At 35.1% G+C, this 72,089-nt stretch overlaps 4 protein-coding genes and 1 pseudogene across 10 annotated transcripts; 4 read left to right on the forward strand and 1 right to left on the reverse strand.

Moving 5' to 3' along the window:
- Positions 1–7,147: 7,147 nt before the first annotated feature.
- Positions 7,148–17,337, reverse strand: LOC147558264 (pentatricopeptide repeat-containing protein At2g17033-like; annotated as a pseudogene).
- A 13,993-nt stretch (positions 17,338–31,330) lies between these two features.
- On the forward strand, positions 31,331–35,990 carry LOC147558265 (E3 ubiquitin-protein ligase WAV3-like). Of its 2 annotated transcripts, none has more exons than XM_086659873.1 (2): positions 31,331–32,190; positions 33,613–35,990. In XM_086659873.1, the coding sequence occupies exons 1-2, from the start codon at positions 31,933–31,935 to the stop codon at positions 35,524–35,526; spliced, it is 2,172 nt and encodes a 723-aa protein (XP_086515999.1). In that variant the 5' UTR covers positions 31,331–31,932; the 3' UTR covers positions 35,527–35,990. The 2 variants fall into 2 exon arrangements, with proteins under 2 accessions (XP_086515999.1, XP_086516000.1); XM_086659874.1 differs by having other exon boundaries at positions 31,421–32,936.
- A 2,300-nt stretch (positions 35,991–38,290) lies between these two features.
- On the forward strand, positions 38,291–44,640 carry LOC147558266 (receptor-like serine/threonine-protein kinase NCRK). 4 transcript variants are annotated; one of them, XM_086659877.1, is made up of 12 exons: positions 38,291–38,539; positions 38,641–38,697; positions 39,941–40,002; positions 41,466–41,555; positions 41,653–41,760; positions 42,007–42,132; positions 42,228–42,500; positions 42,595–42,836; positions 42,962–43,261; positions 43,346–43,582; positions 43,710–43,937; positions 44,021–44,640. In XM_086659877.1, the coding sequence occupies exons 4-12, from the start codon at positions 41,486–41,488 to the stop codon at positions 44,339–44,341; spliced, it is 1,905 nt and encodes a 634-aa protein (XP_086516003.1). In that variant the 5' UTR covers positions 38,291–38,539; positions 38,641–38,697; positions 39,941–40,002; positions 41,466–41,485; the 3' UTR covers positions 44,342–44,640. The 4 variants fall into 4 exon arrangements, with proteins under 4 accessions (XP_086516003.1, XP_086516001.1, XP_086516002.1 ...); XM_086659875.1 differs by having other exon boundaries at positions 38,311–38,539; positions 39,941–40,006; XM_086659876.1 differs by lacking the exons at positions 38,291–38,539; positions 38,641–38,697 and adding an exon at positions 39,386–39,484 and having other exon boundaries at positions 39,941–40,006.
- A 10,921-nt stretch (positions 44,641–55,561) lies between these two features.
- LOC147558267 (protein CNGC15b-like) lies at positions 55,562–59,226 on the forward strand. Its single transcript, XM_086664625.1, has 8 exons — positions 55,562–55,773; positions 55,897–55,972; positions 56,327–56,867; positions 56,993–57,205; positions 57,295–57,587; positions 57,689–57,800; positions 57,985–58,221; positions 58,311–59,226. The coding sequence occupies exons 2-8, from the start codon at positions 55,944–55,946 to the stop codon at positions 59,010–59,012; spliced, it is 2,127 nt and encodes a 708-aa protein (XP_086520751.1). The 5' UTR covers positions 55,562–55,773; positions 55,897–55,943; the 3' UTR covers positions 59,013–59,226.
- A 3,496-nt stretch (positions 59,227–62,722) lies between these two features.
- Positions 62,723–66,723, forward strand: LOC147558268 (protein CNGC15b-like). Of its 3 annotated transcripts, none has more exons than XM_086664627.1 (8): positions 62,723–62,854; positions 63,375–63,453; positions 63,805–64,345; positions 64,471–64,683; positions 64,773–65,065; positions 65,167–65,278; positions 65,482–65,718; positions 65,808–66,723. In XM_086664627.1, the coding sequence occupies exons 2-8, from the start codon at positions 63,425–63,427 to the stop codon at positions 66,507–66,509; spliced, it is 2,127 nt and encodes a 708-aa protein (XP_086520753.1). In that variant the 5' UTR covers positions 62,723–62,854; positions 63,375–63,424; the 3' UTR covers positions 66,510–66,723. The 3 variants fall into 3 exon arrangements, with proteins under 3 accessions (XP_086520753.1, XP_086520752.1, XP_086520754.1); XM_086664626.1 differs by having other exon boundaries at positions 62,736–62,935; XM_086664628.1 differs by lacking the exon at positions 65,482–65,718 and having other exon boundaries at positions 62,736–63,453.
- The last annotated feature ends 5,366 nt before the right edge of the window (positions 66,724–72,089 follow it).

A 72,089-nucleotide genomic window follows, 5' to 3' on the forward strand; every position in this document is an offset into this window, starting at 1 on the left:
AAAATGTTAGTGTCAGTCGGTGTTTGGAAAATGCAAAAGACAAAACGCGAAACATTTTTGCAAAATAATTTTTGAGCAAAAATGAATTTGTTCAGAAATTTACAAAATTGTTGAGAGAGCAAACTAAGATTGTTCAGAAATTTTCAAAAACGTTTTTCACGTTGATTTCTGGGGTAAAATTTTACTTTTACAAAATGAGTTTTTTTGTTCCTAATGTTATTTAGATTTGGGTCTGGTTTCTTATTATACTAGTAAATGTTAGTCCATGTTCTTTTCACAAAAAAATAAAATCATGTCGATTAAAAAAAGATATTTACCTGTGCATGTTTCACAAAATAACTCTAGATTGTTGTAAAAATTTTAAAAGTCTCACGGTCAAGGAGTACACAAGATCTTCCTAAATTGGGAAAAGTGATTAGGTTCTAAGATAGAAACCCTAGGGGCCTGTTATTCGTTAAGACCTTTTTACTAGAACTTCAGAGTCCTCTACCTTCAAAGATCTCAGAAATCTTAAGAGTTCTAGGAGTTTTTTTTTATCAAAACTTTGAAGGGACCATAACTTTTTTGTTCTGAAACTATTAAGTGCTAGGACATATTTTTAAAACTTTGAAGTTTCTAAAAAGATCTGAACCTTTTTTGTTAGATCTTTGAAAGGTCCATTTCAAATTTAAATCGTTCAAACATGAGAAAAATCATCTCTCTTTCTCTCTGTATACACATCTCCATCTTTATCTCCCCTCTCTCTCTCTCTCTCTCTCTCTGTATACACACCTCCATCTTTATCTCCCCCCCTCTCTATCTCTCTCTGTATACACATCTTCATCTTTATCTCCCTTTCTCTCTCTCTGTATACACATCTTCATCTTTATCTCCCTTTCGCTCTCTCTGTATACCCAAAAGCATGAAGTCATTAAATCTCTAACTTGTTTATACTTACCTTTCAATTTCTTAATTTTACTACTCACATGTTCTGATGTTTTATTATCGTTACACTTTTGATTTAGAGCTAGAATTATAATTTGGTCATAGTACGTATTCGATAATGCACCATCTTTACTGTATTTACCGCTGTTCATGGCTTCAACACTAAGTTGAAGTTGTTAGAATATAGTAGTTTTGCTATTATGTAAAGTTGTTAATTATTGTAATATTCATGAATAGGGAAGTTTCCCAAGTTTCCCAATATTCATGAATAGGGAAGTTTCCCATTATCCCTAAATTACTTCTATATGTAAATCCCTCGTAAACCTATAAATACTTGTGTAAATCAATGAATAAAACACACAGAGAAATCTTCTCACATATTTCTCTCTCTCTTTCTTGTCTTCTCTCTTTCTTGTCTTCTCTCTCTGTGTTCAAGCTATTATTATTCAAGAGGTATTTCCCTCTTCACATGGTATCAGAGCCAATTCAGTTTTTTTTAATAATCAATTTCTTCTATCATGACTACTACTGAAGTCGATTCTGGAGACTATACTCCTCATTCTCCACCTAATCCGGTGTTTGATGTTCATCACTCTGACTCACCAACTACTATTCTCATCACTCTATTATTAACCGGAGATAACTATGCCTCTTGGTCAAGAGCCATGAAGATAGCTCTTCGGGCAAAAGATAAATTCGGGTTTGTAGATGGTCCCAAACCCACTTCTCCAAATCAATTACACTCATGGGGAAGGTGTAATGATCTTGTTAGTAGTTGGATTATCAATTCCATTGCTCCGGATATTGGGTCTTCCGTTTTATACGATGAAAGTGCCGCCGATATTTGACGTAATCTTTATGAAAGGTTTTTTCAAACCAATGCCCCCAAAATTTATCAATTGAAACGGGCAATTTCATCCTTCAAACAAGAAGGACATGATGTCTCCTCCTATTTTACTCAACTCAAAACTCTACAAGATGAGTTACAATCCCTTATGGTAATCGATCCATGTATTTGTGGTCAAGGGAAATCGTTACTTGATCGTACTAATCAAGAACGTGCTATGGAATTTCTTCAAGGGCTTCATGACCGTTTTTCGGCAATTCGAAGTCAAATTTTTTTAATGGATCATTTTCCTTCAATCCTAAAGATTCATTCTCTTGTTAAACAAGAAGAAATCCAACAAAATATCATGACCGCTACTTCCAATCCACCGGAAGCCGCCACTCTTGCAACATACAACAATGATCAACGAAATTTTCGAATGGAGAAACCAAACGCTCAATGTCCTAAACGAGCTCGTCCCTTTTGTGACTATTGTCAACAACATGGCCACGTCCGGGCTACATGTTATCAATTAAACGGTTATCCAAACCGTTCCAACTCGGGTGCTCGACCAAATCGCCCACCACGACCGACCGGTCCACTTGCCGCCACCGTAACCGAGACGGTTGATCCTCCAACGGGAGCACCTCTAGCCACCTCATTAACTCAAGAGGAATATCAAGGTCTTCTTTTACTTCTCGATCACCAACGCCATTCTAACGGCACTTCCAATCCTACTCAAGGATCTACCGACGCAGGAATTAACTTTACAGGTATTCAATTCCTCTCTTCTCCTTAGGTTATTGATTCCGGTGCCGCCAAACATATATGTAGTTCTTTATCTCGCTTCTCACATTATGTTGATGCTCCACCTCAATGTTTTGTCCGTTTACCGGACGGTAAACGTATTCAAGTACGTCACATTGGAACGATTGTTTTCAATTCAAATTTAATTCTAAAAAACGTTTTACATGTTCCGGAATTTAAAATCAATTTAATTTCTGTCTCCCAACTCACCAATTCTCTTCGATGTTTAGTAACATTCGATTTTTGTTCATGTGTCTTTCAGGACCCAGTGACGAAAACGAGGATTGGACTTGGTGATCTCCATGAAGGACTATACTTTCTCCGCACGGATATTAGGATTTGTTCCTTTTCAATTTCTAGTTATAGTCTATATAATAAAGATGTTTCCGATATTTGGCATTGGCGCCTCGGACATCCTTCTTCTTCTATTTTTAAGTCTTTAATTTCAAGAACTCAATGTATGAAATCAGTTTCATTCAATAAAAATCCGTGCGAAATTTGTCCCTTGTCCAAATTTACACGTTTATCTTTTCCGTTAAGCAATTCTACTTCTTCTCGTCCCTTTGAATTAATTCATGCGGATTTATGGGGACCTTTCTTCGTCCCCTCAAACTCTGGTTGTCGTTATTTTTTAAATTTAGTGGGCGATTTTACTCGTTGCACTTGGATTTTTTTAATGTCAAATAAATCCGACACTACTCAATTTCTCAAGAATTTTTCTAATTATATATCAACTCAATTTGATTCTTCCATCTCCAATTTACAATCCGGACAAGGAACGATTCCTATTCCGAAAATTCAATCAATCCGATCTAAGAATGGTATGGAATTTATGAATCATGAACTTCAGTCATAGTTCCGTAAGAAGGGCATTATTCATCAAACTAGTTGCCCTCATACTCCTCAACAGAATGGCATCGTCGAAAGAAAACATCGACACATTCTGGAAGTAGCACGCTCCTTACGTCTTCAAGCCCATCTCTCAATTTCCTTTTGGGGTGAATGTGTTCTAACGGCAGTATATCTCATCAACAAATTGCCAACACCAACATTACAAGGCATTTCTCCCCATGAAAAACTCTTGGGTTCTCCTCCCAAATTTGACCATCTTCGGGTCTTTGGATGTCTATGCTTTACTAGACGTCCTTTGGTAAAAACAAAGTTAGATTCCCGAGCATCTCCGGGTATTTTCGTCGGCTATCCCGACAATAAAAAGGATATCGCGTTTTCGACTTGAATTCTCGTAAAATAATCACCTCTCGTGATGTAGTATTTTACGAAGACAAATTTCCGATGTTGTCTAAACATCCGATCTCTTCTCCTCCTCCTTACCGACCGATGGTCTCCATCCACGATGATGGTTCCTTTAATTTTCCGAGGACATCACTATCGGCTCCTCGTCAAGTCTCTCATCAAGCGTCTGATGTGCCTATAGGCACTCCCTCACGGCTTTTCGGCTCTGTCCCTTCCGCTTCGAGTCAGCCCGACAACGACTCCTCTTCGGGCACTCCTGGGCACCTCACGGACCAAAGCCAGAGCCCGACTCCCTCCTCCATCGATCACGCACCCACATCTCTAGGGACGCCTCCTCCCGATGGTCCAATTCATCATTCACGGCCATCCCGCAACCGCCGACCACCCACTCATCTCAATGACTACATCTGTCACTCTTACCCGGATTCTAATGTGGTCTACCCTCTTACTCAATATCTAAATTTTGAACAATTCTCGGGTTCTCATCAAGTCTTTCTCAATTCGGTAATCACAACCGTTGAACCCACTTATTTTTCTCAAGCCGTCAAATCACTTCATTGGCGTGAGGCAATGTCTAAAGAAATTGCCGCTTTAGAATCAAATAACACATGGACCATTACAGACCTCCCTTCTGGAAAAAGGGCCATCGGATGTAAATGGGTCTACAAAATCAAATTCAAAGCCGATGGCTCCATTGAACGCTACAAAGCCCGTCTTGTAGCAAAAGGATACACACAAATCGAGGGTCTCGATTTTCATGACACCTTTGCCCCCGTCGCAAAGTTAGTTACTGTACGCGTTCTTCTATCAATCGCGTCTATTAAAGGTTGGTCTCTCCACCAACTAGATGTAAATAATGCCTTTCTCCAAGGCGACCTCGATGAAGAGGTCTTCATGAAATTACCTCCCGGTTTCTCCAAACAAAGGGAGTCCAAAGTCTGTTGCCTTCAGAAATCTCTCTATGGCCTTAAACAGGCATCTCGTCAATGGTTCTCAAAATTTTCATCCGTCCTTATCAAGAAGGGTTTCACTCAATCCCTCTCTGACTATTAATTATTTTCTCTCTGCACATCTTCCGTACATCTATACGTTCTAGTTTACGTAGATGATATTGTCATCACTGGAAATGATGAATCCGCCATTTCCAAACTTAAATCCTTTCTCCACACCACTTTCTCTCTCAAGAATTTGGGTCCTCTTAAATATTTTTTAGGGATCGAGGTCTCCCGATCCTCCAAAGGCATATTCCTTTGTCAACGCAAATAGGCCCTTGACATCATTAAAGCCTCTGGTCTTTCGGCATGTCGTCCTTCTCCTTTCCCAATGGAACAGAAACTTCGCCTCAATCCTTTCGATGGTGATCCTCTTCCGGATCTCACCGTTTATAGACGGCTGATTGGTCGTCTTCTCTATCTCACCGTAACACGTCCTGATATCTGTTATGCGGTCAATAATCTTAGTCAATTTCTACAAAAACCCAGCACTACTCACCTTGATGCTACTCATCGGGTCCTTCGTTATCTCAAAGGATCCATTGGCCATGGCCTTCTTCTCTCTTCTTCCAGTTCTCTATACATCACTGGATACTGTGACTCTGACTGGGATGGATGCCCCTCCACTCGTCGTTCTACCACGGGTTACTTCACTATGTTGGGTTCTAGCCCTCTCTCTTGGAAATCCAAGAAACAACCAACGATTGCTAAATCTTCTGCTGAAGCAGAGTATCGTGCGCTATCACATCTCACTAGTGAGCTTCAATGGCTGAAGTACCTTCTCAGAGATCTTGGCATCACACATTCTTCACCCATGATGGTTCACTGTGATAACAAAGCTGCTCTCCATATCGCCGATAACCCAGTCTTCCATGAACGAACAAAGCATATTGAGATTGATTGTCACTTCGTTCGGGAAAAAATCAAAGCAAATGTCATCGCTCCTCGTTTTACACCAACTTCTGAACAACTAGCGGATATCTTTACCAAATCATTAGGAGCTGATGCATTCAAGACGATTATTGGCAAGTTGGGCCTCACGTCCCTTTCGGCTCCAACTTGAGGGGGAGTGTTAGAATATAGCAGTTTTGCTATTATGTAAAGTTGTTAATTATTGTAATATTCATGAATAGGGAAGTTTCCCAAGTTTCCCAATATTCATGAATAGGGAAGTTTCCCATTATTCCTAAATTACTTCTATATGTAAATCTCTTGTAAACCTATAAATACTTGTGTAAATCAATGAATAAAACACACAGAGAAATCTTCTCACATATCTCTCTCTCTCTTTCTTGTCTTCTCTCTCTGTGTTCAAGCTATTATTATTCAAGAGGTATTTTCCTCTTCACAGAAGTAACACCTCATTTTCCCATTTCATATACTTTTTTGTTGTCTGTGAACTCATCTAACAAAAACAAATTAAACGTACACAAAATTTACTTAACAATTAATCTTAGAATTATATTGATCTCATACAAAATATGAAACACTAAGTTCATATAAATTAATCTTAAAAATATAAAATAATATTTTATAGTATAACAGTGTGTGAACAGTACTTTAGTTAATATCATACAAATATGAAACAAAAAGTTCAAAACATATAGTATTAGGTTTGGAAGATGGACATGTGGGAATCAAAAATTGCAATTTTCATTTTTTTAGTGTTGCATGGCAACCTCATGTTTATCCTATTAATTACTTGGAAATCGTAGCTTCATTTTCTTGATATCTGCTAAACAAAAGTTGATAACATAATTACTTAGAAATCAAAGGAGTACTTTTGAAACCTATTAATTACTTGGAAATCAAATACTGCACTTACCTGGTAGAAAGAAACATATATACATTATAACTGGGAAACAGTTGAAAGAACGATTACCTTGCAACTTGTCCAAAGAAGGAAGAGAAGGGGTTGTGTACAACAACCGAGAAGGAAAACAAGAGAAGGTTACTCAGTTTGGCGGCAAGGGTTCGTTAATTTTTTTTAGTTATTTCTTTTTTGACCCCCCTACTTTGTGACTAGTTTCCTTTATGACCCCCTATTTTTCGTAAATTCAAATATAGCCCTCCATTTTTAATGTTAATGTCATAACTACCCTACCTATAAATATTTTTTTCAAAATAAAATAAAATAGAAAACATAAATTTCCACCTCACCTCTCTCTCCACCTCACCTTTCTCTCTCTCCACCTCACATTTCTCTCTCTCCACCTTACATCTCTCTCTCCAACTCACCTCTCTCTCCAACTTACCTCTCTCTTCTCCGACGAAGGTCGCCGATCAGAAAATTTTCCGACCGGCGACCTTCAAACATAAAAAAAAGTGTCCCATCTCTCTTTTTCTAAACACTCCGGCGAAGGGGTTTCCCTTCACCGGAGGTAGGTCTGTTTTTTAACAGACCGATACTATAAGTTCCATATGAAGAAAGAACAATGTATGAACTAATTGTATCTTAAGTATAACCAAATTTCTCCATTAAGAACTCTTCTCATCTCATTAAACAATCCTAATCTTCCATACCCAATAACAATTGATCTGAACTCAAAATCATAAGGTTTGAATCCTTCAATTCTCATATCTTTCATCATTTCCTCTGCATCATGAGGTAAATCCAACAAACATAAACCATTAATCATAAACTTAAAAGCTTGTGGATTCAAAGAAGAAGAAGAAAACCCAGAGAGGAGTTTCTTTAGATGAGCATAAGAATAAAAGCCCCCTATTTTAGATCCAAATTTAGACTCTGGTGTAATAAGATAACGGTAAAAGACAACAAGATCTCGTTTTTGTGCTTCTAATCTTCGAATAGAATCAGAAATTTGTATCTGGGTAGCATTAAATAGTCCTTGATTATCAAGAGAAGCAATGACATTGGAGACTAATTTAGGATTCCAATTGAACTAGGCTGCTTTAATTATCCTCTCGTACATCTGCAGTAATCAATTGAAGTATTAGTGAGAGAGAGAGATATATAAAGAGGGAGGGTTAGGGCTTACGGGTAGGGAAAGGGAGGAATGGTGGTGGATGTCGGAGGAGAGGAGATGAGAGAGAGTATTGAGGGCGACTGGTTTAGAAGATGGAGCGGCAAACTTGCAGATAAGTCAATGGGAAGCGACGGGGTTTCCTGAAACAGAGTCGAGGGAAGAGAGAAGACGGTGACCTTTCTTGCAGATCGAGCATACCACGACGGAGGAAGCTCGCTGGTGGTGGTGGTTAAATGATAAAGACCCCATTGATGAGTGAAGAAACATCTTTGGTTGGATGATGAACATATCTGTTCTTGAACAGACCTTCTCCGGCGAAGGGAAGCCCCTTCGACGGATGTTTAGAGAGAGAGAGAGATGAGAGATTTTTTTTTTCTTTTTTTATGTTTGAAGGTCGCCGACCAGAAAATTTTCCGACTAATGACCTCCGCCGGAGAAGAGAGAGGTGAGTTGGAGATAGAGAGGTGAGTTGTAGAGAGGTGAGTTGTAGAGAGGTGAGGTGGAGAGAGATGTGAGGTGGAGAGAGGGGTGAGGTGGAAGGGGGGTGAAAATTTATGTTCTCTATTTAATTTTATTTTGAAAAAATATTTGTAGGAAGTGTGGTTATGACATTTACATTAAAAAAATGGGGTCATATTTGAATTTACGAAAAATATGGGGCCATAAAGGAAGCTGGTCACAAACTAAGGGAGCAAAAAAAAGAAATAACTATATTTTTTTTATAGAGTCCATGGGTATATAGTCCAAAATAATGTTCAAAAAGGGGTTAGGATCCAATCTTCCCAAAAAAATGGATTTTTAGTCTTTTTACCATATGGACATAAAAACCTTCACTTTCTAAAATAGAGTCCCGTCAATGTCCCACCTTCATATTTCACGGGTTTTTAATTTGGGGGCGGAAAGAATCTGGAAAGGCAAGATTTGGACGTGATTTGGGAGTTTTAATAGGAACTAACGGATCAAGGATATTTTCCAAAACAGATTTGAAAAACAGATATTTTTCAAAACAGATTTTCTCTCTCATCCTTTCAGATTTGGAAACCAAATCTATATATCACTTTCTCTCACTTAACTTTCAGATTTGGAAAGACTATATTTTCTGAGATCAATTAGCGTGATTTGGGGGTTAATATTCAAAACATACATATCAACTTTCTCTCACTTAACTTTCGTTTTTACTCATACATAAACACACATCGAATACAAATTATGAAACAAGTTCGTAAATTAAGTGTTATTTATGACGAGGAAACCATCATTTGTCATGTATACAACGTAATTTATCATATGTATGTGTGTCATGTCCATTATGTACCATTGAATACTTAGATTATTTTCTGACATAAATTACTTGTTTTTTACGCGTACATGTCCATTATGTACCATAAATTATGGTAACATGTTAGGAAATGTAAATCTGAAATCATGTTTTTTGTTATAAAGTATGTGACTTATCATAAATTATGTATACTGTATAGTAAAGAACACAACCTTTGTACGACTGAAATGAAATTTTATTGAACAATAATCTGTGTTTTATTGTAAATGAAAATAACATAGTAGACTAGGTAACTTAAAAACAAACTCCGTTGGAATGTTGTCCGAGCTCTCGATCCTTACTGTATTTGGTCTTCCAGGTCTACGGCGAATCAAACATGGTAGTGTTTTTGACTCTTCATTAAATGTACGTGGTTCATCAAAGTTAGGGGCAGGGTTTATATGTTCCTTGTAAGTCTTCACATAAGACTCCTTTGTCCAAACAGGATCATAGAAACAATTTTCTTCATCGTAATTTATACTTCTATAGTTTATGTGATGATTCTGTAAGAAATTCCATCAGTGTTGGGTTATTACAAGAAAAAAAAAACATATACATTAGTTAGAAAAATTTATAATTTATCATAAGCGACATTAAACAATGAATAAATTATCTACAATGTTTGATAAACTTCAACATGTGTTGGAGATAAATAGTATTTTAGTTTGAATAACATTGACACTGTAATATAACACAAATATGTGTAATTTGCTATAAATTACATGTACTGTTTCAGAAATTACGCAATTATACGTACTTTATGAATAATTAAATATTCTTTTTAAATAAGGCTGCTAAAGTATGTATAACTGTTAACAGATTACATATATTTTACATTCTGTTATACAGTTGCAGTACGACCGAAATTGGCGTAATGTACTTTAAAGTATGAAAAATTTAATACGAATTACTTATAATGTACATTCTATTAAGAGAACCCGTACGGAATAATATTTGGATAAAAAATTGTACGGATGCAAAGTTCTGATGTGAAGAAATGTCAGAAAATCAAAAACCTAATATCAGAAAATCAAAAACCTAAATTACATATCTGAAATCTTCTGTATGAAAAAGAGAATGAATGATGTTTCGGTTTTAGATAGATATCAAAATCTAGTTTGTAAATAATTAAAACGATTTATAATCAATAGGAAAACTAAATCTAATGAAATATGATATGATGATTCGATGATACAGTGATTACAACCATTTATAAACAAAATCATATGATACAGTGATTTCAATAATAGATCAACGTTATCTGATAATTTAACATGACAAGCATTATTAGATCTTAACAATGGTGTTAATAAAGAATTTCAGTGTAAAACCTCATATGATATGAATGTTTGCACAACAATCGAATGAAGATGAAGGAAGATTTCAGATATTAATGGAGGTTTAATAACTAAATCGGGTTTAAGAGAGAGAAAATAAAGAATTTCTGTTACTGAATATAATGAAGCTAACCTTACTTTGAATGGAAACGTGATTGGAGAGAGAATGAGGGAGATAAAAAAGGAAAAGAGATATGCTACGATTTTGATGCAAATCAGTTACATTATATGAGGAAGGTTAGATACGGGATTATGAAATAATATGTATTATAGAGGTTTGTGTTTTCTCTCTAGATGAATACAAATGGACTAGATATCCATTTAGGATATTATTTTGGTTTTCAAACCCTTTATTGGATTAGAGAGGACTAAAAGTCCTATTAGAGTCCGTTTTTTGGGCTATATATAAGCTCAAAAATTCTTTTTTATATGGAGAGATAAAAGGGTTTGGTTGGTTACTTTAACCCAATATTTTTATGTACACCTATTGTAGTGAGAATTTCAAAGATCCACCTAAATAGATAAAACTTTGAATTCAATTAAATTTGTGAGTAAATTGTCTCCAAAAGGTCTTGGGTCGGATCTTGGATTAAAAGTTCTTAATTTTGCATAAAAAATGAATAACGCTAAACTTCAAAGCTCTTAAGAACATTGAAAATCTCAAAAAAAAGGTCTGAACCAATAACGCTAAACTTCGAAGATCTCACTAAACTTCGAGTTTTTTTTCCTAATGTTATTTAGATTTGGGTCTGGTTTCCTATTATACTAGTAAATGTTAGTCCATGTTCTTTTCACAAAAAAATAAAATCATGTCTATATTTACCTATATATATATATATATATATATATATATATATATATATATATATATATATATATATATATATATTTACCTATGCATGTTTCACAAAATAACTCTAGATTACTGTAAAATTTTTAAAACTCTCAAAGTCAAGGAGTACACAAGATCTTCCTAAATTGGGAAAAGTGATTAGATTCTAAGATAAAACCCTAGGCATCAATAGTTTAGTTGAGCACTTGGACTTTACATTTTATTTTTGCAACGCCCTTTATGAGAATGTGGTGGAGGGGGATATAATTTACTTGTTAGGTTTGGAGCATCTAATATATGATTCACTTACAAACTCTTTTACGATTTAAGTTGATTTCCACTAACAAACCCTCACAAATTCAACCAATCCCAAGATTACAAAAAGGAAAAATAGCCGATATTGTTCTCATTCTTATTCTAAATCAATGATCTAAAGAATTAAGTTAAGATGTATTAGCTTTCGAATTCAATAAAAATATATTACATTAAAAAAAATGAGGAATAGAAAGATATTGATCATAACCCCTTACGAGTCATGATTCTGACTTTGGGTGGAGTTTTCACTACTCGTTTATTTTACTCTATATATAATATAAAATTGAAAAATATAAAAAATGCCATAGCTTTTAAACGAAAAAAAAGGCTCTCTATCTTTTATCCAAATAAAGTTTATTCCTCCTCACAAGACAACATGTACAAGGGACCAACACAATTACTCCTTTTCATTTGATTCCTCCTTTTGAGAGTACATATACTCTCAACTTGTTTGCCATGGAGTGTGTAGGTTTGAAATTTTAGGGAGAGAGAAAGTAAGATAGAGAAAAGAGAGATAAGGGTATGAAGAGAGTTCATAATATTGAGTGGAGAACAATTTTAATAATCCATTGAGTCTTCATGGTGGTGGGTGAACAGTGTTACATTTTTTTTGCCCTAATTTTGTCAGACTTTATGGGGGAAGTCAACATAAAAGGTAGAACACATGCTTTTTAAATGGTATCTCTACTTTAATGGTGAGCCAAGTTGGATAATTGGAGAGGTCATGGTTGTATGGCACTCATTACCATGGAATAGTTCTTAACTATTAAGGGGTTCATTCCCTATGAGATAAGGCCTAAGGGTTGCTGAAGTATCTAAACTCATCAAATATTTGGGGTTGATTTAGTCCTTTTTGACTAGCTAGGTTCTTAAGATTCACAACATTTGTGAGACAGACTACATGGTGTTACCTAGTGTCTTGTAGCCCAGTTGGTTGAGATGCTTTCTAGTGCTCCCAACATCATGGGCTCCAGACTAGGTATGAGCATGACAAGACTACTTGGTGTCATGGTGATATAGTTCAGAACAAAAAGAAAAATTTGAATTGTCTCAATGTAATCCTATTACAAAATTATCATGATGAAGATTTTATCTAGCTTTAGTAAGAGCTTACTCATTTTATCTAGCTTTAGTAAGAGCTCACTCACTAACAACTTGCTGAGACCTAAAGGAGATCTAAAATTAAAATAAAAATTCAATGGGAAGAAGTACTATTCATTCTTGACCACAAACTGGGTAGATAGTAAAATGGAGAATGTCTTTCTTTCCTTTTGTCTCTCTATGTTGGGTAAAAATATTATTGGGTTATTTTCTTTTTGCTCCTAGTTTGTGATCACCAATTTTATTTTTAACTTATTTTTTCGTAAATTCATGTGTCCCCCTTTTTTGTTCACCCTCAGTTAAATATAACATTTGAGTTTTTTGTTTTTCTAATTACCCTTCCTCCAAACATTAATTCTCATACGTCGATTATCTCTCTCTGATGTTTGAGACCACTAGAAGTGGTCGTACGCGACCTCCATGAGTTTTCTTCTCCTTCATCTCCTCTCTAACCTCCCTTTCTCTCTCTATTTTTTGTTGCTGCTACTGGGTTTTCGCGAAAGTAACTTGTTGTTAATATCCCTGCTAAAACTAAACAGAGAAATAAATGTTAAAGATGGAGGGGGGCAGAAGAAAAATAAAACTCATGAAGGACGCGATTGGTCAGTCGTCGGTGACATTGGAGAAGAGGGGAGGCGCATATGTGAATCAATTCTGGAAGAAAGATAATTAAGGAAACAAAAAAAATCAATAGTTAAGATTAACTAATTGTTTAGATAAATGGAGTCATTTTTTAATTTATGGAAACTAAAGGGCCAAAAAGAATCTAATCACAAATTAGGATGTCACAAAAGAAATAACTCAAAATGATTTAGTTAGTTATTTAAAATCTAACACTTCTTTAATTGCCAACAATCAGTTGTTGTGCATCTACTTAAAAAATCAGAAGTTACAAGTTGAATTCGCAATGGAGGGGAACCATCTTTAAAATAAGGTTTCATGCCCCTAGGATAATTTTAGTGTTCTTTATATGACCTTTAGCGACCAGGATGTCTATATTGATGGTAATCATAGTGTTTATTCAATTCACGCATTTGTTCATGATGTACTTTTTTTTTAGAAAGAAGTAATATATTGATTATTAAGTCGAGACAACACTCAAAAATTCGAAAATTATAATATTAGATAACATCGACTCCTAAGAAAATAAGAAGACCTTGGGTGCAAGCAGGCAAAGCCTCGCTTCGGACCCTAAGGGCCGAAGGGCCTCATAAGTAGACTACAAAGAAAAGATTAAGGGGGTCCAAATTTATTTTATCTTTATAAAAATGTTACCAAAATAAACAAGTGGCATACTTTAGTTCAATTGGTAGAAAGCATGGTAGAGAGTCCAAACAACCTAAGTTCAATCTCAAGCATAAGCATTTCATCAAAAAAAATCTCAAGCACAAGCATAAGCATTTTTCCTTCTTAATTTCTTTTTAGTTAATTCCTATTTGGCCCCCTACTTTGTGACCAGCTTCCTTTATGGCCCCCTATTTTTTGTAAATTCAAATATGACCATCTTATTTGATGCAAATGTCCTAACTACCCTTCTTATAAATATTTTTTTTAAATAAAATTAAAAAGAAAACATAAATTCCACCTCACTTCCCTCTCCACCACTTATCTATCTCCACGTCACCTCTCTCTCACCAACTCACCACACTCTTCTCCGACGATTTTAATTCATACCGATTTGATAGGGATTCGACATTGAGCTACCGATTTGAACTCCAACAGCTTTGCCAAGCTACTGGAGTTGAACTCGGTCGGTCCATGTCGAATTCGCTAAACTAGAATCGACACGAAGCCACTGATTGTCTACGAAGGAGTTCGACTTGAATTCATCGATTTCAACTATGCACCACATATAAATGACAAACACCAAACTAACTAAGACCAGTTCATCAAACCATCTGTCACAGTCTCACTACGCACTGCACATGATAATGGATTCTCATATGCGGTTCACCATGTCTCTTTATCTTGAGCTTCGTGGTACGCCCACCTTTCTAGAGGGAAGAGTTAAAGCCATTGAAAGAGAAGAAAATAAAGGTAGACGACACTTCAAGTTCTTTCATACCTTCAAACATAAAGAACTTCATGTTCTTCATAAGAAAATCACGTGAACATGAAAGAGAAGTTAGAGAACACAAAGCACTGCAACTGAATAACTTATGGCAAATAATACTTTTAGAGAATCAAAAAATTCATTGAACATCAAATCGGATAACCTTGTACATCTAGCCTTACTTTTAACAGATTCTTAGTTGAACAAAAACATAATTTGACAATATTAGTATTCAAAATTTACATAAAACAAAAAGAGTACAAACACATTCATCTATACATGATTGCAAAATTGATAGTAGCCATATGGAATGGAAAACAACCAAAAAAATGGGACTATGTTAATCTAGTAATTGTTCTTGGACCTCCAAAGAACATATGTAATAATGTATCTCTCTTAAGAATTTCATCAAACACTTAATTGACAACTTAAAAGATCCATATCTTCATCTTCTTCCTTCCCCTAAAGCTACCAATCCATTGACAAGCACATCAAGCTGGTTTTATTTCTCAATTTCACTTTTTGTTTCAACTGAAGCTACAATCCATAAAACCTAATTATTGAATCTCAAATTTCTAGTGGGTTCTACAACTAGCCATCATCCCAAAACCTAATTAGTAAAAAATCATTGTTTGTATTATTAATCACAGCTGATCTTCCTCCTCCAACGCCACGACCACCACCACTAACAAATTTGGAGCTTAGGTTGAAAAAAATCGAGTGCTTAGTGAGATTGAAGAGAAGAGAGATGAAGAACTCGGAGTTTCTCCGCTATTGGAGATAAAATCAACATATCTAGAAATTCTAGATATGTTATATATAGGAGGGTAAGGTGGGAAACAAAAAAAATGAAAAAGTGGAAAGAGGGCATTTTACCAAATTTTTCTTGAGGTGGGGCAAAAAAAGAAGACACCCTTGGATCGGGGCATTTTACCAAAATCCCCTATTTTAGTGGGCACCAAGCTGGACACTCTAGCATCTCCCAATAATAGAAGTGTTTATTTCAACGAAAAAGAATAGTAAAAGTGTTTTCAACTCTAGTGCTGTATTTTAAAAAAAAACTTTGACAATAAAAGTAAGGTTAATACTGATTTGGTCCATAATTTATGATTAATTGTCCAATTTAACTCTCACAATTGTTCGACAGTTCGATGTGGTCTCTAATTTTTGTCAGACCTTTCGTTTCTACTTTTATGTAAATTTTTATTTGTATGTATGATTGTATCTCTTTTACCTCCACTTCATCATTTCATCTCATCTACATCACCTTCTTCAACCTAAGAAGGTTGTCGGCCGACAACTTTCGAACGACGATTTTCACATTTTTTAACTCTTTTATCTCATCTTTCTTCCAACCAACACCACCACCTTCGCCACCATCACGTTCGCCATCAATCCTCTCCTTCCTTCCCTCCCTCCCCCACTCTCTCTGTTCCAACGGAGGAGAGAACCTCTTCTCTGCAAGTTCACTTATGAGGAAAGTTTCATCTCTATATGGATTACGGGTTGCCCCCAGATTCAGACAAAGTTCTGAAGGGATTTTTCCCTCCGCCAGAACAGGGAAAGAGAGAGAAGGAGAAAAAGATAAAAGAGAGAAGGTGGCAGTAGGTGGAAAAAAATGAATGTCACCAACAAAAAGTAGTCGGTCAGACAACCTTTTGTCAACAACTTTCTTAAGTTGAAAAAAGTGAGGCGGAGAATATGGAAGGATGAAGTAGAGGAGAAACAGATAAGAAAAAAATGGGTGGGAGGTCTAAAGACAAGGCCTTATTGGTACAAATAGTCCATTCATCTCCCAAAACGAATCAAAAGTCCAAAAACAAACTATAATCCCAAATCTAGTCCAAAAACGGATCCCAATGCACTAAATCCCATCTCTAGGGAATTTTTTTCTTTCAATTTTACCCCTCTACACATATAATTATGTACACATTTTTCAGTACATTATTTAAATAGTGTGGTACATTATTCAGATAGTTTGTATATTTTTTTAAAATGTATGTTCTAATTGTCTAATGATTTACAATATGTACATTTTTAAGAATGTGTAAAGAATGATAATACAATGTATTTTCTTCAAGCTTCTTTTATATTTTAACCATTATTGTCGCATTGTATTAGTTGTACCATACATTACATACAATGTATACTTCATTTGTATTTTATAATTCAACCATTACTCTAACATTGTCGAATTTATACCTTACATTGCTCATCATGTTTTTCAAGCATTACTTACGATTCTCCATGCATTTTTCAGAATTATTGTACATTATTCACATAGTTTACAATTTACCAGATACAATTTCACACTTAAAAATGCATTGCACAAACTACCAGATAAAATATACCAACATTGAATTAGAAATACATCACATCTAATAATCATAAAAAGTCAAGTTCGTAAACTAATTTTTCAGATGCTAAGAACCTAAAATTATAGACTAAAATGGATTACATATTTAAAAATGCATTGTACAAACTGTCAGATGCAATATACAAGCTACCAGATGCATTAAAAAGCTACCAGATGCATTGCACAAACTACTAGATGTATAAAATCTGTTGACTGATGGATGGTATTTTGCCATTTTAGACAAAGGACTAAAAACCTATAGATCTTTAAGGGTGGATCTTGGATCGAATTTTTCCTAACTTTTGGACTTTCAACCCATGGCCCCTTCCATATATGAAGAAATTACATATGAAAGCAATAAATAATACTACATATTATGCAAAGGGCCCTATTCTATTTAGTCAATACTTTTTAGGGTCATTTGTGTTTTGGGTCTCAATTTGTGACGAAATGGTTGATTTGACTTCATAAGTTTTCGACAGTTTAATCTGGCCTTCATTTTATGTCAAACCTTCCTTTATATTTTTATGGATTTGTGTAATTATATTTTCTTATTTTTGTCCACCTCATACGTTACTTTTTGTGGGTTAATCTTATAATAAGTTTTATTAGGAACTTTAGATTGTGTTATGCATCGTGACTACAATCACTAGAAATCTATCAAAATTATTTGAAGGTACTGCTTATGAACTCTTCAATAACAACATACAATATAGTGATTTGTAGTTGTCACCTTACCAGTCTTATTCATTTTTCAACCATTTGATTGTTATAACATTGTTTTGAATTATCTAGACATAATGTTCTGACAAAAATGCTTAAAAATATCTCTAATTTTTTTTGTTGAACATATCTCTAATTTAATTAGTAAGCAGGCTTGGATTTCAAACATTACAAATGACATAAAAAAAAGTTTCTACATGGCCAACCTACCTTTTTTTTAATTCGATCAAATTCCTCTTTTCCACCATCCTATATGTGATCTATAAGTTAATTTATTTTGTTTTTAAAATATTTTTAGAGGTTTATAATTCAAGATAATATTACTGATATCTTTCCACTGGATTTTTGAGATAATTAACACAGCAGGAGGAATTTGTGCACAAGTTTTGGATTTTAGTAAAGATTAACATATTTTGATGTGCTAATACTCTTTTCATGGGTAACCTAAGCAACATTCTATTGAGTAATCCTAGAACGAGGCACTTTCCACTCCCCACTAGATCAAAACTCAGACCGAAGGTCGGTTTGATTTGCATTTAGATTTGAGAAATTCATCCCTCTATTTTGGTCCCTTCCTCAACCCTCCACCGGTGTAGCAACATATCACTTGAGTGTGGAGCAATTGGAGAGAATTGTGAGAAAATATACTACAGTGATATGTTAATACATCAACAATTACAAACTCATTAACCTCTACGAGAGTTCATGTTTTGATAATCGATTTATTGTCAATTTTACTAAAAAATTTTTCAATGAAGACTACTAAACTATCATTCGATTTTACTAAATAGTTGAGAACTAAGTAACATAGTGTGAAGACTAATGAAATCTGACAGATAAAATACTTGTATTCACTAATTATATTAATACATCAACAATTACAAACGCATTAACATCTACGAGAGTTCATGTTTTGAAATGTTTTGATAATCGATTTATTGTCAATTTTACTAAAACTTTCTTTTTCAATGAAGACTACTAAACTATCATTCGATTTTACTAAATAGTTGAGAACTAAGTATCATGGTGTGAAGACTGATGAAATCTGACAAATAAAAATGAGCAAGACGCATCAACTTAATTTTGTCAAAAATGGCACATCCTCTAGATGGACTCAAACATACCGTACAACAGAGCAACTCGATACTCCTAAAACGAGCATTTAGTCTCGAAGTTGAATATTGATGGGTCATGAAAATGCCCCATCTGAGTCGTTTAATTTAGCCAAGTTAGTCGGTTTCGAGTCTTTATTATAATAAAATGGTTGGTTTTCCTGATTAGGTGTCTTTTGCAGAGTTAGGTGTGAAAAACGGTTAAAAACGAGGAAAAGATGCATGAAGGGTATTTTGGTCATTTTGAGTCAAGGACATTCTGGTAACTTGGTCAAGGTCAGTGCGTGGTTGAAAAGTAGAGGTCGAGACGAGTCCGTAGGAAAAAACGGAAGTCAATTCGGAGTCCGGATGAGCGAAAAATGCAAAGTCAAAATCAGGTCAACATTTGGTCAGCATTCGGTACAATGTCGGGCAAGTTTCTGGCCTGCGGTATGCCTAAGGACACGTGTCGAGATCGGAAGGCCGTCGCATCCAGTTCCCGTGTTTCTGCTGAGCATCAAAATGGAACTTATAGGCCGGATCCTGTGTAGCGCGTCGCGGCTTTCTTCGGTAGCCCCCTTCTCACGTTATAATCTCAGCCGCTACCTTCCGCGTCCTTCAGATCAACGCACGAGGTTTCTCTGCCGGTCACCGATCCAATGTAGCGCGTTGTATCCTATTTTAGTAGTCCCGCTCCTACGTTTTAATCTCGATCATTGGCTTCCGCGTTTTCTAGATCCAACGGCTGCCGAGATTCAGCTCTATTTCTTTTAATCCCGTGCTCCCGAAGCTGTTTAGTCTTCATGCTCCCGGCCACGTGGCTCTCTCCCGTCCACCCAGATCCCGCGCTTTCTTCCATCCAAGGGCTGCTGCTCTGTCTCACCCTATTAACTTATAACCGGCTACACCCTAGCATCCGAAATTCCCACAACTAACCCTAGCCGCCTGGGTTTTGTCCTTTAAACCCCTAGAATTCCCAAAGTAACCCTCTCTTTTTTCACTTTTTACCACTTTAACCCAACAAAAACCCTAATTTCACCTAAACCATCTTTCCCATTTTATCCCTTTTCTACCAAAAACCTACCTATAAATAAGTCTCTTTCTCCTCCATTAAAACCCAGACTTGCAAACCCTCTCAATCTCCCTCTCCTCTTTCAATCCCCTCTTACCTATTTCTTTCTCTCTTCTCTACTACTAAATCCACTTTATCCATTATTTTTTCATCTTTCTCTACTACTACTTCTTCTCTACCACTATTCTTTCTTCCATTAATAATCTTCTTCTTCTTCCTTCCATATTCTTCTATCATATTTACCCTCTTCATCTCTTCTTTCCAACTTCTTTCTAGATCTAATTTCTTCCTTCTCTTTCTTTTTCTTATTTGGGTGGCAATAAAATAGCTATTACTTAGATTTCTTGGAGTAAGATTCTTGAGTACAAATGGAGCAAATCTTAGACAAATTGGAGATACATGGGGATATGGAATTTGATTGGTGATTTCTTTCCATTAATTTCTTAGTATTTTCATTTATTTTACAATGTCAATGAATGTTATTCTAGATTCCATGTATAGTTAACTTAGCAATCTAAGGTTGTGAATGAAACCCATTTTGGATCTTTATAATACTTGTTCTTGATTAATTAAATCCTTTGGTGTGCTTTAATGTCTATTGGTTGTTTATCTATATGGATTGGATTTTCTTTCCATTACTCATGCCTCATAATTAGATATTTCATACTTTCGTTAAGTTGTTAGATGGAGTATGCTTTTTAGATGATGAATAATAGTTTGGCAATCCGAATCTCTATAAGGTAGACAATTAAAATTAGTAATTATAAAATTGTTTTATCTAGAACATCATCCGGAATTCAAATAGTTCATTATATTGGATCCCGAGTAAATACAAAAGAGATTTAAGTAATTAAGTGTTTGTTTTATAAAGTGAAATTATGCGGTGGATTTTATAACCTTAGATATCTTCTTACCTCTCTCTTAGTTAGTTTATTTAGTTTTATTCGTTTTCTTATTTCTTACATATCAATCATCAAATTTATGAAGTGGGGTGTGTGCGCGCTTTAGTCTAAGTTAGTTATTGACATTTTGATTATTGGGCTAAACTTGCCGTCAATATCTGAAATTGCCTACTTATCCCTTGGGACGATACTCGATCTTATTTTCATTACTATAACTTGACCCCGTATACTTGCGGGAATAGACCTATTTTGGGCCTATCAAATATCAATAAAGATAGTTGGATCGAATGAATTCAAACAAAATACTTAAAAATTGAGCAAGACGCATCAACTTAATTTTGTCGAAAATGACAAATCCTCTAGATGGACTCAAACATGTCGTACAACAGAGCAACTCGGTACTCTTGAAGCGAGCATTTAGTTCTCGAAAATGAATATCAATAAAGATAGTTGGATCGAATGAATTCAAACATAAAATACTTACAAACTGGGCAAGACGCATCAACTTAATTTTGTCGAAAATGACAAATTCTCTAGATGGATTCAAACATGTCGTACAACAGAACAACTTGGTATTCTTGAAACGAGCATTTAGTTCTCGAACTTGAATACCAATAAAGATAGGTGGATTTGATTAACAATTGGATACCACCAGAAGAGGGTACTGTCAAGATTAATTTTGATGGCGCTTTTGGAGTAAGAGGTTCATCTATAACGGCCATTACTAGAAACAGCAGATCTGAAATCCTAGCTCAGAAGGTGGAACTTATATTAGCACAAACTAGTCTGGAGACCGAGGCAAGAGCTTGCCTTCTAGCTGTGAAAATGGGAAATGATTTAGGGTTCCACTCGGTTACATATGAGGGAGATTGCATGGTCTTAATATCAGCTATATCTAGTGACGACATCCCATGGCGAATCCGACCGTTCGTGCTGGATGTTAGGGTTGAGTTGGATTCGTCTCGTTTAAGGGCACTCTCCTTCTGCCCGCGAGAAGCTAACATGGAGGCCCACAGCTTGACCCAGGCAGTGTTAGGTTAATATTTTGTTCTTACTTGGTTTTGGTCCCTTGTCGACCATAATCTTAGTTTGATCTCGATGTAACTTCTAGTTGTACTCTTATTGCCTTTTTGGCCTTTGAAGTTATGTGATTCCAAAAAAAAAAAAAAAAAGATAGTTGGATAGAATGAATTCAAACATAAAATACTTAAAAATGCCTATAGTGGGACTTGAACCCACAACCTCAAGCCCCCACTCGTCCACGGATCAAAGCCACAAGCTTAAAACCTCTGAGTCAAACTCTACACTTGATTAGATGTATAGTAATATACAAATATATCTATAGAAAAAAAAACTTAAATTGCTAATGGAGGGATTGGATCCCACAACCTCACACACATAACTAAAATCTAATCCACACAGTAACCACTATGCCATATCCTTCTTTATGTCAATATCTTACATCATTAGATAAATATATAGATTTATATATACCTACATTAAAAAAAAAATTTAGTGCTACTATTATTATTTTTCGGGAGGATCCAAGGAGTGTGGTCGCACTCCTCGTACCCACATGGATCCGCCCCTGTTGGGGGAGGGATCAAAATGAAAGGATAAATAGAATTTTTGGTTATATTTACTACCAATCCTAGTTGACTATCCATCACAACAGTCAAACCTTATTTCTTGAGAGTATCATTACAATTCCGACGAAGTTAAATGGCCTAAATCCGACGAAATTAAATGGCCTAAAATCTACGGGATCGAACTTAGGACCTCCACATTACAGAATAGATGCATTTACCAACTTGGCTACAAGTTGTTGGCTAATTATTTTGTAGTTCAAAGGGTATCATAACTCTAACCTTTGTCTTGAAATGCTCCTACTTGTGAATTTATCCGAATTTATGGGTGTTGCTAAATAAATCACTGGTTTGAAAAAAAAAAAATTATTTTATTCAATAAAATTATAGGCAAAACAACTAACAAATAGCAAAAAAACTAAAAAGATGTTTTAAATTACAAAACAATTCTTATACAAAGAAACAAAATATAAAATAACAAAGTAAATAGTTGTTTTTTCTTTTGTACAAAAAAGAAGAGAAAAAAAGTAAATAGTTCAAGAGAGAAAAGTACTCTATTTTCTCCAAAAAAAAAAAAACTTATCTCCTTGTAGAGGAGATAGAGAGAACTTTTGTTTATCGGGAAAAAAAATTGTGGTAACACGATATTTTTTGTTCAATAAAAATGTTCGTATTATTTTCACCAAAAAATGCTACATTGTAAGTAATATTACTGTATTGTTTGTGTTTCCATTCTTAGTTAGTTTTCTACCAGTTATGTTTTGGCTCTCTATGAATCGGGTGTCGGGTAATAAATTCATTAAGACTTAGGTCGTTCTAGTTGTTGAAATATCTTTCTATATGTTCAAATATCCCATATAATAATATTAGGAAATATCAAATATTAGAAACAAGTCAGATATTAGGAACTAGTAAATTATCAAAACAATAGGAGATCATGGCTCACCAGCATAACGAGATAAACCTGCTCAATGAACGACTAAACAACGAAGCACAGAGGCTAAAATCATTGGAGCAGAAGAATGACAAGCTCAGTGAATAAATTTATGTTTTGAAGTCTAAGTCGGGCCATGATGACAGTTTCAAGGCGAATATTTTCGCAATTGGTAGACAAGTTGGACATATGCGATATCTATGCACCAACTTGAGGGGGAGTGTTGAAATATCTTTCTATATGTTAAAATATCCTATATAATAATATTAGGAAATATCAAATATTAGAAACTAGTAAGATATTAGGAATTAGTAGATATATTAACATAAAACTATTAGAAACTACTAAAATATTAGGAATTAGTCAAATTAGAAACTAGTGCTATTATAACTCTATAAATAGAGTCTTATATTTCTTTTGTAAACCATCAAGAAATAAAACAAGTTCTTTGATCAATTTCAACTCCAGTAAGAAAACAAGTTAAAAATCTAATGAAGTAGTGAAGGAACTTTTGATTTTTTACTCTGATGACGAAATAAAGTAATAAAGCTGAGACAATAGATTAATGGAAAGAATCTTAATAAGATAAAAACCTCAAAAATTTGGAATACGTACACCTTCAATGTTCATGAATAGTTATGTATTTATTCATAATACTCTTTTTATATTTTTGTATAACTTAATATTTGGTATACCACTTGTACCAAATATCAGAAACTATATATTTTTGTTTACAACAAAACACATTATCATCTAAAAGATTAAACTCATTTTCCGAAACAATGATATCCAAACTATTGCATCAACTAATAAGAATAAATTTCATCAAAAAAAACTGATAAGAATAAACTATTAAAGATTTACATACATATCATGAATCGGTTATATTTAACATTCTTAGATCTTTAAAATGATTAGATATATACTTATTTAGTGGAAAGCTTTTGAAGATATGGTTTACAAATAAGTTTTTGTCTGAAATACGAACTTCTAAATTTGATTTTGCAACATAAGTTTATTTCTTAACTACGGACTTTTAAATTCGAGTTTTTATTTTACTTACTGCTGGCTGTCAAAATTTGTCAATCTTATATCAGTCTGATAAATGAACCCGCAACGTTAGATCCCGTCGTGATTGATCAATTTTCTCATTTGATTCCTGCTTCTGAAAACCTGGGGAAAAACCTGCAAAGAATTCGGAAACCTCTTTGACGCTCAAGACAGACAACTTACCCGTTGTAGTTAAAGGATTAAGTATTAAATGATCCTTGTGGAATGTACGTTCTTCGAAGTGATTTGGTGCCTTTTTATAGGTAGCTTTGGACCGAATGTCGATAGACGGTGTGGATGAAGCAGTTTACATCCACCGTTCGAGATTGAGACTACTCTTACGTAGTTAGGAGATTTAGGGTGTTCTCTTTGAGTTATCTCGTATATTGGATATCTAGGAGTTCCTTTGTTCTATGATCCTCACTAGATATCTTGTCAAGTTGATAGATTCTCTAGGAGATGTTTCCTCCTTTAAGACTTTTGAACTCCAAGTTACTTAAATACTTAAGATCTTGGCCGACTGAGAACTTTGATATGATCCAGGATTAAGTCGGTAAACGCGGGGCGCGCTTCTGCCTTCCCATGTTTAGGACTTAAGGCATCGACCTTGCTTACGTGGACTTCCTTAGCCATCTCGCAAGTCCCGGGGCAGACTTTGTTGTATTTGAGGCAAGGCAAGGTTGAGGCTCCTAAGACGATCATGTCGACCACCTGATTATGGGCTTAAGTGGCAGACCCCTTTGGGTTCAACGGACCTTTGCCTGGAAACAGATTGATCCGTTGGGATTTTGGTCTTTTCTTCACTTATTGACGATACTCAACTGATGAACATTTTCTGTATCATCACTACGAACTTTTGAATCTGACTTTTCAACAGAAGTTTTCCACGGTCAAACTTTGAATTTATCTTTGCCTTTAATGTTTTTACTACATAGAGAATAATCCATGAAATATGCCTTACTGGCTAGTTTGACTGGGATAAATCATGGAATATATCTTACTCATTCCAGATTTAACCATTGGATCGTCAGTTCCAAGAGATTGAGAATCATTGGATCTTAGGATAGAGATTTGAGTTTATAAATAGGAATCATTGGTAAGTCAATTTCAAGAACTCAAGATTAGCCTAAATGAAATAAAAAAAATGAAGGTATGGTAATAGGTGCGGTTTTCAAGTTATTGTTATCAAAGAAAAACTTCGAACCAGATAGAATGTCATTGATATGCAGTATCTTATTCTCCAAATCAGAGTTTAGGAAGAACATTTCAAATAGGAGAAAAGCGAGGCAACAATTTCATTGGTATCTAAGACTCATGTTCTGGAAGAAGAAAAAGAAAAGGTAAACTAACTCTAAACCTTCTCGCCAGCAGAAGAAAAGTAATTTTAATCTTGAAAAGGACACCTCTAAGTCCAAAGAAGAACCTTATTTTGTCTGTGGGGAGAATAAAAATAAAGAATTTTTGTGTTATGGTCATTAAAACTGTTGTAGTGACAAATGTTAAGGACTAGTAGATGAAGATAGGGGCCACGAAAAATATATATGTTCGGAGAAGTCCATATTTTCTTCATATAACCCTTTAAAAACTATATGGATCTTTTAGAAACTTAGCGTAAGATGAACCTTATTTGATTACATCTAATTAGATAGGGGATCAACTACAAAAATGAGAGTGAAATAATTTGTGGAATTATTTTTCTAATTTTGAAGATGTTGATGGAGATGATGAAGTGAGAGAAATATAAAGATGGGAAATAAATAAAATATAAAAGGATAATCTTGGAATCGAAAATGAATTTAACAAAATTTGGACAGAAAAACGAAAAGAATATTTGGATATTTTGAATAAATTATGGGGTCAGGTAGAAAACTGATCATAAACTTCAAAGAAGAAATATTCCTAATATTTATAACTAAATATTTATAAACATTATTCGTTCTTAAAGTAGAAGAGAACATTCCTAGTATTACTTCGGCTTTTTTAAATACAAACGCAAAACGTTAAATGCCACTGGGGATGGTTAAATGTTATACACACCGTACTATATGTAAAAATGTTATGCAATATATTGAGAGCATTAGTTGGTTTTGCATAAATAGAGATATGAAGTAATCAATAAGTTGTTTGATGGGATCACATCGCACAACGAACGAAATCTCGACAAATTAAATGGCCTATAGCCAACTACTTTATTTATACTCAAGTTCAATATTCCTGGATTTGCACTTCCATGGAATCGAACTTGAGACCTCTACATTGCAGAGTATATGCACTGACCAATTAGACTACTAGTTATTGACGAATTAAAAATGTTGATAACTATAAACCTTCGGATGTTATTATTTGAAATAGAACTAGTTGCAACAATTTGTAAGAAAAGAATACTTGGTTGGATGGCATCTTGAGTAATTATGGCACAAGATGTTGCATCTTCACCATCATCATAGTTCCTTTTAGGATTTTTAGGGTAGTTTTAAAGGCGCCCGTTCAAAGTGTCACTGCCACCACTAGGCAAATTTTAGAGGGTGTTGTCGGGCCAATAACGCTTTGAGTGGCGACTTTAAAATTACCTATTTGTCCCATATTTTCTTTGTTTTTATCTTTTGGGCATCTCAAATTTTCTTTGAAATTCATTCTTTTGATTAGATTTTGTTTCGTTTTTTTCAGATTCAATTTTGACCTCTCATTCTGCTAGAATTCATCCGACCTCGTAGAGTTATTTGTATCAGATTCAAGTTTAATCTCTTTACACAATATATATTATGAGGATTCATTTCAAGATAAAAGGTCTTTTAATAACATATAATTCGTACATATCAGTTTTTTTTATAATTTAACTGTGTATACCAATTATCCATATTTAGATTTAGTGAAAGTAACTCACGGTTAGTCGTAAACGAATTAGTTGAGAGCAGGGACGGAGGTAACCCTTCATCTTTCCTTTGTGTTGTCCTGTTAAATGATTAAAATATTTAACCTTTAAATTTTAGTGACCCCCTTTTAACCCAACTCATAGCCAAGCTCCAGTTTTTTTTTTCTGTTACGAGCCCAACTTAAACTTCTACCACCTAATGCCACTATGTTGTCAATTAACTTCCACCGCCCTGTATTATTAACCACCAATGACCTAATTGGGTTATTTCCCAAATAACCCTCAATTTTGTGACCAGCTTCCTGCTTAGCCCCATATTTTATCAAAAATATCCAGATGGTCTCCTTTTTGACTTACCGTTATAACTCTGTTAACCAGTCATCATTTCTCTCTCCTCCATCTCATTACGTCTCTCTACCACCTCATCGTCTTCACCGGCGAAGGTCGCTGACCGGTCAAATTTCCGGCCGGCGACCTTCAAACATTAAAAACTCTCCTCTCTATCTCATAAAATTTTTTTCTCTCTCTAGATCTGGTTCATGAAGAAATGATGACTGGTTAACAGAGTTATAACGGTAAGTCAAAAAGGAGACCAATACATACCACCCACAGACATAGCTTTCAATATTCGTGATTCAACCCCCTCCTAACGAAAATTCTGGTTTTGTCCGAGTTGAGAGTGTTGGTATGAGACATAAATATCATTAGTTTGTACGACACATAATTTTTTTTAACAGTTCATTTATAGCTAATTTCGACAGTGAATCGTAATGAAGCTTGGTAATTGGCCATTTGTGACAATATTCTTTTTTTTACTATTTAATATAATTAAATCTGTCCCCGTAAAGAGAATTTTCTGGGTCCGCCATTGAATATACCTTATACTGGCAACGTATGTTAGCTTTTGCATGCCAAACAACAAGATGTATCTCTAAACATACTAGGTTTCTGTCGCGTCCGTAAAACGCGACAGATCCCTCTTGGCTAACATCGTCAGATGACATTTAACTCTCATTACACCACATATATAGAGATTGAGAGAGAAAAGTGTAACCGATTTTGGGAGATCCTGAAAAAGAAAAAAGTAGAGAAAGGAAAATACGTGGAGAGTAGTTTGATAGTTTGAACATAGAGATATTTTAGGGAGATTATAACTGATTTTGGGTTTTAAATTAATTATTGACAATGATACCCCTCTAATTTGACTTGATTTACACGAAGAGGATTTTATGTCATCCGTTAGTTTGGTTTGTAAGATTCTTCAGTTTCCAAGCAAGTGACAGGGGATCTAGTCACATTGCTCTCAAATTCTTTAATTTTTGTTTGGTTTTGTAAGTTGAGAGTACAATTGTTAATTAGACCTTTATTTCTGCTTCATTATACTTTTTCTTAACTATTTTCTTATTTCAGGGTTTTTTTTTTTTAACTTTTGAAGTGTTTTAAAAATAGAATAATATGTAAATATATCTGTGAAAATCATTGTACAAAAGACATCATATTCAAAAAATTGCTTAAATTCTAACTACACGTTGTAAAGAGAAGCTATTTTCTTTCCATCTTTTTAAGCTAGTCATGCTCACTAAAAGTCTTTGTTCTGCCTCTGGTCATGTTTGATAAGTAACAAACTGAACAACTCATATGATTTTAAATTAAGGTCCAAACATTTCATGAAAGTTTAATATTTCATTATAAGACTAAAGAAAAATTTTTTTGTTCAAGTTATTGTGGATTCTTAGACTAGATTTTCCTATAAAATGAAATTTTTAAATGGAAAAATTTTCTTACGATGTCTTTTTTTTCAAAATGCATTTGGATTCATCTATACTATGTACTGACAGTGACATATTATCTTGTATTTTGTTCAATGTTCGCTTGTAAGTTTTTATTGTACGAAAGACCCATAAAATAATTTCGCACAGAACCTCCAAATTTTCACCCAAGGCCCTAACATAATAGTTACGAGAATGTGAAGACTTGTCACCTACTCACACATAGTAGAATCTTTCAACAAAAGAAAAACACATAGTAGAAAGACACATTGTGTAATTTTTCAACTTGTGCATTCAGCCATAGTGCTCATAAAAGGTGGAATCATGATTCTCATGAAACATTTAATTTTTTATGCAAATGGGTGGGGGTTGAACACTTGATGCCTGTGGTTGGGTCACATCATATTCCACCTCTCTTACTCTCTCCCATTATTCCTCCTTCATTTGGTATGGTTCGCATTAAATTCCTATCCTTCACATTCTTGTGCACATGTAAGCTAAAAGTGGAAGGAATTTCATCTCCAATGAAAACTTACTCATAGTTTTATCATTTCAGGCTACGCATGTCATTTTAGGTTGTTCTTTTTGGCATAAAACACTAAATCAATGGTTTGAAATAGTTTGTGGTCTTGGATTATAGTAATGAAAGACACAATAAGAGTCAAAATTGAGAATGATTGTACACTATACGTAAGAAGTGGAAAATAACAAAAAGTATCATTGTTTTCCTAATGGGTATAACATTTATCACTTATGAGAGTACTGAGTATAGAGTAAATAAATTTCAATTTTGTCTTCTTCGCCATCAATGGATGTATGTTTTTGATAAGAAAATTTTCTTTGCTAAATCATCTTTCTCTTCTTTTGTTTCTAGACTTGATTAGAGAAAGTAAAGTGTCCAAATGGCTTATGTTCATAAACTAGGGATCAGACGTGAATGGTTTCTTATAACAAATCAAAGTTTTAACTGGTTTTCGAACACTAAAGTGGGTATTGTTCACCTCCATCATCTAGTAGTCTTTTTTTTTTTTTTTTAACTGAACCATCATCCAATAGTCAATTGCATATACAAAACCAAGGTTCAAGGATGGTGCAGACGTGATAGGGGAGTTGGTTACCTAGGCTTGATGTAGGTGTAGAATATTAATCCTTTTATTAGGCTACAAGTAACTGCGAATTGGCGACCCTTCTCTCCATTCCGCAGGGCCGAGGTTTCTGAGCATCCAAAAAAGTGTCCAGAAAATAAATACTTTCTTCTTAGAAGAGGAGGAGAGAAAAATGAGAGATAATTTATGATGGTGATCGAAAATAGTCGTAGTGTGGTGGTAGTGGTCAGTGGTGGTAGGTGGTGGTCGAAACTCGAAAGTCTAAGATGAAGATCATGAAACAAAATACAAATAACTTGATTTTTAGACCCCTAAACAAAATTGCCTCCTATATCAAAATCAAATTGACCAAGCCCTTTCATCCACAGACACTCTTTTGGAAACCAAAGCAGCAACCCTAAAGAGTAGAATAGGGACGACTTATGAAGCCCATACAGCTAAAGATTCTACTTTTTTTGGTCCTACTCTCTTCACCCAAAATACTACTCAATATATACAAACAATCTGATAAAGATTCCATTTTTATGTGTGACCTGTTAGACTGTTGATCTGTCATGGCACGAATCTCTAGAATTTTAAAACTGTTTCAACTCTTCCCCATTTGTCACCCCCTTTTAATCTTTTTAATACATACTATTAGATCTGTGGATTACTGATTTTACAAGGTGTAAGATTTTATCTACTGATTTTACAAGGTGTAAGATTTTATCAAGGTGATAAGTTTACTGTCAATCATTACATTCTTGTTGACCGTATCAAATAAGACAAGAAGTAAAGTGGTAATTTCGTGATACTTTTACTTCTTTGCCTTATTTGATACGGTCAATAAGATGGTAACTTTTGGTGGTAATTTTGTAAATTTTCAAGATTGTTTGTTCAATTTGTACATATGATTTCGTTAAATAATTGAGACGTCGGTTTTTCATCTGAGATTTATTTTCAGAAGGTGAGTTTTTTTGTTCGTTTTGTGCATCTGATTCGTTTAATCAACTGACTCGTCAATTTAGTGATTCACGTCATCCAGGTTCACCCATTTAAACTTGATTCATGAATGTAAATTTGTTGTTTTACTCTTTTGTCTAATTTGTTTAAATAGTTGACTCTAGCTGATTCTGTTGAATCCACTTGAACACTAGAGTACTAAAACTTTGAGGGTAAATTAGTAAATTAGAGGTTAGACTAGTATAAAACCCTAGCTTTCCAAAATCAATTTAAAAACGTTTCACTTAATTCTCTCAGGTGTAAGAGAAGAGAGAAGTAAACAAAGAATAAAAAAAAAGCTGTTTTCAGCTTCGTTTCTGCACTCCAACTAAGGTCAAACCTAGATCTTTAATGGCGGCCAAGAATAATACTAGTACTAAATCTTAGGTCTACTGCCATTTTCTTCATCTGTTTATTCTCCTTTTTTGACCTTCATTTTTAGGGCTTTCATCAACAACTCTGAAAAAAAATAAAAATAAAGCTTTGATTATTAGTTTGGTCCACTATCTAATTTTTTTGACATTAATTGTTACTATTCCTTCTCCTTCATAAAGCTCTTGGTTTTCGTGCTCTCTTTCTCTCTCTCTCTATATCTTTATCTTCTTGCATTCTTATCTCAAAATAATCTCTTCAGTTCCAAGGATCTCTGGTTTTTAGCCCTAAAAATGGAAGGTAATCGTTCTTTGAAGAACAATTAGTAGTTCTTCTTATCGAAGTGTTTTGTTTGTTTTTGTCAAGAAAACTATGGCAAGTAAATGGAGGAAAGTAAAGTTAGCACTTGGATTGAATCTCTGTGTTTTCGTTCCTAGAACAGAAGCAGAAGGAGAAAGAGAAGAAGAAGTTTCATCTTCTATCGATGATTCTACTATTATGAGATTCTCAGATGCTTCTTCTCTTTCTCCGATTAGCCGACACTCTGAATCTCTATTATTACCGCCAAGTACACCAACATCGTCTTCATCTGGTCTCCGATTAACCATCGGCGGCAACAGATCTTCTAAGGTTTGCATCATTTTCCCTCAAATACTCTCTTTGTTTGTTCTTAATAACATTTTGTTGATAGATCTTTCAGCTTTCAGTTTGTTATGATATTAGTTGTTAAAATCCATAGTTTTTCCATTTTTTCTTCTTTGATGAATATATAAGTTTGAAAATTTCTTGTCATTTAATTCACTGTACTTTGAATTTACCTAATTTGTTAAGCATCTATTTGCATATTCAATAGAAACAAAAGAATTCAATCTACTGATTTTTTTTGTTTCTAATAATGGATTATAAAATGTTCATTTTCAATCTTCTTGGTTTTGTTTGCTATAAATTTCTTGTTTTTTGATTTGTTTTCTTGTGAAATTTCTTTAATTTGGTTGTTGTTTTCTTTGTTGTATCTTCTTTTTTAATTTTGTATGTATTTTTCTGCAACTTTAGTTGATAATATAGGGATATGTGTTTGTTGTTTCTACTCATCTTTGGCTTTGGCTTTGGCTTGTGGTTTTGGGGATAAAGAAAAGTTGACTAGTCCCCTTTAAGGACCATATTGATTTGGCTTGTTACAAAAGGAAAACTACTGGGTTCACTACTTTCCCTTTTATCCTTACCCATTGAAGAGAAAGTAGTTTCTTTAGTCAGCACCACACTCTTCCATATGCAGCACTGTTCTTCTTTAACCTAACTCTGTGGACCATTAATTGCTAGCTTTCCAACAGTAAGCTTGATCAAAGGAAAAGTGTAAAGAGAGAGAATTTCAACAAGTAAGCTTATTAGGGATTATATGTTTCTCTCCCTTTTGGTGGATGAGCTGTGGTTATCAGTTTCCAATGTCTTGAAACCCCTTTCATCTGTAGTATGAACTGTGAGGACTATGGATCCCAATCTTTTTTCGCCATTGTCTTAATATTCAATACCATCTTTTTGTTGAATATCCAAATTGACCCCACCTTTCTTTTTCTACCGATTTCTAAGGCTAGGTTTTACTTTTTCCACTGCCCTTACACTCATTTCTATGATTGGAGATTCTTTAGTCTTCAAGTGAATTATTATTAGCTTTAGCAATATTTTTTCTTAGGGAAAATTCTTTTCGTGTTAAAGGCTCATGAGAAGAAGTTAACTCATTGAATTTTATGTGGCTTGAATAAATCTTTGTTCCAATTTGATAGAGTTAAACATTGGTGCGAGTTAGTATTTATACTTTAGAGATTAAGTAAAATGAGGACTGTCTTTAGGACCTTCTTGTTTATCTTTTCCGTTATATCATTTTGATTCGGTTATACCAAAAAGAAATAAATAAAGTTTTTGTTTGAGTGCATAAAACAAAATTTCCATTTGACTCGTATGTCGAGAGTTGGTCTTAAAAGCTAGTAACTCTTGAAATGCTTGTATGAATGTAAGAGTTTTGTTTGTAAAACTGAATGTTTTGTTATCTTGCAGAAAACATGTGCTATATGCCTGAGCGCCATGAAAGCAGGCCATGGTCATGCCCTATTCACAGCAGAATGTTCACATACATTCCATTTTCATTGCATTGCTTCTAGTGTGAAGCATGGAAACCAAGTTTGCCCAGTTTGCAGGGCAAAATGGAAGGAAGTTCCCTTCCTGGGACCTAGTACAGATCTACCAAATGGAAGAACGAGAACCATCCCAGGGGACGATGCTTGGATGGCTGTACTACGCAGGTTTCCACCTCGCCGCGCAAATTCTAATAGGCATATGACATCTCTCCTCCAGGCTCCTGAGCCATCTGTCTTCGATGATGACGAAGCTTTGGATCACCAACCTGAATCGACTGACATAAATTCTTCTGCAACAGATGTCATGGATCAAGTTTCTATTAGATCCCTAGAAATCAAACTTCACCCAGAAGTCTTAGCTGTTCAGAGGTCAACTCCTCAACGGAACTTCACTATACTGGTCAATCTTAAAGCTCCTATATCTAGCTCAAGAAATAATTTCAGTATAAATCAGGCGAATTTTCCACCAAGCTCTCAAACTTCTCGCGCCCCAGTCGATCTCGTCACAGTACTCGATGTCAGTGGCAGCATGGCTGGTACAAAGATCGCTTTGCTTAAGAGAGCCATGAGTTTTGTGATACAGAATCTCGGCCCTTCTGATCGGCTATCAGTCATTGCATTTTCATCTACTGCTCGTCGTCTCTTCCCTCTACGACGAATGACAGATTCTGGCAGGCAACAGGCACTCCAAGCGGTCAACGCTTTGATATCAAATGGTGGGACTAATATTGCGGAAGCCCTGAGGAAAGGGGCCAGGGTAATGGAAGAACGTCGGGATAAAAATCCTGTTGGAAGTATCATATTATTATCTGACGGGCAGGATACGTATACAGTCATGGGTCCGGACCAGGCCCATGTGGGCCGAGATTATCAGTCCCTCCTTCCGATCTCTTCCAGGGCCAGTGGCAACTCAGCATTTCAGATTCCTGTTCATGCATTTGGGTTCGGTACGGATCATGATGCCGCCTCAATGCACTCAATTTCAGAGACATCCGGTGGGACCTTCTCTTTCATAGAAGCAGAAGGTGTGATCCAAGATGCCTTTGCTCAATGCATTGGTGGGCTTCTAAGTGTGGTGGTTCAAGATCTTAGAGTGAATATTGAGTGTATACACCCCAGTCTACATCTCAATCCATTAAAAGCAGGAAGTTATAGGACCAATTTGGTGAATAATGCACGAAATGGTTTTATCAATGTTGGCGATTTGTATGCAGATGAAGAAAGGGATTTCTTGGTATCTGTTGATCTCCCTGTTGGAGATTCCATTGATGATATGCCATTATTGAAGGTGAAATGTACTTACAAAGATCCAGTCCTGAAAGAAACTAAGACATTAGAAAGCAAAGAAGTAACAATCCATAGGCCTGAAATTGTGAAAGAACAAGTAATCTCATATAAAGTTGATAGACAGAGAAATCGTGTTCAAGCAGCGGAGGCTATTGCAGAGGCAAGATCTGCAGCTGAGAAAGGTGATTTATCTATTGCAGTATCGATCTTAGAGAATTTCCGAAGGAATTTATCAGAAACCATATCAGCCAGAGCTGGTGATCGGTTATGTATCGCTCTAGATGCGGAGCTCAAAGAAATGCAAGAGAGAATGGCTAGCAGAAGAACTTATGAAGTATCTGGCCGAGCGTATGTACTCTCAGGATTAAGCTCACATTCATGGCAGAGGGCAACCGCTCGTGGCGACTCAACCGATAACTCAAGCCTAGTTCATGCTTATCAGACACCTTCTATGGTTGATATGCTCACTCGGTCTCAGACATTTTTATTACCTCAACCATCTAGTCGCCCAGCGAAATCATTTCAATTTCAACCTCAACCAAGGTAACAAAATTCGCTTTCATATTCTTAGAACAAAATACATATTATTATTAGTTTTCGCGATTTTCTTTTTTCCTTGTGGGGTAAGGGTAAATTGTGGGTGGGAGATAAAGAAAGGGTTTTTTGTGGGTGTTGTATTAGTAGAGGTTAAAGTCTCTAGTTTGTATATGAATAAAAATTGAGGAAAAGAAGATGGGGTGTAGAAAAATGGTTTTGGGGTAAAAATGTTGAAGAAAACAAGAGTTCATACTACTTAGAATGTACTCTTCTTGTTTCTTGTTTTTTTCGGGAAGAGGGGTTTCTGTGTACATAAAGAGAAAGAATTTTTTCTCTTTAGTGAAGGGAAGAAAAGATGGGTGGAGATGATTTTGATTAGGTTTAGAAAAGCTTGTAATTGGTGTTGGTGAGGATACATTGGGGGTTGATGATTTCTTACTCAATATATAAATATATTTATCTGCTCTTTGATTCCTTCACAGTTTTGTCATCTTACCTTTGGAATCTTTGGTTTACAGATGATCTGCCTTCACATTTCATACTAATTTTTTTTTTTTGTGGAAATCGATTTTATGTTCTTGAAGTTGACCCGTTTAAAAAGAAAGGTGCAACTTTCATGAAAAATAGGGAGTTGTTTCCAGTAGACAAATTTAGGGAATTTAGGTCCCAAACTTTGAACTTCAAAATTTGAGGTATGTGGGAGACGTAGGAGTTTCTAGTTTCATGTGCATGGACGATGGATATTCATTTTGCTGGCATTGAATTGAGAATCAAAATGCTAGTCAGGCATGAACCTTGTATTGGATTCTCAAATTATTGTCGACAGAGTTATCAATATTGTCTCGCTTTCCTGGTCCAAGCCTAATGGACTCCACGAGGTTACGAAAAAAATCCTCGAACACTTACTAAGTTTGAACATGCAACTATAACTTAGGGTTCACACGTTTTCGAAGGATACTGAATCACATGAAAAATCTATATTATGTTCGTCTTAGTTACAACTATTTTTCAAGCTCCTTGGGAGGTGATTTGGAGTATTCTCTTTCAAGCTCCTCCCAAAGGAGCTCTGGAAAATTGGAAAAATTACAAAGAAGGAAAGATTGGTAGGTGATGGATCGATTTATTGGTATTTCCTAAGATGTATTTATTCGTGAAAACAAACAAGTTAGAAATTCATGTTCTTAACGTATCACATACCTACTGAACTTAGAAAATCCGTTGATAAATGAAATTATGCTCTTTTGGAAGAAGTCACAATCCCTATTCCTTCCTATTGGCAATCCTAACACAAATTCCATTTGTGAGGATTGAAATACTAGTTTGAAGTGTTCTAAATGGGTAGTACAAGAAAATGATTCTAGAAAGGAAAATACTGGGGAATGAAAAAAGTTTGAATAGACTCTAGGCATAAATCCGATTTGGTTTCAGATGGTTGGAGCGGACATAGGCACGAATCATTTCAAGCTCCAACTATGAGAAGCCACATCAGATTTCTGTCTATGGTCTGTTTGGAACTTCTTGTACTATAAAAAAAAAACAAGACGTTCAACAAAAGAACACTTTAGGGTTACAAAACAACTATAGTAACAAATGTTTTTAAGGATTATAACTGTCTTTACCATTGCCACAAAAAAAAAAAAAAAAAAAAAACTATCTTTGCCATTAATAATCATCATTCATAGTTTTTTTTTTGGTTAATTCCGTTTTGGCCCCCGATTTGTGACCAACTGGCCGTTTTAACCCCCATAAGTGTTCGTTTTGGCCCCAAGGACCAAATTTTTGACGAAATTATCCTCGGGGGCCAAAATGGAATTATTTCTGAAAAAGGGTAAAAACAAAAAAAAGCCACATCACCCCTTTCTTTATCATCCACTTCACCTTATCTCTCCTCCATCACACCACCTCCTCTCCACCTCACCCTTCTTCTCCGGCGAAAGGTTGCCGGCCGGCCACCTTTACTAAAAAAAAAATTTCTTCCTTTCTCTCTCTTCTTCTTCCTTTCTCTCTCTTCTTCTTCCTTTCTCTCTCTTCTTCTTCCTTTCTCTCTCTTCTTCTTCCTTTCTCTCTCTTCTTCTTCCTTTCTCTCTTCTCTTCCTCCTTTCTCTCTCTCTTCTTTTCCCTCAATCTCTTTCTCTCTAAGCTCCCCTTCGCCGGCAGAAATTCCGGCGAAGGAGACAAGGGTTTCCAGACCGGAAACCCTTCGTCCATGAGGGTTTCCGGTCTGGAAACCCTCGGTTTCACGAAGGGTTTCTGATCTGGAAACCCTTCCCCTTCGCCGAAATTTCTGCCGGCGAAGGGGAGCTTAGAGAGAGAGAGATTGAGGGAAAAGGAAGAAGAGAGAGAAAGGAAGAAGAAGAGAGAGAAAGGAAGAAGAAGAAGAGGAGAGAGAAAGGAAGAAATTTTTTTTTTTAGTAAAGGTGGCCGGCCGAAATTTTTTATTCCGACCGGCAACCTTTCGCCGGAGAAGAAGGGTGAGGTGGACAGAGTGATGTGGTAATTGTGTGGACAAAGAAAAAGAAAAAAAAATAATTAAAGAAATGCCATGGGGGTAGAATTGGGAGGTTTAAAAAAATTTGGGGCCATTTAGGAATTTGTTGGGGCCAAAACGAACTGCCGGACACAATCGGGGGCCAAAACGGCCAGTTGGTCACAAATCGGGGGCCAAAACGGAATTAACCCTTTTTTTTTTTGTTGAATTATCATTCATAGTTTATAATATAAAGATAAATTATCATTCTTATAATGATCTTCAACCGCTTTTGTCCATTTTCACTAGTGGCACTGTCATCCGTTGGCCTGTTTTTTTTCTTTAACAAGGAATTTTCCACAATCAAATTGTAACTACCGTTTTTTGTCCTAACATTCTGTTATTTAATGTTTTAAACAGTCACAGTATAATATAACTGTAATTTTCTGACGATCAGATGAGTCGAAGTGGGGCCGAAATTATTCTGTATCGGTGACCGAAATTTCGCATCTGGAAGACCACCCAACTCTTCCTTCTCATCTTATTCTCTCGGTAGGCAAGTAAGTAGCTCCCTCACTCCTCTCTCTCTCTCTCTCTAACCTGAATTCATAAACCCTATTTACAAAGTCTAATTTTACTGATACTTGTCGTTACTAGATTCAATAGATGAAGAAAATCTTCAATCTGACAGAGATTACATCGTTCTCTTCTTAGGTATGTCATTTTCATATCCAAAATTCTGTTCAAACTCTAGTTTTCTTTATTATAGCAATTACTACTTTTCTGTCTTCTTAGGTATTTCATCAAATTTACTGATATATATATAATGCATGTAAAGATTGGAATTTCAAATTCCCATCTTCTTCTGAACCTTGTAAGATAAATTTGAGATTTTCTCATCAAAACCTAAAACCCTAATTCAGATTCAAGGATTCGAATGTGTCTTTAGTTTCTTGAAACAGAGGAAGTTGATACTGTTACAGATGTGACTGGTGACGGGAATCTGAGACTGTTTTTTTTAGTTCGTACCGCCCGTTTTATCGTGTTTATTTTACGTTTTTTCATTATTTTGAGACTTTGTCGTTTCTTATTACCAACCAAGCGTTACAGTCAACACTTTCACCTTCATTTCAGCAGAACTTTTCTAGTTTGAGACCAGCTCTAGTCCACGTAAGCTATTAATTAGTGGTCACCAACTAATAGGTGGGTGATACTCACCACAATATCTTGACTCTTGAACTCTAGGGAAACATCCAACAGCTAACAATGGTCTGCCGACACGTAACTAGCCACGTAAGCTAGCGGTAATAAGTGACTTTTGAATTTTTTGAATGTGGGACCCAATTAGTGGCAGCTCTGCCACGTCAGATAAAGTGTTTCTTTCTTCTTCATCATCTTCCCTGAGCAGCAAATAGTTTGTTTTGGTGGAGGTGGAGCCATCTGAATAAAGTTACATTAAAAATGTCTTTGAAGCAAAGTTTTTATTTTTTATTTTTCAAGTGTCAGTCTAAATCATTGAAGATTTTCAAAAATCTTGAAACATTACTTGTTGAAAGTTTAGAAATTTGTTTCTAAAAGTAGAAATTAATGATAGAATTAAAAAATTGTAATGTGGGTATTGAAATTCTAATTGATTTTTGTTGTTTACTATGAACTATTCATGGTTGGTGTGTCTCTATCCAGTTGCAAAGTAGTAGCTTTCATTGAGATAGAAAGAGAGAAAATGGGTATCTTTTAGGGTGTTCCTTTTATGGGGTTTCATTTAAAATACTATATGATCAATCATTATCCTGAATTATTTGGTGTGGATTGTTTGTTCTGCATAGCCTAATTCATCTTCTTTACCTAATTTAATGGTGGTGATTGATTTGATTTGCTTGAAAATAACAACTTTGTGTTTATATGCACAATGCCTTGGCTTCTTCTTATGCTTCATTAAGTTCACTTCTCATTTCAGCTTGAAGTTGTCCAAGGTTGATAGTATTCTTCTTGAGCTTACAATTCCGATAAATGTCGCATGTGGGTGAGATCAATGTTTTCTTGTATTCTCTTTACTTCGTTTTCTATTTTCGCTTCCAGCCGAGTTGTTTACTATTAAACAGTTGGGATTACTTATTGTCATTAACTAGTGTTTCTTTTTAGTAGAACTAATTGTTCCCAACTGTGAATGATGTAAATCAATATAGATAGTTTGCATGAAACCTTGATGCAGTCTATTTAATGTGATCGCTTTTTTTGGAATGTTATTATTAGATATCAGGGTAAAATTTCCATGTAAAAGCTTCATACATTCTGGGTAATTGTTGCTAGTTTGTGCTTTTCGGCCACATTTTAGATTCTAAATTTCCACAAAGTCAGGGGGGAAACTACGCCTTTCACCTTTTGGACACACAACATAAGTTCCAAAAGGTCTCATTTCCACTGTGATATAGAACACTTCTCTGTGACCATTCACTTCTCTGCGCCCATTTAGTGGGTCATTATGAACATTACTTTTTTATATGAATGGCTTGTCGATATGTTGTGACTTTCTTCGTCTTGTGCTTGTCGACAAGGGCTCTAAATAATGAGCATTTGACGAATAGGCGAGTGATCTCTTAGATCATGTTTTAATCAAGGAATGAAATTTCGGTTTCGGTGGAAATTTCGGTCGGTCCAAAAGTGGAAACGTTTCGTAGAAATGTTTCGGTCAGTGTGGAAATCTTACAAATCTACAGAAATGATAGAAATATGATGCAATTATGTATAACAAGATTATTAAACCATAATGAAGCATGAAAATGATGTTTAACATTATCTATTAGTTTGAGGGAGTATTAACAATTACACAGTTACTTCCGGGGGTAAATTGAATAATTTTTTGGCTATAACACCCAAAAGATAACATTCTTACTAATAATAATTAACAAACTATGTTAGTTTGAGAAGGTATCGTCAATTACACAGTTATATTAAAGGTGTTACTAAGATAAAATCAATTTAGGCAGTTAAGTCAAGTCGTAAATCATTCAAATAGATTTAAGAATCATGGAAAACATAATAAAAATAAAAAAAGATCTAAGAGAAATGAAGATGAAAAAGACGAAGAAATGGATATTTTTCTAGTATTAGTTTCTCTGATTTTTTTGCTAGACTACTATGTCAGTTGAAATTTCCATCATGTCGGTGGAAATTTCGATATTTCCCACAACTTCGGTGGAAATTTCGATCATGTCGGTGGAAACTATGCAGGAAATAGTTGTAAGTGTTGTTTCGTGCACCTAATCTCATTTTAGGAAACGTACTGAAATTTCGGAAAGTTTCATTCCTTGGTTTTAATGACTATAGAATATGGTTGCCCGTTTACCTTCCATAAATAAATTCTTTAGGTTAGTTAGTTTAAGGCCTTTTTCTGTTTTTTACTTTTTGCTCTGAGTATTTTCGTGCTTACTTTTCAAAATAAAGCATGTATATAATGTATTGGGAACCCATTTTTTCTTTAGGGTTCTAAAGACTAAATGAAATGAAGACCAATGTGGAAGTTGCCCTCACTTGTGTCCTTATTTTTATCTCGTGGCTTCACATTTCTTGTGGTTAGTATACTTTTCACTTTTTCTTGATAGTTGATCTTTTCGACTAAAGAAACAATTGTGGGTAACCTAATAATTTCTTGGAATTTCTACATGACAGATGAATCTGAAGTGAGTAAATGGACATGTTCATGTGCCACTGATAAGGTTGGAAGTGAAACATATTCAGCTGCAGCGAACTGTTCTACTTTCTGTGATTGTTATCCAGGTATACTCTTATAGCTAGTGTTCTTTTTTTCTATAAGTCCTATCTGAAATCTGACTCGAGGTCTAAATTGATATCAGAATATTTGTTTTCCACTTACTCGTCTAAATGGCTGATTTGGGTTGATGTTGAGTGAATTTGATTCAGAAGATTCAGATTGAGATGAGTCAGATTCAGACAATATGAAAAAAATTACGATTACAGAAACCCCATAATTTGATACTATAACAAGCTTTATTTTTTAAACAGAAGAGGCTGAAAGTGAACCAAGTGGCGGAGACAAATCGACATGTCTTTGTGCTGCTGAAGGATTTCCAAAACCCCCAGACAGCTTTTATGATTCAAGTTGTTTTACAGACTGCAACTGTACATTAGGTTTGTTTTCTTTATTGAACTGAATCAAATCCGGCATTAGTATTTTACCCTTCCTTATTGTTAGTTTAACTCGCCAAAAAAAACTTCTTTTACAGGCATTTCAAGTGAACAAAAAGTTGAAAAGAAAGACACTGCAAGCAAAGTTGTCGTATACGTTCTCTTATTGAGTATTTTGCTAACAACTCTTGCATTTTTCGCTTCACTGGGGTGGTATGTTTGTCGAAGGGACAGATATTCTAATCAGCGACCAACGTTCCAATCCGACAAGAACACAAGCTGTACTAGTGTGACGAACCTCATAAGTTATGGGTCTTCTTCAATGTCAGCTTTAAAATCTAATAGAACTTCACCTCTGAACCCTATCTCAGGTAAAATTTTGTCTCTTCATTTCAACATTACCCTCTTCAGTATCGTAGAAACCATTAACACTCAAACTATTGTGTTTTTTTATGCTTTCTTCAGGGTGCATAAGGAACGTTTCTTTAATGTTTGGGAACAAAAGGGGAACCTTACCCGGAATCATTTTCCAATTTTCTTACACCGAATTGGAGCTAGCAACAAACAAGTTTGACAAGTGCAATCTTATAGGACTCGGAGGAAGCAGTCATGTTTATCGGGGTCAGCTTGAAGACGGCAGATTTGTTGCTGTCAAACGACTAAAAACTCATGGAGGACATGGTGCAGATGATGTTTTTCTAACTGAGGTACAGACTGTGCCACCATAGTATTGAGTAAAATTGTGACTAAAACTTTAAAGGAGGAAGAGAAGAAAAAACTAATTTATAAGTTTCATGACTGAGCTTTACATAACTTCTCTTTGTTTATACAGATTGAACTGATATCGAGACTTCACCACTGCCATGTCATTCCTTTGCTTGGCTACTGCTCAGAATCCCAAGGAAGAAATGCTGAAAGGCTACTTGTCTTCGAGTATATGCCTAATGGTAATCTGAGAGATTGTCTAGATGGGGCTCAAGGAAAAGAACGCTTGGATTGGGGAACTCGAATTGGGATTGCACTTGGAGCTGCAAGGGGCTTGGAATATCTCCATGAAGCAGCTGCTCCCAGAATTTTGCATAGAGACGTTAAATCAACCAACATCCTTCTAGACGATAAATGGAGAGCTAAAGTATCAATCTATATAGTTCATGTATTTCCCAAATATCAAAATATTAAGCATTTAAACTTTCTTACTCCTATTTCGTATTTGCAGATAACAGATCTTGGTATGGCTAAAAGCTTAATGACTGATGACCTTGCAAGTGGTTCAAGTTCCCCGGCAAGAATGCAGGGCACTTTCGGATATTTTGCACCGGAATATGCGATTATTGGAAGGGCCTCTCTTAAATCAGATGTTTTCAGTTTTGGTGTTGTCCTTTTGGAGTTGATCAGTGGTCGTCAACCTATCTATAAATCATCCACTAAAGGAGGAGAAAGCCTTGTCATATGGGTAAGCAAACTTCAGTCATTTTCTTGTTTGAATCTTTTCGATCTATGATGTATGCATCAAAGTCGTAAAAAGAAACATTTCATTTTACCTACGAGTTGAGCTCATCGCGTCGTTCATACTGTTACAGGCTGCGCCTCGCTTGCTAGACAGTAAGCGAGTAATCTCAGAATTAGCTGATCCACTTCTAAAAGGACGCTTCCTGGAAGAAGAAATGCACGTAATGGCTTATTTAGCGAAAGAGTGTCTTCTACTCGATCCTGTTTCTCGACCAACCATGAGCGAAGTTGTTCACATCCTTTCCACAATATCTCCAGATAAATCAAGGAGGCTAAATTTCCCACCAAATCTTTTTCAAGTAATACATCTTTGTACTTTCTTCCTCTTATCCTAAATAGTTTCCAATTTTTACTTTCTTATACTTTTGTTCTATGATGACAGAGCTCATTCGGTGAGAGCACGAGGAGAGTAATGGATATTGAGAAGCAGGAGGAGATTGAATGTTCAGTAGTTGCAGATGAGTTAAGAAGTACTGCATCGGAAAGATGGTCTCCTCGGTGTTCTTTATCTTTACCTATAGATCATGCATTGATTGTCAAAGGAAAATCTAAAGAAAATACAAGTATCTCAGCTGACTATTTGGAAAGATTGATTCTTTTAACTTCGAAAGCTAGGAGTTGGCGTTCTCAAGATGATGACTCGGTGGACTTAACGGAACCTCGGTTTGAATCATTCTTGCTACCAAATGTCCATTCCATCTGAAATAATAGAGAAAAATCAATTATTGCTACTAGTACTACTTCAACACTCCGAAACACAGGGCTTGGAGCAAACATAGGTGAAGGAGCAAACATTTTGTTTGCCCATGACAGAATAGGGGGTGGTTTCATAATAAAAGAGAAAGTTGTGTTTTCTTTTTGGTATTTCTTGTTTGGTTTTTTGAGTGTAGATAGAATTTTAAAAGTTTTAGGGGTCCAACAATAAATTGGAAGGACTATTAATAATAATAAAAATTACATGGGGAGTGATTTATGGACATCCATGTCCTCCTCTAACAAAAACTCTAAAAGTCCTAGTTCTCAAGTGTCAATGAAGATTCTCTTTCCTAAAAGTGACAAAAAAAAGACACTCTAAATTTTCTTTGTCTCCAATGAAGATCTCTAAAATAACTCTGTATGATACACATGTCACCCTTACATTTAATGTGAAAAAATAGTTTAAAAAGAAAGTTTTCTATCGGTTTAATATTTTAGAGTGTGAGTAAGTGACTCTTAGAAAACTCAAGAAGACACTCTAGTTTTAGAGTGTCTCTATTGAGACTCTATAATAAATGCATCCATCTCATAATAGAGTGTCTAACAAAGTGTCTCATTCGAAAAAGATTTTTTTAAAAAAATTCTAAAAAATCATATGTGGCACTCTAAGTGTTAGAGTTTAAGACACTCTAATAAATGCATCCACCCAGGGCCGTGCGTTGCCCAGTGCGGGCAGGACGCTCGCACTGGCCCCCACTGGTATGGGCCCACAAAATTTTCTTTTCTTGTTATAAGGTCCGTACGGTTATATAGAAGATTGTGGTGAGACTCGGGTGGATTTGAAAAGGTGTTTCTCTCTCTACAGAACCTATTAATTGTAGGCTTAATTGTAGGGAAGTTTGTTTCTCTCTTCCTATTCTATTGGTGCATCATTGCATGTGGGGAAAACCTACAATAACTCCGATTTCTATTACGCAAAAAGAAAAAAAAATCTCAATTCCTTTACCCTCTCCACTGTTTCAAGTTATAAAATTATTATTATGTTTGTAGATGTTATAAATCTTTGATTTATGGTGGATGACCACCACACTTTGGTAACTCCCACCACCATAAGTTCTCCACCATTATTTGTATTCAAGCACCATTGATTATATGTAACTCTTGTATTAGATATGTAACTCTTCAAAGGCCTACATAAAGAGGTCTCTAGCTAATGTAGCAATGTACCTAAGTGTACCAATGTACCATAGTACCAAACTAGTAATACTCAATATACCAATATACCAAGTAGAGAAATTCTCTACAAACATATGAATACAAATCAAGTTCTTCTTGTCTCTATCTCTTAGTCTATATATCCATTATATTTCTTCTTCCTTCATTTATTTTTCACAACACGTTATCAGCACGAATTGCTCTATGATTAAAGGGAAGAGGAAATTTTCCACTTATTGATCAATATACAAACAAATGAAACATGGGTAAGTTTGGTCAATTGTAATTGGTAAATCAAAAGGTATTTGCTCATTTCTTTGTTGAATTTTTAAGCTTATTATTCTTATTTATCTCTAACCATTGATTTTGTGATTGTTGAGGCATAGTGAATCATATCAAAAGGATATTAGAGTTACATAGCTGATAATGAAAAATGGTTGGTATTTCAAACTAATATGAATGTAGTGCAATCTATTCTATGGTAAGGTCAAGGTAAGTTATGCTTCAAAAAAAAAAAAATATGGTATTAATCTCATAACTAATGTTTATTTTTGTATGAATACATCATAAGTGCATATTTTGATTTGTTAAAGAAGATTTCTCCAAAGAGGAAACTTAACCACCAGAATTTGATTAAGATCAAATTGAAGAATATATTGTATATGAGATAATCAAACCTGAAGTTTGGTGTGTCTGAAACAAGTCTTCAAATCTCAAAATTTCTACAAGAGTTTGAAGTATAAAATTTCTACGAGATAATAATAAATCAAATCTCTAAAGGGTGAAATTATATACCACTATAAGTTGGTTAATTATCACAAAAAAAAAAAACCTTGCAAAAAAAAAAATTTGTTTGCTCATTCTTGAAGAATGAGAAATATTGATTCTTAAGAGATTACAACAGAATTTGTTGTAAGAAAATACTACAGAAATTCAGAATATATATTCAAGTGGTGATAATATCTTCTTTCAGGTGATGAATTGTAAATTCTTGAAAAAATAGAATTTGTTGAATATCCGCTTTCATATTACACCTGAAGTTGTAATAACCAAAAAGAAAGTGATGATTGATTTTAATAGAAAAATTACATGAAGATAATACATCTCATGTGTAATCAATCACACCTGAAGTTGTGATATTATAACAAATTGCTCACACCTGAAGTTGTGATATTACACAAAATTGCTCACACCTGAAGTTGTGACTAGATAGCAATTTTGGTCCTACAGATCATGTGATATGAAAATAGAAATCAAAATTTGCCTGAAGCAATTGATTTTTCTTTTCGTCTTTGTCACAATCTTGAAGTATATGCGCATATAATGAATGATTTTGTTATCAAATGAGACAAATCTGTCGACATTAGGGGGAGGAAGTCATAGATTCAATGTCGTAAAATACTTAAAAATTATCAAGTTTCTCTCATTTAGAGTTGAAACCTGAGAATGTACTACCTCCAAATATTAATATTTTTCAGAGCGTAATATGCTCATAGACGGATAAAGGTCATGAAAAATAATCAGAGTTGATCAAAGTGACATACTCCGTGACACTGAAAGAACGAATTTTTCCTCTTGAAGAGGCTATCAAATGATAAACAAATATGGTTTATGTTCCTAAATAAAATCCCCTGAAGAATATATGTCTGAAAAGAGGGAATGACTCTTAATGTCATAAAACACTTGAAAATGATTAGCTTTTCTCACTTGAAATCAAAATATAGAGAATTTGCTATCTGCAAAATATTAATAGTTTTCAAAGCATAATATGCTCATATAAGAAAAAAAAAAAGATCATGAAAAATCAGAGCTAATCAAAGTAGCATATACTCCTAGATACTGGAGAAATAATTTTATTAAAGAATCCTCATGAAGAGGCTATAAAATTATAAGCAAATGGGAATCATATTTCTAATAAAATCTTCAGATAAGGATATGTCTAGAAAGATACGTCAATCTTTTACAAAGGCACATATATGAGATCATTGAACTATGTATGCTGTGAAAATTTGAAAAATCAAATAAATTATTTCAGACGATGTATTTCTGAATATAGTAGCTACTGGGAGCATATTGACTCGGAATTACTCTAAGTAATATTGGTCAACTTTAGACGAGATACTTCATTACTTGTGGATTTTCTTACAAAATAATTAAGTCTTCAGACATGAAGTCGAAACACCAATTAAGAATTACCCCGAAGGTAATAAAGTAGACATGTGTAAGAAATGTCCTTTAGTCTATAAAGGATTTGACGTCCACTTATAAAATTTCAATATGAACTACAAATCTCCGAATTATATTATGAAGTATTTATAAATCCTATTGTGACTCCTGAAGAGTTTATCAAAGTTTAACAGTGGAGTATTGAAAAAGATTATTCGAGTAACGAAAATCTTGAAAATGAACATATTCTGAATTACTAAAAGGCTATAGTTCAAAGCAACTCATATTGTCTTAACTTATCATATGTCATGGAAATTCAGGTCCCGAAGTACCTAATATAGTACAGACAATACATTACGTGTGTTGTAATGTGGTTTTAGAAAACAACCATCATTCATATATAAAATGTCAATCACGTTGTACTCTTTTTCCTTCGTTAAGGTTTTGTCCCATTGGGTTTTCCTTATCAAGGTTTTAACGAGGCAACTATGCGTATTGAAAATTATTTTAATTTGTTTAAAAGTTGTAGTCTTTTTTCCTTCGTTCAGGTTTTGTCCCGTTGGATTTTCCTAACAAGGTTTTGGCGAGACAACTCTATTTTAAGACAATAGTCATCGAATGATGAATTTAACACCTCTTATGTGTGTCAAGTGGATTATACAACGAAATGTGATAAGTACATCAATTTCACAAGATGTTATAGTTATCTTACTGATGTACATGATACATAAATACGGATCACTAAATAGTGACTTCAATCGATATCCCTAAAGGATTAACGAGCTTCAAGTTAAAGTATGCATGAACTTTAAGACATTATACTAATGCAACTTGAAATGTCAAATGCTACAAATTGTATTTTGTGTATATATACTAAAAGGAAGCTGACGATAAAAAGTTGAACAATGCCCTCAACCTTCATGAGGGGGAGCAAGTTTATGAAGACACTATATACTATATTTTCACAAAGTACTCTTTTTCCTTCGTTAAGAATTTTTCCCATAGGGTTTTTCTTAACAAGGTTTTAATGAGGCTGATTATGTGTTCATCAAAGATGTACATAAACAAAGAATTTGTACTCTTTTTCCTTCACTATGGTTTTGTCCCATTGGGTTTTCCTAGTAAGGTTTTAATGAGGCAATATCTGATGTGGTGGACATCCAGGGGGAGTGTTATAAATCTTTGATTTATGGTGGATGACCACCACACTTTGGTAACTCCCACCACCATAAGTTCTCCACCATTATTTGTATTCAAGCACCATTGATTATATGTAACTCTTGTATTAGATATGTAACTCTTCAAAGGCCTACATAAAGAGGTCTCTAGCTAATGTAGCAATGTACCTAAGTGTACCAATGTACCATAGTACCAAACTAGTAATACTCAATATACCAATATACCAAGTAGAGAAATTCTCTACAAACATATGAATACAAATCAAGTTCTTCTTGTCTCTATCTCTTAGTCTATATATCCATTATATTTCTTCTTCCTTCATTTTTTTTCACAACAGTAGACATATTATTATTATTATTACTTATCATTATTATTATGCCCGATATTAGGTTTTTAACTGTCTGTACATAAATTACTAGTTTATCTTTCTTTAGATTAAAAAAAAGAATTGGGGTTTTATTGTAGCCTATAAGATTGGCTTTAGTCTTCCTACATACAACATCATTCAAGTTTTGTAGCTTCGAAAAATAAGATGAACAGAAAAAAGCGTATCCAAATTGAAACAATTCTATCAAATTCATCTTATACCGGAATTTTTGTTTTTATCTTTTTGCAGTATTATTTAAGCGCCATAATTGCATCTATTGTTAAGGTATAAATAATGTAGTTGGACTTTGGGTCATACTTTAGTTGGTCTTTGGACTGGGTTTACTTTTTAATTTTAAACATTTTATGATTGATTTGTTATTTCATTTGTATAGTTTTATCTATGCCACATACAAACACAAGTGTGAAAATTTGAAGAGGCAAGAAATTCGTTCATTATTTTCCTTTCAAAATGTACTATTTTTATGTTGGATTGTACAAGAGGGTCCTAACTAAATTTTGGCACCGGACCCCCGAATTCTCAGGCACAGGCCTGCATCCATCTCATAACAGAATGTCTAACAAAGTGTCTCATTAGAATAGATTTTTTAACAAAAATTCCAAAAAATCATATGTGGCACTTTATGTGTTAGAGTTTAAGTGTCCCCATTGGAGATGCTCTTGATAAGTTAATTTTGAGATTTAATGACGGTCGGTAAAAGGGTGCATCCGGCGGCATTGAACTCCATTTAGGTCCCTTTTCACCTTTGGTTATAAAAAGTCATGCCCAACGCAAAATTAAATTTTGATGTTTAATTAATGTGGCAACATATAATTCTAGAATTTTATATGAGACAGATCGACATAAAGAGATCCGACAATCAAGATGAGTTCAAGATATAAAAAGATACAGAATACATACTTTCTTATATTTCTGATATGTCTTGTAACTATCTAATGGTAGTTCAACAAAAAAAAAAAACTATCTAATGGTAATAATATTAGATAGATTTTATATTGTTCCTAGTTTAGTTAGGAGAAACTATGAAACCTTGACCCTAATACAGACCTTAATTTCTTTATAAATAAGAAATGGGTTAAGGAATCAACTCATTCGATCATTACAACGAATCACCACAATTGTGAGTAATAAAATATGTAGCCGTTGTGATTTTCTCCGAGGATGTAGGTCGTGAATATCTAACCGAACCTCGTTAAATATGATGTTTTTTATTTAGGTTCATCTATATCGGATCAATATAATTGTGAATTTAACATGATATCTGAGTAGGTAGTTTAATCCTGATTTAAGTTTTTTTTTCTGATGATTTATTTTTATCGTTGTGACTAAATAATCGACGAATCACTTTGTCGATCTTCTTTCATTACTCCAAGCTGTCTTCTGATTCATCAAGCTTTACTCATCTCTTCATCATCCTTAAGAAAAGTACATCAACCAGAGATATGAAGTTGCTTTAGCCGAATACAAGAATTGGAAGATTCATCAAGTTAAGAGGCATTTTTGTGGCTTTTGTTTTAGCCTACACTAATTAATAAGATTGGTCTCATTGTGAACTATTAAAAAGGCACCATGATGATTTTGTTTCAAGTCAAGATAGGCGAAGCTGATTTCAATGAAGTCAAGCTAAATATAATATGTTATTGTATTATTTCACTCTTTTCTTCAAGTCGGACACTTTCAAAAGTTTTGTGTTCCGACTTGCGGGGAGTGTTGAGATACGTGATATATGAGACGGTCGAGATAAAGAGATCCGCCGATCAAGATGAGTCCAAGATATTGGAAGATATAAAAGATATAGAATATATACTTTCTTATATTTAAGATATATCTTGTAACTATCTAATGGTAATAATATTAGATAGATTTTATAATGTTCCTGATTTAGTTAGGAGAAACTAGGAAACCGAGATCCCAATCCAGACCTTAATTTCTTTATAAATAAGAAAGGGGCCAAGGAATTAACTCATTTGATTATTGTAACGAATCACCACAATTGTGAAGAATAAAGTATGTAGCCGTTGTGGTTTTTTCCGAGGATGTACGTCGTGAATATCCAACTGAACTTCGTTAAATATGGTGTTCTTTATTTAGGTTTATCTACATCTGATTAATATAATCGGGAATCTAACAATTTTTTTGACTTTAACTCCAGTTAACCCCCTTCGACTTACTACTATAGTTAAGAATACTAAGACAATGTTTGACATTCGAGAAAACATGACTATGAAGAAAAATTATGGTAATGTGATTTTAGTAATTGTAATATCCTACTTTCGTGTCGAGTTAGTCAAGAACATGATTTATGGAGACTAAATTTATCTGTGGATTATTTAATTTATGATTCTAATTCCATCACGCCAAACATTAGCCTAGTAGAAGTAAACTCAACTACCAATTATTGAGGGGTAAACTCAATTACCAATTATTAAGGGTAAACTCAATTACCACTTAGTGTTAAGGGGGAAAGCTAAAAAAACTCTCAATTTTAAGATGTTTCAAGAAGAAACTAAATATTTGAAATTTCTCCAGAGGATCAATTGCCCACATCAATATGTGTCTGGTCATCAAATCTCTGACAATAACATCATTGGTCAAGAGCTTGTTCACTTTTATAGTAAAATGAAAGGCAGCAAAAGCTATTTTGTCTTAAACTAGACATATCTAAAGCTTTAGAAAGTCGTTGCGCGTTAGAAAGATTGCAGCTAGCGCGCTACGGCTTTTTTGAAGCCAGCTTAAAAACGGATGCGCGCTACTAGTGCGGCTCGCTTCGCTCTTGTTGCGGAGCTCGCTGGTATTTTTTTTCTCTGGCAATGGAAGGGCTTAGCCACCTTATCGAAATTTTGGTTAATGATTGTTTTGTCGAAGGTTTTCCCACTCCCAACCATAACCTAGTCATCAAGCATTTCTTGTTCGTTGATGACTGTATTATCTTTGATAGAATTCTATGGACAATATTAACAACCTGTTACATATCCTTGACCTCTTTTGCAAGGCCTCTGGCCAAATATGATTAACTACTCCAAATTAAATATCTTGTTTACCAAAAACACTCACCTCAAATTCAAACATGTTATCATTAGAAATCTTAAAGTTAAGAATGCTTCTCTCTCTGATAAATACCTTGGTGCCCATCTTTTCATTCGTGCTAAGAAGACCTCTATTTTTAATTCCATCTGTGATAGGATATAACCCAAGTTGCCCCGTTGGCAAAATAATTTCCTTTCTCAAGCTAGTCGCACAATTGCTGTCTCAACAATTGCTGCAGTCGTTCCTCGATACCAGATGCAATGCTCGCGATTTCCAAGAGCATTTGGAAATGCATTGAGTCCTCTCAAAGGTCTATTTGGTGGGGAAAATCTAAAGGCATATTTACGAGAGCCTGGTCTAAATTTGTCTTTCAAAAAACTTGGTGGTTTGGGCATTCGTAACCCATATTATGATAACCAAACCCTCCTTTGTAAGATGGTCTGGAGGCCTAAAACTGAGCCAACGCAATCTGGACTCAACTCCTTCAAGCCAAATATTTCGGACCTCCACTTCCCCCGGACCTCCAAAACCAGCCAACCCTTCTTGGCTATAGAAGTTCATCCGCCCGCAGCTAGATAAAATTCAGAACTTCGTTATATAGGAAATTAGCTCAGGTATTAATATTAACATTTGGATTGACTTTTGGATCCTAAACCATCCTCCACCTTTACGCAACCAGAACAATTTGAAACTCACTTGTGTGCACCAACTTATCATTAATAACCAGTGGAATGATTATATTATTTTAAGATTATTTGACGCGAGATATGTAACTGTATAAAAGTTATAGACATTCAGCATCAGGGTTATGATAATTTGTAATGACAACTAACCTCATCTGACAAATTTATTGTGGGTTCCATGTATCAACAACTTGTAGTGAACCAATTGTCGGTTCTTCCGGTAGAGGTGACGTGGAATTTTGTATGGAACATCAAAATCATTCCTAGAATAATTTTATTTTTATGAAAATGTTGTTCATCTAGTTTACCTGTGAAACTACGTATTGGTAAATATATTGATAACTCATTAGACCGTCACTCATGTAATCATATAGAAACTGTGGCACATGCCTTATTATACGGCTACCTAGCTAGAAACGTTTGGTTTTATTCAATATTCGATCCACTAACATCTTATCTCCAGTCTGTTGGATTTCGTCTTGGAAAATTAAAATGTTTGTAGGTTACTCTATCCAAATTCAACTACAAGCTACTATTTCACGGCACATTTGGAAAGCTAGATGTGAGCGATGCTTTCAAAATAAAAAAATAGATTCCAAACAAGTAATTAAACAAATCCATGCCTTCCCAATACTCGGCGATTATAGTAGTGGGTCGAAGAAATTCCTAAAAAGAGAGCTTGGCTCCCACCAACCAACCCTTATATTAAAGTTAATACTGATGTTTCTTTCAATCAGATTAACGAAATAGGAGGAATTGGTTGTATCATTCATGATCATAATGCTCATTTCATGGCAGCTAAAACATCTACACTTAGAGCCAGAAATGTGGAAGAAAGTGAAGCAAAAGCAATCTTGTTTAACTTCCAATGGGCAGTGAAATGCAAGTTCAAATACATTATAATTGAGAGTGATAACGCTCCACTTATCAACTATACTATTGATGCTAAGAAATCCATCCTGTGGCAATCAATAAGGAAAACAATTCCACAATTCAGCAAAATCATATTCTCACATATTCCCAGACGTGGCAACTCTCCTACTGATATTCTTGCAAAATGGGCGAGAAGAGATAATTGTATGAGAATTTTCAATTCGGTTCCCAATTTAATTGTAATCGTACTCCAGTTTCTTAATGTCATTGTCCTTGCAAAAAAAAAGTAATTTTGGTCGGTGTTTCTTTTTCATTTTCTTCTTACGCCAAACAATACCCACTTTTAATGTTTTTTCATTTTGTTCTTCCTCCATCTATCCCTTCCCACCCCCTTCAACTTCGGCAACCATTAACTTCGGCTACACCTCCAAAACTAAGTTCGACCGTCATCTCTTCATCTATTTCTCTCTCCTCGTCCATCTCTCGTTTCTCTTCTTTCTCTCTCCCTTCTCTCTCCATCTCTTTCTACTCTCCTACATATTCCAACGAAGGGGAGGCTCATTCGCCGGAACCCTCGTCTGTATCCCGACTCCAGACTGGACTTTTGTTATAGACTTTTAGACATTTCTAGATAAACACAAACTAGGAAGGAATAATTACTAAACTCTAGTTTTCTCGATTGCTACTAATCCTAATTTAGAAATAAATAAAATACCCAAACTTGAAAACTCTTAAATAAATAAAACACCAAAATTTGGAAACTCTTAAAGAATTAAAATACCTAATTCCTAAACCTAGGTGACTTGGTCGTGAAGCCCGACTTTTTCATGGACGGGAAGCCCGTGCGGCTGAGGATGGTCTGCAACATAAACTATCGATATAAGTGACAAAATCATTTTCACTATGGCACCCATCAAGAATATATAATCTCCACCAATTCTCCAAAAAGCTATAGAAAAGAACAACAGATGAAGAACAAACTCATTCTGTCACCAAATATTTGGTTAGAATTTAAAAACTCTGCTGCTGCGTAATTAGCATTAAGAAAACACCTAAAAGACAACTTATTTGGTTTTAATTCTATCAACAATTTAAAGAAGAATTCTTATAAGCAACATATATTCTTGTTTTTAGCAAGCAAGTGTTACATTAAATAAGTATTATTCTGTGCAACTGGTTTGAATGAGGGTTCGAATTTTCGATTCCTTTGGCGACTACTATATAAAATGTTATCTATAGCCTCCTAACCATTTAAATTAGATTAAGAATTATAAATATTAATTTCTGAGTTAAAGCAGGTGAAAACAATACCACACCGTCTCGACAGCAATCCATACTAAAATGAGAACAAAAGATTTTCAAAACAAACTGTCACAATTAGATGTTTCAAGACATTCAGATGGCTAGATAAAAATGACATTTAAGTTTCTCTATTAACACTAATGTCTTGTTTGTTTTTCTGTAAGAATCTGAATCTGCGTTTTATTTGAGTATGTTACTTAGTATTTACTTTTGAGTTTTTGTAAGCAATTATCTCTCAAAATAAACCAAGATACATTTTAGACTTTCTGTTTTTAATAAAACACGTGCATAAAATAAAATAAAATAAATATGTTTTAAGATTTATCTCCATTATAATGAAATCAAATAAAAAACTAAAACTACAAGAATGTTTTAAAACTTCAGAATCCAGATTAGTTAAAAACAAACAAGACCTAAATGTCTCAATCAACTATCCATACTTTTGTCTTTAAAAGGCCTTTGATCTTGAGACTTGAATAAAAAGAAAATAACAGAAACCAACCAACTCATAATTCCAATTGAGTTAATACTCTTTGTGGTGAAAAATTTATGGGTCTTTGTTTTCCCTACTTGAACTAAGTTCAATACAATATTTCATAAGATTAAGTTTTTTCTTCTTTAATCTTCCAAGTGATAAGCAAAGTTTTCTTTAGAGCAAAAAATAAGGAATTTTAAATCCTAGTTCGAATTCTTGTGGGCAAGTATTTGAATCCAAGTCTTAATTTACAGGAGAGCAGTGCCATTAGTTGTGATACAAATCATAATTTCCAATTTAAATGGCGTACCGCATATCAAAATCCATGAGGTAAATCATTTTACACCTTCACATATCATTAGTTTTCAACTCAAATTCTAACTTTAACACATATGGGACTCCTTCAAATAAAGCTTTGTAGTTATAGTGCGTATAAAAAAGCGGAAAGCAAACAGCTGCGAGGCACCGATTGAACCAAAATCGTGTGTGATGTTAGGTTGTCATATATTGTAGATAATTGAATTTTGTTGCAGGTAGTTGACATATTCTGAAAATACTTACATATGTTAAATGTATGTACTTGATTTTGTTCTTTTCGGATTTTTATACAGTATTGATGCATCTATATATTCTTGATAATAATATCGGTTTGAGATTCTAAATTAATTTACTCTTGATTTCTAGAGTTCATGATGATCTTGAAGATTCAAACTTCGAATCAAGCGAGGGATATGATGAGGTTGAGCCCACACAGGTACCCCAATCAAGCCTAAAGAAGGTTGAGCAGGATAAACATGAGAAGATAGCAGGCAAGCCCCTGATAACTAAAGTACTACCCAAAGTCTTCTTCAAGGACTATGGGAGAGTTAAGAATAAGATATTCGATCCTCGAGGACTTGTTATCCATAAATGGAATAAAATTTTCTTCGTTGCATGTTTAGTTTCACTCTTTGTGGACCCTTTGTTCTTTTATTTGCTGGAAGTTCACAAGGAGATGTGCCTTAATATTGGGAAAGGCCTTGAAGTAGTCCTCATGGTTTTAAGGTCTTTGCTTGATATTTTTTACATAGTTCAGATTCTTGTGCGACTCCGAACAGCTTATATAGCTCCGTCATCTCGTGTTCTTGGGAAAGGAGAACTTGTTATAGACCCTTCAAAAATTGCTTTAAGGTACTTAGGCAAAGGGTTCGGGGTCGATGTCATAGCCTCCTTACCACTTCCACAGGTATATATATAAATATACACCTATATGTGAATTCTTACTTATTAAGAACTAGAATTTTCGAGCTAGATTTGAGAATTTTATCTTTAATGCTTCCATCTTTAAGAAACAAACTTCACATTTTGTAGGTGATGATTTGGGCCGCAGGTCATACTCCAACGGGCTTAAGAGTGGCTCATACCATAAACATTATTCGGTTCACCATCGTTGTCCAATATGTTCCGAGGCTTTTTCTTATTTTTCCACTCTCAAAACAAATAGAAATGACAAGCGGGGTTGTGACACAAACGGGATGGGGTGGAGCTGCTTATAACATGATGATTTATATGTTGGCAAGCAATGTAAGTTTCAATAACATGTAATAAATATAAAATCAATATTGTAAACTAAAGATGGATTCTCAACATGTATCCATTTCTCATGCTAAAAGGTAATAGGAGCATGTTGGTACCTCTTATCGATCGAACGCCATGAATTTTGTTGGAGAGAGGTCTGCCATCTCGACAGTGCTTCTTGCCAGAATGCGTATTTTGATTGTCGTAATATTGGTAATTTAGATAGGATTGCTTGGTTTGAATCGAGCAACATTACTGAGATATGCACTCCTAATAATGACTTCACTCAGTATGGTATATATGGTCCTGTAATATCTCTGAATATACCATCCTTGTCGTTCTTTTACAAGTATGTCTATTGTCTTTGGTGGGGACAGCAAAACCTCGGGTAAGTATTTATTTTATTCCGTTTATCCTTTACGTTTAACTAATTGTGTAATAGACTCCCGAAACATAGTATGCAAACATAATCTAGATCAATTTGTGCAGGGCTTTAGGACAGAATCTTGTAACAAGCATTTATATTGGTGAAAATTGTTTCACCATCATCATTTCAGTCCTTGGCTTGATCCTTTTAGCTCTGCAAGTTGGAAATATGCAAGTAAGTCACACACGCGCACACACACACACACATAAAAGTAAACCCATATACACTTGATATATCTAATTTCCACGACAGTGAGATAAGGGTCTATGAACCTCAACTGTTCCATAATTTGTGCCCCAAATCTTATATCTCAATCTAGTTTTAACAATTGATATAGGTTTGTGTACTTATCTTATAGAGGTACTTACTGTCTACAACAATTCGACTAGAAGAGTGGAGAATCAAGCAAAGAGACACCGAACAATGGATGAGCCATAAACAGTTACCACTGGAATTGAGGCAGAATATTCGAAGATATGACCAGTTTAATTGGATGGCAACCCGCGGTGTCAATGAAGAAGCCCTCCTTAAGGGCTTCCCAGTGGACCTCCGTCGAGACATCAAACGACACTTATGTCTTGATTTAGTTCGACGAGTAATACTATTCTGTCTCTTCTTGTCTGCTAATATAATATCACCAAAATCACTTAACTCATTGTTTGTTTTTTGGGCAACAAAAAACAGGTACCTCTCTTTGATGAGATGGATATGCGGACATTAGATGCGATTTGCGAGAGGCTAAAGCCCGTGTTATGCACTCAAAGTACTTATCTTGTCCGCGAAGGTGATCTTGTCAATGAGATGTTATTTATCATACGAGGCAACCTTGACTCTTTCACAACCAATGGTGGACAGGCCGGGTTCTACAATTCCTGCAGAATTGGGCCCGGTGATTTTTGTGGAGAGGAACTGCTAACATGGGTGCTCGACTCACATCTAAGTTCCATCCTTCCATCGTCCAATCGTACAGTCAAGTCTATATCCGAAGTAGAAGCATTTGCACTCAGTGCGGAGGACTTGAAATTCGTAGCTTCTCAATTTCGTAGACTTCATAGTAAGGAACTTAGGCATAAACTTCGATTCTACTCGAACCAATGGAAAACTTGGGCAGCATGTTTTATTCAAGCATCTTGGCGAAGATTTAAAAAACGGAAAGAAGCGGCTGCGCTAGTAGCTAAGGAGAATCCAATAATGATCGACCCAACTTTGTTGCCACTAATTGATATGACTGTTGTGCCCCCACCAGGATCAAGCTTGAGCGTGTATGCAGCAAGGTTTATATCAAACTCAAGAAGGGCTAAAATAGAGAAGTTGGTAGGTGGGCTAGATTTTTCACAGGGTGGCTCAATGGAAAAACCTCTAGAGCCCAATTTTGCTCCAGAGTGAAGGAACAGACTTGTTTACTTGGATTAGTGCAATAACTTCATGTACATATTGTTAGGGGTATGTCGGTTATATTTACGTATGTGATATGTAATGGAGATATGAAACGACTTAACTTTTACTCGTGATCGTTACGAAGTTTTCGTTACTGATCGTGACACATGAGAACCATCATTATATGATTTGATGAATCTCCATTTGTTGAGGTTTGATTCCAGGTTTATGTGTGGGATGTGTCAACAGACTCAACACACTGAGCTGGTCTGCCAGGTTTATGCGCAGGGGCGGGGCTAGTAAGGGGCATGTGGGGGCGCATGCCCCCACATGCTCCCAAGACCTCCCCTTAACACTATCCCTAAACAAAAAGATTTATTCTTAAATGATTTTTTGTATTTCTTTTCTAGGTAGCAAACCCGCTGTTTATTTCAACTCTACGGAAAAATAGTGTAAAACCCATCGCACTATAATATGATTCTTTAGCCGTGAAGTGAAATATATCGATTATTTTGTAATTTAATTTCTTGGTAAACCTAGTCTAATGAGTAACACGATTTTTTCCTAATCATCTCCTCTTTCACAATAAAATTATTTTTTGGCATAAAATATACATTTTCTTTTAGTGTGTTAGATTAATTACCTAGTTTGACTATTTACATAAATAAAAGTGTAACCATTAAATTACAATCAAAATAAATCGTAAAATATTTTAGTAAAAAACGTGACCGTATATAGTCAGTTTCCTTAGAAATCAAATAAGATAAAAACATGAATATATATAATTTATTTACTTTCAGAATTTTGATTGCGTGTAAAGTTCTTCCACGAAAAAACAAGTGTTGTTTTTTTGGTTTCCTTTGTATATATTTCTAAATTAAATTGTGTAATTCTTTTTTCTTAAAAAATTGAACTAAATTACCCTAAAAATATAATTAAGAATATAATGTAATTCACCGACGTATTTCTTATATCACTCAAAGAAGATTAAATAGCAATAGGTTGATTGGAAAAAAAATTCGCCAGAGTTTGTCGTTTTCTAAATATGATAACTGTAGTGTAGGACGGACCACTTTTATACTGAGTTGATCCAAAAAGTATTCAATATAGTAAATTAAAATGTAACGGGCTAATACATATTGTTTGATTTATTATTTTATGTGAGTTTCTCTTTTTAAAAGTGCCCCCACAGAAGAAAATTTCTGGCTTCGCCACTGTTTATGCGTCCGAAGAACAAACGCGGGCCATTCGATCGCGTGCATTGGGTGCGCACCATCCATCTGATCGGGATGATTCCTGATTGCCATTGGCTTCAAACTCAAGATCTCGACGAGACAAAAGCAATGACATATTCTCTTTCTAAGTTTGACGATTCGGACTGAGCCAAAATTAGCTCCGATTCCAACAAATATGGTATTAAGGTTAGTTCCATGTGGACAAATATGAGACTCACTCAATAATAGGATTTGATATGTTTATCATCCATCAATATGATGTGTTGTTGTAACAGTTGGAACGCCTAGCCCTTTCAACCTGTTGAATGTAAGTATGAGTGGTAGTCAGGTTTAGAGAAAACCTTGGACCCATTTGAGAGGCCTGGACCAATTTTTCTTATGGCATGCTACTATTTTTTTGATCATATAAATTTGTCAGAAAATGCACAAGAATATATTCAGCAATTGGTGATATGGGACCAAATACGTAGAAGACTTTCGTAGACATCTGTGAATATTTGTGGACATTGGTGGACATTTGGTAGACATTTATTATTTTAATATTATTATTAATGTTTAATCACATGAAATAATATATTTATACTAAACATTTCAAATATATATTTTTCGACTTTCGTAGACATCTGTGAATATTTGTGGACATTTGGTAGACATTTATTATTTTAATATTATTATTATTGTTTAATCACATGAAATAATATATTTAATGTTATTGTTTAATCACAAAAAATATATACTAACGTTTCAAATATAAATTTTTTTCGACTTTTGTAGACATCTGTGAATATTTGTGGACATTTGGTAGACATTTATTATTTTAATATTATTATTATTGTTTAATCACATTAAATAATATATTTATACTAACATTTCAAATATATATTTTCGACTTTCGTAAACATCTGTGAATATTTGTGGACATTAGTGGACATTTGGTAGACATTTATTATTTTAATATTATTATTGTTGTTTGATCACATGAAATAATATATTTATACTAACATTTCAAATATATATTTTTCGACTTTCGTAAACATCTGTGAATATTTGTGGATATTGGTGGACATTTGGTAGACATTTATTATTTTAATATTATTATTGTTGTTTGATCACATGATGGACTTCAAATGTCTCTTGTTTTTTGAAAGACATTTTGGCTTCCAAAATTGTTCCAAATCCTTCACAAAATCCATCAAACTATGAAGTCCACCAAAGTCTGGGACATTTTGGAAGACAATCGAATGCCTCGGACTTTCATAGACTCTCAAATGTCTGGATTTGAATGCCTAAGACTTTCGTGGACTCTCAAATGTCTGGATTTGAATGCCTCAGCCTTTCGTGGACTCTCAAATGTCTGGATTTGAATGCCTCGGACTTTCGCGGACTCTCAAATGTCCGTGAAAGTCTCAATCCAATACCCCCCCCCCCCCCCCCCTAGACACTTCTAGATAAACACAAACTAAGAAGATAATTACTAAATTTTAGTTTTCTCAATTGCTACTAATCCTAATTTAAAAACAAATAAAATACCCAAGTTTAAAAACTCTTAAATAAATAAGACACCTTAATTTGAAAACTCTTAAACAATTAAAATACCTGATTCCTAAACTTAAGTGACTTGGCCGTGAGGCCCAAATTTTTCAGGGCGGGGAGGCCCATGGGACGGGTGGTCTCCATCATAAACTATCGACAAGAGTGACAATCATTTTCACTGTGGCACCCATCAACAGAATATAATCTCCACCAATTCTCCAAAAAGCTATAGGAGAGGACAGCAGATGAAGAACAGACTCATTCTGTCACCAAATATTTGTCATATCGATGAAAGCAGTTGGTTAGAATTTAAAAACTCCGCTGCTGCGTAATTAGCAATAAGAAAACACCTAAAAGACAACTTATTTGGTTTTAATTCTATCAACAATTTAAAGAAGAATTCTTATAACCAACATGTATTCTTGTTTTTAGCAAGCAAGTGTTACATTAAATAAGTATTATTCTGTGCAACTGGTTTTTTTTTTAAAAGTGAAACTGGTTTAAATGAGGGTTCGAATTTTCAAATCCTTTGGCGACTACTATATAAAATGTTATCTATAGCCTCCTAACCATTTAAATTAGATTAAGAATTATAAATATAAATTTCCGGTAAAAGCAGGTGAAAAAAAATACCACAACGTCTCGACAACAATCCATACTGAGTATGTTACTTATATACTTTTGAGTTTTTGTATGCAGTTTTTTCTCAAATAAATCAATATCCAAAACTAATTCTTCTTATTAAATTTAGGTTTTTTGTTTTTGATAAAACACGTGCATTAAAAAAAAAATGCCTTTTAAGATTTATGTCGGTTATAATGAAATCAAATAAAAAAACTAAAACTACAGGAATGTATTAAAAATTCAGAATCCAAATTAGTTAAAAACAAATAAGACCTAAATGTCTCAATCCACTATCCATACTATTGTCTTTAAAAGGCCTTTGATCTTGAGACTTGAATAAAAAGAAGAAAAGGGTTCAATTGGGTATAACAGAAAAAGCAACCACCCATAGTCCCATCTTTTTAAGAGAAGTAGAACAAGAGACAGCTTCTAACTTCTTTCTTCTTTTCTCTTCTTTTGGTAGGCACTCAAGAGGATTACTCATTTAGAATTTCATCTCTTTGCAAATCATATTTGAACTTTTTCCATAGTGGGTATTGGGTATGATCTAAATACAGAAATTTCCAATATAGATCATTATGATAATATCAATTTATCTTACTTTTTCCTGTTCTCTTATGAATTCTTCAAAGTAGATGTTTTTTTTGTCTTGAGTTGGTACATTGTTTTCACAGAAACCCAAATAAAAATTTGAAAAGAGAGCTTCACAAAGCCATGATTCATTGTGAGAACTATTTTAATGAACAATTCCAATTGAGTTAATTAATACTCTATGTGGTGAAAACTATTTATGGGTCTTTGTTTCCCTACTTGAGCTTGGTTCAATACAATATCTGATATCTCATAAGATTAAGCAAGTTTTTTCTTCTTTAATCTTCCAACTGATAAGCAAAGTTTCATTTAGTGCAAACATCAAGGAATTTTAACCTTAGTTGGAATACTTGTGTCCAAGTACTTGAATCCAAGTCTTCTTTTACAGGAGATCAGTCTCATTAGTTGTGATACAAATCATAATATCCAATTTCAATTATGACGTACGGCATATCAAGATCCATGAGGTAAATCATTTTATAACTTCACCTATCATTAGTTTTCAACTCAAATTCTAACTTTAACACATATGGGACTCCTTGAAATAAAGCTTTGTAGTTATAGTGCGTATAAAAAAGCGGAAAGCAAACAGCTGCGAGGCACCGATTGAACCAAAATCGTGTGTGATGTTAGGTTGTCATATATTGTAGATAATTGACTTTTGTTGTAGGTAGTTGACATATTCTGAAAATACTTACATATGTTAAATGTATGTACTTGATTTTGTTCTTTTCGGATTTTTATACAGTATTTATGCATCTATATATTCTTGATAATATTGGTTTGAGATTCTAAATTAATTTACTCTTGATTTCTAGAGTTCATGATGATCTTGAAGATTCAAACTTCGAATCAAGCGAGGGATATGATGAGGTTGAGCCCACACAGGTACCCCAATCAAGCCTAAAGAAGGTTGAGCAGGATAAACATGAGAAGATAGCAGGCAAGCCCCTGATAACTAAAGTACTATCCGAAGTCTTCTTCAAGGACTATGGGAGAGTTAAGAATAAGATATTCGATCCTCGAGGACTTGTTATTCATAAATGGAATAAAATTTTCTTCGCTGCATGTTTAGTTTCACTCTTTGTGGACCCTTTGTTCTTTTATTTGCTGGAAGTTCACAAGGAGATGTGCCTTAATATTGGGAAAGGCCTTGAAGTAGTCCTCATGGTTTTAAGGTCTTTGCTTGATATTTTTTACATAGTTCAGATTCTTGTGCGACTCCGAACAGCTTATATAGCTCCGTCATCTCGTGTTCTTGGGAAAGGAGAAGTTGTTATAGACCCTTCAAAAATTGCTTTAAGGTACTTAGGCAAAGGGTTCTGGGTCGATGTCATAGCCTCCTTACCACTTCCACAGGTATATATATAAATATACACCTATATGTGAATTCTTACTTATTAAGAACTAGAATTTTCGAGCTAGATTTGAGAATTTTATCTTTAATGCTTCCATCTTTAAGAAACAAACTTCACATTTTGTAGGTGATGATTTGGGCAGCAGGTCATACTCCAACGGGCTTAAGAGTGGCTCATACCATAAACATTATTCGGTTCACCATCGTTGTCCAATATGTTCCGAGGCTTTTTCTTATATTTCCACTATCAAAACAAATAGAAATGGCAAGCGGGGTTGTGACACAAACGGGATGGGGTGGAGCTGCTTATAACATGATGATTTATATGTTGGCAAGCAATGTAAGTTTCAATAACATGTAATAAATATAAAATCAATATTGTAAACTAAAGATGGATTCTCAACATGTATCCATTTCTCATGCTAAAAGGTAATAGGAGCATGTTGGTACCTCTTATCGATCGAACGCCATGAATTTTGTTGGAGAGAGGTCTGCCATCTCGACAGTGCTTCTTGCCAAAATGCGTATTTTGATTGTCGTAATATTGGTAATTTAGATAGGATTGCTTGGTTTGAATCGAGCAACATTACTGAGATATGCACTCCTAATAATGACTTCACTCAGTATGGTATATATGGTCCTGTAATATCTCTGAATATACCATCCTTGTCGTTCTTTTACAAGTATGTCTATTGTCTTTGGTGGGGACTGCAAAACCTCGGGTAAGTATTTATTTTATTCCGTTTATCCTTTACGTTTAACTAATTGTGTAACAGACTCCCGAAACATAGTATGCAAACATTATCTAGATCAATTTGTGCAGGGCTTTAGGACAGAATCTTGTAACAAGCATTTATATTGGTGAAAACTGTTTCGGCATCATCATTTCAGTCCTTGGCTTGATCCTTTTTGCTCTGCAAGTTGGAAATATGCAAGTAAGTCACACACGCGCACACACACACACACACACACACACACATAAAAGTAAACCCATATACACTTGATATATGATATATCTAATTTCCACGACAGTGAGATAAGGGTCTATGAACCTCAACTGTTCCATAATTTGTGCCCCAAATCTTATATCTCAATCCAGTTTTAACAATTGATATAGGTTTGTGTACTTATCTTATAGAGGTACTTACTGTCTACAACAATTCGACTAGAAGAGTGGAGAATCAAGCAAAGAGACACCGAACAATGGATGAGCCATAAACAGTTACCACTAGAATTGAGGCAGAATATTCGAAGATATGACCAGTTTAAGTGGACGGCAACCCGCGGTGTTAATGAAGAAGCCCTCCTTAAGGGCTTTCCAGTGGACCTCCGTCGAGACATCAAACGACACTTATGTCTTGATTTAGTTCGACGAGTAATACTATTCTGTCTCTTCTTGTCTGCTAATATAATATCACCAAAATCACTTAACTCATTGTTTGTTTTTTGGGCAACAAAAAACAGGTACCTCTCTTTGATGAGATGGATATGCGGACATTAGATGCGATTTGCGAGAGGCTAAAGCCCGTGTTATGCACTCAAAGTACTTATCTTGTCCGCGAAGGTGATCTTGTCAATGAGATGTTATTTATCATACGAGGCAACCTTGACTCTTTCACAACCAATGGTGGACAGGCCGGGTTCTACAATTCCTGCAGAATTGGGCCCGGTGATTTTTGTGGAGAGGAACTGCTAACATGGGTGCTCGACTCACATCTAAGTTCCATCCTTCCATCGTCCAATCGTACAGTCAAGTCTATATCCGAAGTAGAAGCATTTGCACTCAGTGCGGAGGACTTGAAATTCGTAGCTTCTCAATTTCGTAGACTTCATAGTAAGGAACTTAGGCATAAACTTCGATTCTACTCGAACCAATGGAAAACTTGGGCAGCATGTTTTATTCAAGCATCTTGGCGAAGATTTAAAAAACGGAAAGAAGCGGCTGCGCTAGTAGCTAAGGAGAATCCAATAATGATCGACCCAACTTTGTTGCCACTAATTGATATGACTGTTGTGCCCCCACCAGGATCAAGCTTGAGCGTGTATGCAGCAAGGTTTATATCAAACTCAAGAAGGGCTAAAATAGAGAAGTTGGTAGGTGGGCTAGATTTTTCACAGGGTGGCTCAATGGAAAAACCTCTAGAGCCCAATTTTGCTCCAGAGTGAAGGAACAGAATTGTTTACTTGGATTAGTGCAATAACTTCATGTACATATTGTTAGGGGTATGTCGTTTATATTTACGTATGTGATATGTAATGGAGATATGAAACGACTTAACTTTTGCTCATGATCGTTACGAAGTTTTCGTTACTGATCGTGACACATGAGAACCATCATTATATGATTTGATGAATCTCCATTTGTTGAGGTTTGATTCCAGATTTGTGTCGGATGTGTCAACAGACTCAACACACTGAGCTGGTCTGCCAGGTTTATTCGTCCGAAGGACAAACGTGGGTCGTTCGATCGCGTGCATTGGGTGCACGTGATCCATCTGATCGGGATGATTCCTGATTGCTATTTGCTCCCCAAACTGATTTTTCCTCTTCGTTGGTTTAGTCCCTAAGTACATATCTGAACCTCGTCTAAACTTTAAACATGAATATCTCATTCATCCGGAATCGGATTCGGCCGATTCTTGGCTTCAAACTCAAGATCTGAACGAGACAAAAGCAATGACATATTCTCTTTCTAAGTTTGACGATTCGGACTGAGCCAAAATTAGCTCGGATTCCAACAAATATGGTATTAAGGTTAGTTCCATGTGGACAAATATGAGACTCACTCAATAATAGGATTTGATATGTTTATCATCCATCAATATGATGTGTTGTTGTAACAGTTGGAACGCCTAGCCCTTTCAACCTGTCGAATGTAAGTTTAGAGAAAACTTTGGACCCATTTGAGAGGCCTGGACCAATTTTTCTTATGGCATGCTACTATTTTTCTGATCATATAAATTTGTCAGAATATATTCAGCAATTGGTGATATGGGACCAAACACGTAGAAGACTTTCTTGTTGGGGTTGTTGCTAAGTTTTCTGATGATAGAAATAGAATTGGATGGGAAGATATCTGGTGCTATCTGGTTTGGAACCTACGCTAAGGAACTAAAACAGTGACCCCTCTCCTGTTCTAAAGACATCAAGAAGGCCAGACTTTTAAATGTGGGGTTCATGTGCCCCCCTCCTCTTTTCTCAACTCTTTCTCTAGGACATTGGGAGGAGAAATCTTTAATTCAACAATGATACAATATGTCAAACACCTGTTTGCCCAAGCGTTTCAAAGTATTGACATAAACTCCAAAACCTTTGATGTCCCAGGTTCGATTCCCACGGAAAGTGGAATCCATAGTTATTGAACTTGGGTTATTAAAGGTGTGAATAATGTAATAATTTGTCGGGCTTTAGGCTTATTTCATGTTGTCGGGTTTTAAGCCTCTTTCATTAATGTTGAACTTAGACAATTATCGTGCTTATCACATCTTTTTGATGTGTCAATGTCTTGTAACGACTAACGTAATTCGTAGTCGATTTCTCAAAAAAAACAATGACATAATACATCTTTGTGTACATTTTTGTGCCACCTTGAATTCACACCCTTCTTTTTTTAAAGTGTTTTCACACCCTTTCACAAAATAGAAAAGGCAAGTTACCGTAATCCTATAGGTCACGTAGGACTAATAGTGCAAAAGAATGTATGCATGTGTGTAGCAGAATGGTACACGTACAACCAAAATTGTAGAACGAGCTTATTTATAAGAGGTAAAAAATGGTGAAATTCCGATACTGAAAACATAATGGATTTGATTAGATTGATGTATTTTAAATTTGTATTTATTAACTAAGGTAAGTTTGTTGTGCAAAATTAACCGTTTTATTGTACTTATAGACCTTCCCTTTCAAAATCAAGTTAGTTGACAATGACTATTATGGTGATAAACTAAGGATGTGATTTGGTGGCTTCCAAAATAGTCTTCAGGAATAAAGACTTGGTCAATTGAAATTGACTCAGGGGACATTCTAATTTTTACTCTAAATGTATTTATCTGTATTTGTCCCGTAATTTTCTGTTTAGACCTCAATTTCGCCACCACAAATTTCGACCATCACCATCATTTCTGACCACCACTCACCACCATATCTCTCTCTCCTTCTTTCTGTTTCTCCCTTTCTTTATCTCTCTCTAAAAAATTAGACGAAGAAGAACACCTCTACCAGGAGCGGACCCAACTTGGGGTGTGTGCCTCCACGAATCCAAGGGTGGGATCCCCTTTAGAGAACTAGATAAATGGGTGCATCTTGGTACAAAATAGACATTGATATAGTGGGCTTAGCGGGTAAGGTTGTGTGCGGTTGACTATTTATGCCAAGTTCGAAACCCTCTTATCTCATGTTTTTTTTTTGAAACTGATAACTTCATTGATAACGACTGAGTACAACTCGAAGTTACAAGTAGACAACACAAGCACTAAGGCTAAAAGCAAAGAATACATTAAAAATCAGCTTGGTAGTATGGAGTGGGTCAACGAGTGGGCTACCTCACTTGCGTTTCTGTAGCAAAATTGGTGTGCCCAAAACGGGTGCAACTCTAGCTCAATACGAGCTTCTAGAAGATAGGGTTTCAATCTACAAACCAATGAATCCTGGACGTCCAAAATACCTTCTATAAGAGCCTTACAATCACCCTCAATAACAGATTAGGTTGCCCTAAATCATTTCCCATCTCCAAAGCGAGAAGCAGAGCTCTAGCTTCACTCTCCAATCCCGAGTCGGCTACTATTCTTTTTACCTTTTCCGCCACCTTTTGTCCATTGTAATCCCTAGCTATCACAACAATGGCTGATCCTCGAGGAGATCAAGATCCATCGAAATTGATTTTAAATTGATGTTGTTGAGGAGGACCCAAATCGATGGTGCATGGTCTTGAACACTTGGATCCGAAGTGTTGATGAAGCTGGATGTTTCGATCTTTCCTTGATGAATCATTGCGATCTTGTTTGGCTCCTTACTACGAAAGATCAACTCATTTATCCCCTTCCAATGCATCCACAACAAGTGTGAGGTAAAAACCAAACTCCTCTCTTCTTTTTGATGGTCTATTAGATAACGAACTAAATCAACTGGTTCCCGGAACTGAGGTATCGGTAAAAAACCTGAGGCTGTGGATAGGAGATCCTAGAACTTGATGTAAGAACCGAAAAGATGTGATGTAGTCTCCTCTTGTTGGCCACAAAACTTTGCATGTTGGATCTATGTTCGGATTCCCTCTTCCGATGTTCTCCAAAACAGGTAATCCATTGTTAACAAGCTTCCATAAGAATAAATATACTTTGACCATGGAAAACTCGAACCAGCTCTAGTATTTTGTTGTTGTGTTGTAATTTCTTTGTAATACGACTTAGCCGAGAATGTACCTTTCGTATGTGGTGTCCAAACCAATACATCCTTCTATGGGGATGAATAAATGTATTTTAAGGATTTCCTTAGCTGATTCTACTTCAAAGAGATCTCTGATAAGGGGTTCATTCCACTTATGATTTCTTATGAGGTCAGAGACAAAGGTATGAGTCTGATTTCTTTTGTATTTAACTTGAGGTTTGGTAGGTACCCAGGGATCCACCTTAGCTCGAATTGAAGTTCCATCACCCACACGCCAACAATAATGTAGCTGGAGCACTTCTCGGATCTCAAGGATAGAAGACCATATTGGTGAAGCATTCTGAGTTTTATTCACAGACCAGAAATCTCCTTTTGTGTTTCATTTGGCTTGTAAAATTTGTGCCCAAGTGGCTAGTGTATTGGTTAGGAATCTCCAGGCTAACCTAGCCACCAGAGATTTATTTACTTTGGCCAAAGACCTGACACCCAAGCTCCCAAGTTCCTTCAATTTTGAATGATTTTTCATGGTAAAAAATGTATTTTTCTCTGGTCCTTTTCCTGGTCCCACCAGAAGTTTCGTTCGAGTCTCTCTAGCTCTTTTAAGGTCCCTTGAGGGGTAAGGGAGAGATCGAATAGGTGAATATGGGACTAAGGACTGCCTTGATTAAAGTAGTTTTGCCTGCCTAAGATGTGAGCTTTTTTTCCATCCCGAGAGTTTACTCTTGAATTTTTAGACTATGAAGTCATGAGACTGAATTCTATTTCTAGGCTTGAGGATTAAGGTACCATGGTACTTCTCTGAATCTGTCATTAGAAGAACATTTAGTTGGTTGAGATACAGAGTCTTAGTGCTTCTCATGCAATAAAAAATAGGGATGATTTTGCATAGTTGACAGCCTGTCTAGAGAAATCCGTATAAGTCTGCATTATCTCTATAATAGCATGAAGATTTTTAGTTGTAGCTTCACCCATAAAAATTAAATCATCAGCGAAAAGCAGATGAGTCACTGTTGGTGCATGTCTATTTACTCTGTAGCCATCAAATAAGGAGTCCTTCTCGTATTTGTCGATGAGTAAGGAGAGAGATTGAGATACCAGAATAAAAAGATAGGGTGACATCGGGCATCCTTGTCGAAGTCATCTCGAGGCATTAAACTGACCATACTGTTTGCCGTTAACAATGATGCTGAAAGTAGATGTAGTGACACAGACCATGATCAGAGTTAGAGTATTACCTGAAATTCCAAACGCCAGGCAGGCTAGTTTAAGAAAATCCCAGCTGACTCTGTCGTACGCCTTTGAATTATTCATTTTGAGCGCAAGCGTTCCCTTTCTTGCTTTCGAGAGATTCATAAAATGTAAGCATTCCTGGACCACCACAATATTGTCAATAATCTGTCTATCTGGAACGAATGCATTTTGTTGCCAATAATACGAGCATCCAGTAATGGTCGAAACCTGTTTGCTAGCAAATTTGTGATGAATTTATATAAAGTATTGCATAAGGCAATTGGTCGATAATCAGAAGTCGTTAAAGGATGCTCGGTTTTGGGTATGAGAAGAAGATTGGTCTTGCTTAAAGCTGGTTCAAAAAAGCCCGTGGGGAAAACCTGTTGGATAAACGAAATAAGGTCTTGATGAATAGTTTCCCGACCATTCTGGTAAAAGATGCAAGGGAGGGCATTGGTGTACGAGCTTTTAACTAGACCCACTCAAAGACCACTGCTCTTATTTCCTCTGCCGATGGGACCCTGGTCATGGCTCGCTGATCATCTTCTGATATTGGCTTATAACTCTGTAATACTTCAATAGGAGCTGGAGTAGTGACTTTGTGCTCTCTTTCACTTAATATCTTCATACAGATGACTGAAAGGGTCGTTTTTTACCAGGGGCCCAATGCCAAACTATAGATTGAGTCCCTTTTATACAGAAATAAACGAGATAAAAGTATGCTACACATAAATTAATGAACGCAGGTTTTAAAATTATTAGCATGTACGAAATTATATTAAATTATTGATGAATCTAAACTCAATGAATGACATTGCTCCATAATTGACCTAACATCTTTCTAATTAAAACTTCTCTAATTTGTATAGGCTCTTACTCAAAATTAAGGTTTTTTGCTTCTGATACAAACCAAAATTAAGATCTAGACATAAATTTTACAAAACGAAGGAAAAAAATTAGATAGAGATTTGCAAATGGGGAAGAGAGATAAGGGCAGAGAGGGAGAGAGATAAAAGATTTGCATAGAAGGAAGAGACACAGTTTGGCAGATCTTAATTTATTACTCCCTCCTTCTCAAAATGGAAGTCCATTATTCCTTTTTGGTATGTCTCAAATTGAAAGTCCCATACCATA

This window comes from Eschscholzia californica, unplaced genomic scaffold (genome assembly GCF_041429995.1).
Source record: "Eschscholzia californica isolate CP2 unplaced genomic scaffold, dmEscCali1.0.p SCAF_2, whole genome shotgun sequence".
Lineage (NCBI taxonomy): Eukaryota > Viridiplantae > Streptophyta > Magnoliopsida > Ranunculales > Papaveraceae > Eschscholzia > Eschscholzia californica.

Coding starts and splice junctions, on each gene's coding strand:
- LOC147558265 (XM_086659873.1), top strand. CDS start 31,933: ATGGCAAGTAAATGGAGGAAAGTAAAGTTAGCACTTGGATTGAATCTC. Junction 32,191..33,612: donor GCGGCAACAGATCTTCTAAG/GTTTGCATCATT, acceptor GTTATCTTGCAG/AAAACATGTGCTATATGCCT.
- LOC147558266 (XM_086659877.1), top strand. CDS start 41,486: ATGAAGACCAATGTGGAAGTTGCCCTCACTTGTGTCCTTATTTTTATC. Junction 42,133..42,227: donor AGACTGCAACTGTACATTAG/GTTTGTTTTCTT, acceptor CTTCTTTTACAG/GCATTTCAAGTGAACAAAAA. Junction 42,501..42,594: donor ACCTCTGAACCCTATCTCAG/GTAAAATTTTGT, acceptor TGCTTTCTTCAG/GGTGCATAAGGAACGTTTCT.
- LOC147558267 (XM_086664625.1), top strand. CDS start 55,944: ATGGCGTACCGCATATCAAAATCCATGAG. Junction 55,973..56,326: donor CGCATATCAAAATCCATGAG/GTAAATCATTTT, acceptor CTTGATTTCTAG/AGTTCATGATGATCTTGAAG. Junction 56,868..56,992: donor CCTCCTTACCACTTCCACAG/GTATATATATAA, acceptor CACATTTTGTAG/GTGATGATTTGGGCCGCAGG.
- LOC147558268 (XM_086664627.1), top strand. CDS start 63,425: ATGACGTACGGCATATCAAGATCCATGAG. Junction 64,346..64,470: donor CCTCCTTACCACTTCCACAG/GTATATATATAA, acceptor CACATTTTGTAG/GTGATGATTTGGGCAGCAGG. Junction 65,279..65,481: donor TGCAAGTTGGAAATATGCAA/GTAAGTCACACA, acceptor CTTATCTTATAG/AGGTACTTACTGTCTACAAC.